This window comes from Punica granatum, chromosome 2 (genome assembly GCF_007655135.1).
Source record: "Punica granatum isolate Tunisia-2019 chromosome 2, ASM765513v2, whole genome shotgun sequence".
In the NCBI taxonomy this organism is placed as follows: Eukaryota; Viridiplantae; Streptophyta; class Magnoliopsida; order Myrtales; family Lythraceae; genus Punica; species Punica granatum.
Window position 1 is genome coordinate 30535330 of NC_045128.1, and position 69426 is coordinate 30604755.

The 69426-nt window shown below is 39.4% G+C and overlaps 8 protein-coding genes and 2 long non-coding RNA genes across 12 annotated transcripts; 3 read left to right on the forward strand and 7 right to left on the reverse strand.

Moving 5' to 3' along the window:
* Positions 1-789: 789 nt before the first annotated feature.
* Positions 790-5029, forward strand: LOC116195250 (amino acid transporter AVT1C-like). Its single transcript, XM_031524265.1, has 12 exons — positions 790-1133; positions 2001-2320; positions 2432-2646; positions 2735-2758; positions 2867-3047; positions 3136-3358; positions 3455-3590; positions 3758-3777; positions 4192-4334; positions 4442-4485; positions 4603-4665; positions 4785-5029. The coding sequence occupies exons 1-12, from the start codon at positions 943-945 to the stop codon at positions 4881-4883; spliced, it is 1659 nt and encodes a 552-aa protein (XP_031380125.1). The 5' UTR covers positions 790-942; the 3' UTR covers positions 4884-5029.
* An 11011-nt stretch (positions 5030-16040) lies between these two features.
* LOC116195111 (amino acid transporter AVT1C-like) lies at positions 16041-20758 on the forward strand. The gene is made up of 12 exons (XM_031524087.1): positions 16041-16714; positions 17588-17910; positions 18022-18236; positions 18326-18349; positions 18457-18637; positions 18726-18948; positions 19044-19179; positions 19394-19413; positions 19843-19985; positions 20099-20142; positions 20260-20322; positions 20438-20758. The coding sequence occupies exons 1-12, from the start codon at positions 16527-16529 to the stop codon at positions 20534-20536; spliced, it is 1659 nt and encodes a 552-aa protein (XP_031379947.1). The 5' UTR covers positions 16041-16526; the 3' UTR covers positions 20537-20758.
* Positions 20759-23346: 2588 nt separating this feature from the next.
* Positions 23347-31416, forward strand: LOC116194832 (ABC transporter G family member 24-like). The gene is made up of 14 exons (XM_031523729.1): positions 23347-24018; positions 24622-24698; positions 24930-25202; positions 25447-25510; positions 25661-25807; positions 25932-25966; positions 26050-26123; positions 26566-27386; positions 27752-28048; positions 28398-28889; positions 29336-29484; positions 29952-30241; positions 30509-30639; positions 30984-31416. The coding sequence occupies exons 1-14, from the start codon at positions 23786-23788 to the stop codon at positions 31138-31140; spliced, it is 3240 nt and encodes a 1079-aa protein (XP_031379589.1). The 5' UTR covers positions 23347-23785; the 3' UTR covers positions 31141-31416.
* A 94-nt stretch (positions 31417-31510) lies between these two features.
* LOC116194834 (ATPase ARSA1) lies at positions 31511-34662 on the reverse strand. The gene is made up of 11 exons (XM_031523730.1): positions 34349-34662; positions 33794-34005; positions 33624-33686; positions 33425-33535; positions 32987-33061; positions 32820-32888; positions 32676-32741; positions 32510-32587; positions 32326-32424; positions 32106-32240; positions 31511-31988 (listed from the first exon to the last, which is right to left on the reverse strand). Exons 1-11 carry the CDS (start codon positions 34578-34580, stop codon positions 31851-31853), a joined length of 1278 nt encoding a protein of 425 aa, XP_031379590.1. The 5' UTR covers positions 34581-34662; the 3' UTR covers positions 31511-31850.
* Positions 34663-34933: 271 nt separating this feature from the next.
* On the reverse strand, positions 34934-36836 carry LOC116194835. Its single transcript, XM_031523731.1, has 2 exons — positions 36661-36836; positions 34934-35654 (listed from the first exon to the last, which is right to left on the reverse strand). The coding sequence occupies exons 1-2, from the start codon at positions 36737-36739 to the stop codon at positions 35170-35172; spliced, it is 564 nt and encodes a 187-aa protein (XP_031379591.1). The 5' UTR covers positions 36740-36836; the 3' UTR covers positions 34934-35169.
* A 4807-nt stretch (positions 36837-41643) lies between these two features.
* LOC116194570 (lysM domain receptor-like kinase 3) lies at positions 41644-43856 on the reverse strand. The gene has a single exon (XM_031523419.1). It carries the CDS (start codon positions 43502-43504, stop codon positions 42155-42157), a length of 1350 nt encoding a protein of 449 aa, XP_031379279.1. The 5' UTR covers positions 43505-43856; the 3' UTR covers positions 41644-42154.
* A 4314-nt stretch (positions 43857-48170) lies between these two features.
* On the reverse strand, positions 48171-48944 carry LOC116197804. The gene is made up of 2 exons (XR_004155102.1): positions 48824-48944; positions 48171-48561 (listed from the first exon to the last, which is right to left on the reverse strand). It is a non-coding gene; the product is annotated as an uncharacterized LOC116197804 (long non-coding RNA).
* A 1068-nt stretch (positions 48945-50012) lies between these two features.
* LOC116197803 (probable acetyltransferase NATA1-like) lies at positions 50013-51341 on the reverse strand. The gene has a single exon (XM_031528053.1). The coding sequence runs from the start codon at positions 51235-51237 to the stop codon at positions 50527-50529; it is 711 nt and encodes a 236-aa protein (XP_031383913.1). The 5' UTR covers positions 51238-51341; the 3' UTR covers positions 50013-50526.
* A 495-nt stretch (positions 51342-51836) lies between these two features.
* LOC116197801 (probable lysine-specific demethylase ELF6) lies at positions 51837-58213 on the reverse strand. 3 transcript variants are annotated; one of them, XM_031528051.1, is made up of 8 exons: positions 58112-58213; positions 56659-57956; positions 56181-56259; positions 55972-56039; positions 55540-55690; positions 54955-55427; positions 54676-54870; positions 51837-54441 (listed from the first exon to the last, which is right to left on the reverse strand). In XM_031528051.1, exons 2-8 carry the CDS (start codon positions 57824-57826, stop codon positions 52466-52468), a joined length of 4110 nt encoding a protein of 1369 aa, XP_031383911.1. In that variant the 5' UTR covers positions 57827-57956; positions 58112-58213; the 3' UTR covers positions 51837-52465. The 3 variants fall into 3 exon arrangements, with proteins under 3 accessions (XP_031383911.1, XP_031383912.1, XP_031383910.1); XM_031528052.1 differs by having other exon boundaries at positions 58119-58135; XM_031528050.1 differs by having other exon boundaries at positions 56659-58198.
* Positions 58214-66156: 7943 nt separating this feature from the next.
* LOC116195003 lies at positions 66157-67211 on the reverse strand. Its single transcript, XR_004154561.1, has 2 exons — positions 66922-67211; positions 66157-66761 (listed from the first exon to the last, which is right to left on the reverse strand). It is a non-coding gene; the product is annotated as an uncharacterized LOC116195003 (long non-coding RNA).
* Between the last annotated feature and the right edge of the window lie 2215 nt (positions 67212-69426).

Below are 69426 nucleotides of genomic sequence, written 5' to 3' on the forward strand. Positions count from 1 at the left end.
TAATTAAACAGCTTAAGTAGGTAGATCAGTCTTAACCCGAAAATAAACGTGCCGACATGTCGTGTTTGGAGTTTCAGATTTTGACACGTTTAATAAATGTGGCATGCTCGGACTTAGGTACTTTTACGCAATCCCATTTAATACGTAACTTGTATAAGCATAGCACGACACAGAAAGCCAGTCCTAGATGTATTGCTACCATGGGGCTGCGGTCCGCCGCGGTAATAGCCCCTTGGAACAGTTTGTTAACGAGCCATAATAATAATAATGTCTAGTAATTGCACGAATATAACATCATTTAATATTTTGGCGCGAATTTTTTTTTTGTTGCTGAATAAAAAGGCCGAGAGGGGGAGACCAGCGTAGCAACCCTCCTCTGGAGACTAGAGGGGCTTCACAACCTCCATGGAATGTTCCATTCGCCCGAATGAGTAAATGACTCGGTGAGACATAACCCACCTAGGTCACCATGATCCCACCAAAGCGCACAGTGGACCGGAACAGCTCTCATGGGTAGAGGACAAGGGTCTACTAACGCAAGCGCTTTCGAGTTTCGACCCCTTGACCTCCCCTTTAGAAGACGATTTTTGGCGCGAATTGCCATATACATCAAAGTGCATGTAATCGAGCTGGCAAATCTTGAATCTTGCTTGCTGACCAGGTCAGGGCCAAACATGATAATTCCGCCCATTCTTCCGGGGGACATAAATTCCCCTTCCATTTTTGAAACACATAAATTTAGTCATCTGTGTGTGTGTGTGTTCTTCTTTTTTTCCCTGTCCCCTCAAGACAGACAACAACATTTTCATTTTAAAGCAGTAAATATCTACGGTCTCGAAGTCTGGTAAAGAGGGATCAACTTTTGTATTGATATGAACGTGTGATCTGTTCCGAGGAAGGAAGGAGACAAAGGGTTGAAGCATTTTTTGCAGGAGAGAAAAAATGAAGAAAGTTGTCTCAGATCAGAGCTTGTGCATTGAGAGTGAGGGGGAGGTAGAAGACAATGAAAAGAAGGCCTTTGAGAGAATTGAAGATGATGGGAAAGACTCAGTTTCTTCATGGTCATCCGCAGAGCTTAATTCAAACCAGGCCGGACCTGGCTCTTACACCAACAATTGGCCTCAGAGTTACAGGTGCTTCATATATATGTGTACGTGTATATGCGTATATATATTCTCGGATGAATGTTTGTGGATTTTGGTTTTGCTTGTCAAGGTTGTTTAGTTTTTGGTAAATTTTAATGTTGTTCTTTTTGGTTTAGTGGGAGAAGTAAATAATCAGACCTGTCATGGGAAGTCATTCGCATTTTAGGAGAGACCTAACCGGATTTCCGGAATGGTGGGACGAGGCGGAATTTGAAGGTTGAGGGCCATTTAGGAGAAAAACTGACAGTCTTTGATATTTTTGAAAAACCGACAAATATCTATTTCAGAATAGTATCGTAAGCGTTATCATCCGGTATTATTCAGGATGACGGTATGAAGACTATACTAACGGGAACCCATGTAAACACCGCTTGGAGCAGTTTCTCGCTGTTCCGGTCATCGCACACACCTTTTCGGTATTAATTGAATAGAAGGGAAAGATAACGGGTCATTTAAAATGTTTAGCATAGCATTTGCCATTTATTCATTTTCTGCAATTATTTTTTTACTCTTTTGCTGGAAATTTTCTTTGATTCGGTTCCAACGGTAATAACTGAAACTGGCAATCATATAGATTGACACACACTGTCTGCTCCAACAACAGTGTCTGCAGTAAAGGTTCTGCAGAACTTTTTTCCGCACCTACGGTAAATAAAAGTGTTTAGCAGAAATGAACCTCAGACGAGCAACTAATAGTCCCGAGCATTGAAGTTTTATAAAGTTTCTCTTTCGATATTTTAGTATTCAGCGTTTATTATAGCAGGTGTTCTCTTTCTGATATTGGTAGTTTGATTGAATAGTCTAAACACTTTAAACCGGGGGCATCTTACTTCGTTAGGAATCATATCGTTTCAGGCAGTCGATTGATCTCTATTCGAGCGTGCAGTCTGGCATTGGGATTCTGGGGACGCCGACTCTGTCCAGATTAGGGAGCTCGTTCTTGTCCTCATCCCTCATCCATAGACGCTCTCCAGAGGCACAATCTTCTTCTCTTTCCAAGCCGCTCTTACCAGAACCAGGTCTAACGGAGGAGAAGCAGCAAAGGCAGCACAGGGGGAGCTCCCACTATCTCGCTCCTCCTCTTTCATCCCGTGCTTCCATCAGGAAAGACTCCAGTGTTGCACATGAGCTTCCCATCTCTAGTGACTGCTCATTCGGGCAAGCCACTTTAAATGGTAAGCTCCCTAAAGTTGCAACGCTCATAGTCTCAGTCCGTTCAATTATGTTTTGCATTTTGAATATTAGTTTTTCTCTACCACAATCATCAGACTTTAGATTGTGAACAGGGATGAATGTGCTATGCGGAGTCGGAATCCTCTCAACTCCATATGCCGCCAAAGAAGGGGGATGGTTCGGAGTTTCCATTTTGATATTCTTTGGGTTGCTCTCCTTCTACACAGGCATACTTCTTCGTCGTTGCTTGGACAGTAAACCCAGCCTCCAGACTTATCCCGACATAGGGCAGGCTGCTTTCGGTACCTTTGGACGAGTTGCTATCTCGGTACTCGAACTTATCTACTAGCAGAAAATTCTTATTTATTGCCTTATGCATCTCCCGTGATAATTACAATCTCTTCCATGGATTGCAGGTGATACTGTACATCGAACTATATGTAAGTACAAACTGACCCGCTCCCACAATTAATTTCTCTTCATGCCTTATGGAAAGCACCTCTTCTTTTAGATGTTTATTTAATCTTGTCCGAGTATTCTTTGTTCAGGCCTCTTGTGTTGAACACATTATCTTGGAGAGTGATACCCTGTCATCACTGTTCCCGAACGCTCAAGTAAATTTTTATGGACTTTCGTTGGATTCCCATCATGTATTCGCACTAATGACCACCCTCGTCATTCTCCCTACGGTTTGGCTCCGAGATCTTAGCCTTCTCAGTTATCTTTCCGGTGAGATATTGTTCTCATTCTTTAGTTAGCATGTCAACCCTTTTTTGGGAAGCTCATCATTTTCCTTTTTCCATTGTTTGTCATTCAGCGGGAGGAGTTATAGCATCATTCGTGGTTGTCATGTGCCTATTTTGGGTCGGTATGATTGACCAAGTCGGTTTCCATAGCGAACGGACAGTGGCTCTCAACCTTGGGACTCTTCCGGTTGCTATTGGACTATACGGCTTTTGCTTCTCAGGACACGCTGTGTTCCCAAACATCTACACTTCAATGGCAAAACCGAGTCAGTTTCCATTAGTCCTACTAGCAAGGTAAGGCAGATTCATTCATATATCTAAACTATTGAAATAAAAACTAGAAATTGACCAACCTTTTTATGTGATATTTGTTTTCAATTGCGGTTGCAGTTTTGGTATTTGCACTCTTTTATACCTTGGATCCGCAGTTATGGGATATCTGATGTTCGCCGACTCAACCAAGTCTCAATATACTCTCAACATGCCACAATCGTTGATGGCTACAAAGATTGCTGTCTGGACCACGGTATATAGTTATGATTCTACTTTATAGTATTTGTCCCGATTTTATTCTGATTCTTGACCAATCCATTTTACGACTGCAGTTCATCCATTAATTATTGTCAATTTATTGCTGCGAAACTACCATTAAGAAAAGGTGAAAGTCTAACTTCATTTTTGTTTCTGTTGCAGATCGTGAACCCATTAACTAAATATCCTTTCTCGGATTCTCACCAATGATCGGAACCACCATAGAATCAGAGTATTTATTTTGCAACATCCATTAAAGTACGAAGGCATACAAAGGTTCGACAAGAAAATCTCAGAACATGGAATAACCAACAGTTCCGTATACCGCCTTAATTTCTCAATCCACCCAATGGGTACTCTACAGTTTGACAACTTATGCACAAAATGAAATTTGCTTTCTCTGTAAAGTGGTACGAAAGATTTTATAGACAACAACAGCTCAAAGTTGTCGTAACTTGCAATTGCTGCACATGACAAAATCAGCTTTTCTTAACTACTTGGTAAAAAATGTAGAGAAGAACAGCCTTTCGTATGAACTAGTATGATCGCATTTCAAGAGCAAATCTGTGAGAAATCTTTTCCTTAACAGATTCCACGTATGCATTGACCATGTCTCCCGTAGCGCTGAGTTTGGAGGAACTGCTGCCATCAAATCACAATTCCCGCGTTTATGCCATCTGCATTAGAACCATGCTCGTGATATCTTCCTTGGTTGTGGGCCTCGTGGTTCCATTTTTCGGTAAGCATTTCCTTCACAATGTTATTGTAGTCTCATCTTCTGCAATCAATATTTTTGGATATCTGAATTTAATTTGAGACATTTTCTTTATTTGATTCTTCTCTTAGGCCTGGTGATGTCATTGATTGGATCTCTGCTGACAATGCTCATTGTAAGTCACGTCTTATAACCTGTTAACCTGTAATATCATCAGCATGGCACCAATTGAATTGTTCGTACCATCGCATTCGAAACTAATACAGTCAAATTGTTTTGCAACCTATTGCAGACTTTTATACTTCCTTGTGCCTGCTTCCTGAGCATCCTGAGGGGGAAAGTAACCTATTCACAGGTATCTCTTCTTAAAATCTTTGTCGCAAAACCATACAGATAAGGATCATCATTCCGAGATTAGCGAACATATCGCTTCTCCATCATATTAAAATCTTCTGTTTCGATTTTTCTCTGTAGGGAGCACTTTGCGGCATTATAATCATCATTGGGGTTACATCGTCGGCCTTCGGCACGTATACAGCTCTGTCGAAGATTATCGAGAGCTTGAGAAGCTGAGAAGCCGGGAAACATGTCTGTCTCTCACAATTTTGCTCTAGGATTGCTCTGCTATTGGTACCTTATCAATTTGAAAGGGAATTGACCATTTATTTCCCCGGAAAAGAGGGAGATGTTTAAGGTGTAAAGAGTTTTTTTTTTTTTTTGCTGAGAAGATGTAATGAATTTTGCTGTCAAAACATTCATGAAATTGATTTACTAATTATGCAAAATGATTATAGATTTTGCACAAGCATAATCAATTAGATTTTTCTTTTACCCCGAAAATTAACATTATTCAACAATCATCGACCGAGTGATTCAAAAATTATTGATTGATATATTTTTGGAAAAATGACACCATATATCTTGGTTTTTCAAATAACTTCATCACACAACATAAAATAAAAAAAATTTCACCATACATCACAAAATTTTTTATTTTTTTCACCACGTATTATATCGTTAGTTTTCAGTCCAAAATTGAATTCAAAGGTGACGTGGCGACATTTTATGGAGAAATTTTGCAAAAATAAACATGAAGGCAATAAAAAATTGAAATAAAATAAAAAATGTAAAATTATTTAGAAAGAAAATGAAAGGGGCTGAAATTGGGGGTCAGGGGGCCCATCGGCCACTCAACCCCCCAATTGGGATCACCGACCTGGCCTGTCGGGGAGTTGGGTGACCGGCGAGGGCACTCTCGACCCCCCAATTTGGGGGATCCTGCCGCTGGGGTCCCCCAAATTGGGGGGCATCCATTGGCCACTGACCAATTGGGGTCGCCGGCCAACTAAGACATGGTTGGCAACCTAATTAAGGTATCGACCAATTGGGGGCGCCGGCCCAACCCCCTTTCCCAATTCCAAATAAGTGACTATGTTTTTGAGATTATGATTGATACTCCCCAGTATTCAGATAAATGTGAAAAGGGTATACAATTTGGGCATTGTTGCCCTGGTTCTGAGGTTGTACAAAATGCCCTGTTGTATCATCTCCTGAGTGTTTTCCTGTTACTTTTTCCTTTATGGTTCTAACTCTCAACTTGAGAGGTCTCCAAGGAAGGATTTGGGTGATCTATCATTGTCTATTAGTGAGCCTTGGGTTATTATGGGATATTTAATGATGTCAGGGATCCCCGATGATGAGAGATTGAGTGGTAAATCAATGTATAAGGATGTGAATATGGAGGAATTTGATGATTGTATCAGATCATTAAATATGTTGAATCATACTTATGTGGGTTGTAGGTCAACTTAGATTAATAAGAGAGCAAAAGGGTTTCATGCTAGGAAGTTGGATGGGGTGTTGACAAATGGGATTTGGTTGCAGCACGAATTATGTTCTGCTGAGGAATTCACTCCTCCGGGGATATCTGATCATTGTGCATCTATTGTTACAATTAAGCAAGAGAAGAATGCATGGCCAAAAACATTAATTTTTTTTTTAATTTGGACACAGCATAGGGAGTTTCACAATCTGATAGGGCAGGTGTGAGATTCAAGTAATTCAATCTCGATCCCATACCAAAAGCTTAGAAGACTCAAGAGTGAGCTCAAGGAGTTTAATAAGAGGATCTGTGGGGATATTCAGCTTAATGTTCTTGCTCTGTAGTCTGAATTGGACAGGGTGAAAAGTGCTTTTCTCATTGATGGGGCTAATGCAGCTTAATGTTCTTGCTCTGTAGTTTGAATTGGACAGGGTGAAAAGTGCTCTTCTCATTGACAGGCCTCGCCATATGTTGATGCCTCAAAGCTGAAAGTGCTTATTTTTTTACAAAAATCTCGAATCATGTGGCAGAAGGAAGGTGATCAAAATACTCTCTTTTTTTTTCACAGATCTGTGCAGGCACATAATGCAAGGAATTCGATAAATACTACATTTAGAGATGATGGAACAGGGTGGAAAAGATCCAGGAGATCAAAATGGTTGCCGTGGAATTTTGATCCTGGAGTGATGGTTACTGTTTCTTCTATTTCTCATCTTATTAAAAAGCAAGTGCCTACTCAATGTATGGATTCCTTGGGATATATCAGATTTGGAGATTCAACAAGTTCTCTTTTCCATGGATGGGGCTAAGGCCCCGGGGCCTGATGGTGTCTATTTCCCATTTTTATGAGTGTGCTTGGTCAATTATTAAAAATGACTTTCTATCAGTCGTCCTCTATTTCTTTGACACAGGGAGGCTGAACAAGGAAGCCAACATGACTATTATCAACCTAGTTCCCAAGAAGGATACTGCTGACCGAATGAAGGATTTGAAGCCTATCTCTTGCTGTAACACCTTTTATAAGTGCATTACCAAGCTCATAGCCAATAGATTGAAGAAGTCCTCCTAATGGTGAATACTAATAATCAACCTGCGTTTGGGAAAGGTAGGAGAATTGTGGAGAATATCTTATTGGAATATCTTATTGGCTCATGAGCCAGTGAAAATTTTTCACCAGCCCAAAATCAGTCCCAGGTGCGCTGTAAAAGTGGATTTGGTGAAGGCGTTTGATTCTTTGGATTGACAATTTATATTGAATACTTTGCATGCTGTGGGTTTCCCTGGGAAGTTTATTGGGAAGTTGCTGTAAATGGTTCCCTAGTTCAATATTTCCCTGGAAAGCAAGGAGTGAGGCAGGGACCTACTATCCCCGTACCTCTTTGTGATTGCTATGGAAGTTCTCACTTAAACTTTAAATAATGTCGCTCTTCAAGGTCGTTTTGGGTTTCACCCAAGATGCAAAGCGATCGAGGCTCATCCACCTGAGCTTCATAAATGATTTATTCATTTTCTTGAATGGTTGTGAGTAGTCTCTTTCTCGTATTCTAAAGGTACTTACAAAAGTTTTACAAGTTGTCTGGGTTGAGATTTAATCATGAAAAATCTAAGTTATTTTGTGGTGGCATCCCTTCTACTGTTCAAGAATCATCACTAAGGATAATTGAGTATAAGATGGTATTCTTCCGGTCAAATATTTGTCTTAACCTTTTGTTACAGGAAAACTTTCTCATAAGGAGTGTAATGCTCTTGCTAATGGAATTGTGAAGAGGATGAAGAGTCGAACTGTTAAACATTTATATATGCAGGGAGACTTCGGCTAATAAACTCAGTTATATTTAGCATGGTTAATTACTGGTGTCCTAAAAAATGTAAAAAAACTTGTGCATCAGAAATGCATTAATTTCTTGTGAAATGGAACAAAGCAACGGCAGAAGGGTGGTTTGAAGGTGAAATGGGAGGAAGTGTGTCTTCCGATATGTGGAGGGTTAGGAATTCAGGATTGGATCATTGTGGGTTGCTTTGCACTTGAAAGTATCTAATCAAAGGAGATGTTTATAGACTTTAAAAGTTCCTGCTGACTGTTCATGGAATTGGAGAAAGCTTTTGGAACTAAGGCCTCTTGTGCAACCTTATATTAGACAAGTGGTGAGGACCGACGAAAATATCTTCTTTTGGCATGGTGCGCAGCTCTTGGACAGGCCACTCCTCGAGCATTGTAATAGAGGTTTGCTTTGCTTTCTTACCATCATAAAGGATGCAAAGGTGAGTGCTATGTTGAAGCAAGGAGTGTGGATATGGCCTCGATCTACAGATACTCAAGCTGACGAGTTAAGAGAGTTAGCTCTAGCTATTCAGCCTTAGAGTTGCTATTATGTGGTTTGGAGAGCTTCTTAAGTCTAGCCTATCCACAACTACATCAGCGTGGAAGTTATTAAGGTCTCGGAGTCCAAAGATGAACCGGTGGAGAGCTTTGTGGTTCCCTTGGCACATTGCTCGAGTCTCATTTATTTATTTGCTAGCTTTGAAAGATAGGTTAGTTACTGTTGGGTAAAATCCACAGGCTTACTTTGTACTCGGGCCCATCCGCAACCCAAAAGCTTAAGCCAATGGGTTGCTAGACCATTATCTCTTATAAACCTATGGATTTCCTCTCAACTTTTCCATGTGGGATTACTTCCAACACCCGCCCTCACCATTCTCCATATAGGAGAGAAACCGGCCCAACAATTCCCCCCCTTCTCGACTATATGGAGGACTTCGAGCCGGGCTTTCACTTCCGGACTCGGATACCCAATTGTTAGGCCCTTCACTAGCCACGAGCTCCACACTCTGGTTTTGGTGTGGTGTGGGTTTCCACGCATAGCGTGTGTACTTCCCCAGGATCGTTACCTTGGGCTCTGATACCACTTGTTAATTGTTGGGCCGGTTTCTCTCCTATATGGAGAATGGTGAGGGCGGGTGTTGGAAGTAATCCCACATGAAAAAGTTGAGAGGAAATCCATAGGTTTATAAGAGATAATGGTCTAGCAACCCATTGGCTTAAGCTTTTGGGTTGCGGATGGGCCCGAATCCAAAGTAAGCCTGTGGATTTTACCCAACAAGTGGTATTAAAGCCTCGGGTTAGAGAAGTTTGAGTTTTTTCGGTGTTTTCGAGATGGAGGAGTCTACAGGATCTATGTTCAAGTTGAATGCAACCAACTACTCTATATGGAAGTCTCGGATGGAGGATCTTCTATTTTGCAGGGATTTGTACGATCCCATTGAAGGGGATTCCGCGAAACCTAAAGATAAGGATGACAAGGCTTGGGAACGCACAAATCGGAAGACTATTGGTTTGATTCGGCAGTTGATAGACAATAGTATTTATCATCATGTTGCTCAGGAGACAAATGTGAAAGCTTTGTGGGATAAATTGACATATCTCTATGTGAGGAAGACACCGCAAAATAAGGCATTCCTCGTGAAGAAGCTGGTTCATCTTCGTTACCAGGATGGAGGTGATATGGCTGTGCACATGAGTAATTTCCAGGATATTATTAACCAGTTGACGAACCTGGAGATAATATTACCCGATGAGTTGCAGGCTTGTCTACTTTTAGGGACTCTACTAGATAATTGGGACACACTTGTGGTGCATTAAGCAATTCTGCGCCAAACGGGAAGCTATCGTTGGCCACGGTGACAGACAATTTATTTAATGAGGAGACTAGAAGGAAAGGCACGGGAATTTCCATTCAGTCTGAAGCTTTGGTTACTGAGCAACGGGGGAGAAGTCAAAGCAGAAATTTCTCTTCCAAGCATAGTAACTCACGTGGCAAATCAAGGGGTAGATCAAAGTCGAAGATGAGAAAAGGGGTCACTTGCTATCACTGTGGAAAAGAGGGACACTACAAAAGGGAGTGTAGAGCTCTGAAAAAAAATCAGAACGGCAACAGTGAGAGTAAGAAGGAAGAAGGCACTACAACAGTGGCATCTGATGGAGAGACCTACATCATTTGTGATGAAGCCTATGTGAATTTCACTTGTCAGGACTCTACCTGGGTTGCAGATACAGGTACCTCGTTTCATGTCACTCCTCATCGGGATTTCTTCTTATCTTACACTACCGGGGATTATGGTTATGTGAGAATGGGGAATGGACAGTCATGCAAGATTGTCGGTATTGGTGATATCTATCTAGAGACCGAGCTTAGCTGCAAGTTGCTTCTGAAGAAGGTGAGGCATGTTCCAGAAATTCGCCTTAACCTAATCTCGACGGGTCAGCTTGATGATGAAGGCTACAGTAACGAATTTAGCAATGGGAGATGGAAGCTCTCCAAGGGTTCGTTGATTGTGGCACGGGGTTAGAAGACTGACACTCTCTACAGGCTGCGTGCCAGGCACAATTCCGGTCAGGTTAATGTTGCTGAGGATTATCCTATCGAGCTATGGCACAAGAGACTTGGGCATATCAGCGAGAAAGGTATTCAAATTCTTGCTAGAAAGCAGTCTAAAGGTATGCACTTGAGCACTTGTGATCACTGTTTAGCTGGTAAGCAGAGGAGAGTTTCTTTTGTTAGAAGTCGTCCCTCTAGATGCGATCATATACTTAATCTTGTGCATACTGATGTTTGTTTCATGTCGGATAGATCTATTGGCGGTGCTCTCTATTTTGTGACCTTTATAGATGATCACACCAGGAATGTTTGGGCTTACCCTATGAGAACTAAAGATCAGGTGACTGAGATTTTCAAGAACTTCCATGTAGCAGTGGAAAGAGAAACGAGCATGAAGCTGAAATGTGTCAGAGCTGATAATGGTGGTGAGTATAGGGGTCCTTTCGAGAACTATTGCAGGACTCACGATATCAAACTTGAGAAGACGGTACCGAAGACACCACAGCAGAACGGGCTTGCAGAGAGGATGAACCGCACAATTGTTGAGAGAGTTCGTTGTATGCTTTCTCAGGCGAAACTGTCTAAGTCTTTCTGGGGCGAGGCAATGAGGTCAGCGGTTGATCTTATTAATCTTACACCGTCAGTTGCAGTTGATGGAGATGTACCCCAGCAGGTGTGGACCGGCAAGAAAGTATCATACAAGCATCTCAGAGTCTTCGGGTGCAGGGCATCTGTTCACATTCCTCGAGATGAAAGATCAAAACTTGATGCCAAGGCAAAACAGTGCATCTTCTTGGGTTATGCACATGAAGAGTTCGGGTACAGGTTTTGGGACCCTAATAGCAAGAAGATCATCAGGAGCAGGGATGTTGTCTTCTTTGAGGACCAGACAATCGAGGATTTGCAAAAGTTAGAGAAGGCCAGAGTAGGCAATCCTCACGAGATCTCTATTCCTGTACCGGTTGATGTAGAGCATCCAGTGAAAGAGGTACCTGGTGAGTATAAAGAAACCACGACTGGGGGTGAGATTCCTCAGGTAGAAGATGATGTGACTACGGATGATACAGGCTATTAGTTACAGTTAGAGCCTGCAGATCTACCTAGACGATCTGATAGAATAAGACGACCATCTACAAGATATCCGCCTCATGAGTATGTGCTACTGACTAACGGGGGAGAACCTGAGTGCTATGGTGAAGCTGTGGCACATGAGCACAAGGAGCACTGGTTGAAGGCGATGAATGAAGAGATGAACTCCTTGTCTGAAAATCACACGTATGACCTAGTGAAGCTACCACAAGGTAAGAGAGCATTGAAAAACAAATGGGTCTACAGGTTGAAGACAGAGAACTCGCGACCTCGATACAAAGCTCGACTGGTAGTGAAAGGTTTCAACCAGAAGAAAGGAGTTGATTTCGAGGAGATCTTCTCGCCCGTTGTCAAGATGTCATCGATCTGAGTTGTTCTCGCATTGGTAGCTAGTCTGAATTTGGAGATCGAGCAGCTCGATGTAAAAACAGCTTTCCTGCATGGTGACTTGGAGGAAGAAATATATATGGAGCAGCCTGAAGGATTCCGAGTTAAAGGTAAGGAGCATTTGGTGTGGAGGCTGAGGAAGAGCTTGTATGGGCTTAAGCAAGCACCTCGGCAGTGGTACAAAAAGTTTGACTCTTTCATGTTGAGCCATGGCTACACACGGACAACTGTAGATCATTGTGTGTTCGTGAAACAATTCTCGGATGGTGATTTTATCATTTTACTATTATATGTGGCTGATATGTTACTTGTTGGTCATGATATGAGCAAGATTGCAGAGTTGAAGAAAGAGCTCAGTAAGTCCTTTGCCATGAAGGATTTGGGACCGCCAAAGCAGATCCTTGGGATGCATATTTCTCGTGACAGATCAAGTGGAAAAATTTGGTTTTCTCAAGAGAAGTACATCGAGAAGATTTTGGATCGGTTCAACATGGGTAATGCTAAACCAGTTTCATTACCACTTGCTTCTCATTTCAAACTTAGCTCAAAGCAATGTCCTACAAGTGAGAAGGAGAAAGAAGAGATGAAGAAAGTCTCTTACTCATCAGCTGTAGGGAGTTTGATGTATGTCATGGTCTGTACAAGACCAGATATTGCTCATTTTGTTGGTGTAGTTAGTCGTTTTCTCTCCAATCCGGGGAAAGAACATTGGAATGCAGTTAAGTGGATCCTGAGGTATCTTAGAGGAACATCCAAGGTGTGTTTACACTTTGGCACTGGTAAGCCGGAGTTAGTGGGCTACACGGATGCGGATATGGCAGGAGATATCGATTCCCGGAAATCCACTTCGGGATACTTGATGACTTTTGCAGGGGGAGCTATCTCATGGCAATCAAGGCTTCAAAAGTGCATCGCTTTGTCTACAACGGAAGCCGAATACATTGCGGTGACCGAAGGTTGCAAGGAGATGTTGTGGTTGCAAAAGTTTTTGCAGGAGTTGAGCTTAAAGCAAGAAAGGTATGTTCTACACTGTGATAGTCAAAGCGCCATTCATCTTTGCAAGAATCCCACTTTCCATTCGAGGTCGAAGCATATAGATATCAAGTTTCATTGGATTAGAGATGTGTTGGAGTCCAACCTGGTGAAGCTAGACAAAGTGCACACCGATGAGAATGGAGCTGATATGATGACAAAACCTCTTGCTAGGGAGAAACTTCATGTTTGCCGAAGTATAGCCGGTATGCTCGAAGCCTCCAAATAGTCGGGAGGGGTAGTTTGTTGGGTATCCCTCCAATTTGGAGGAAGTTGGGCTCAAATCATATTGGGCTTTTATCGGGCTTTAATAGGCCTAAGGACCCACTTTTGTTAGGGTTTATTTTTCAGCAAACCAGCTGAGGAATAGTGCAGCAGATCAGCACAAAATAACAGAGAAGAGCAGAGCAGAATTCGGATCAACAAGGGCAGCGCGCAGCTGGAGATCAAACCTCGATCGGGACGTCAAACGAACTCCGATTGGGACGAAATTTTGACAGCAGCTTCATAACACGTGGGGCTAAGTTCTGACTGTCAGAATTTCTATTCGAGCTCTGTAGGTGCTGTTTCAGCTGACTTTGTGAACCACCTGGTGTGGGTGACGAATTTAGTGTTTGGGTGATCCAAGAGAGTGTTTCTCTTGAGTTTGGTGATCCAAGGGTTTACCCTTGATGAAAGACATTGTATAACCTTCATTCATAATGGATCGTTGATTCGGAGTTGGTCCCGCGATTTTTCCCCACATCGGGGTTTTCCACGTAAAATTCTTGGTGTTCTTTTACTTTACTCCTTGTTGGTTGATTTGATTAGCTCCTATCTCGATTACACTAGTAGGGGAGGAAGATTAATCGCTGCGTTATTGTTTGATTGAGTACATCCCTTCCCAACAGTTACGAAAAACATATTGCTGGCTTGGGGTTTGCTATTGCAACTCCTGAATGTGAGTTTTGGTTGAGTTTGTTTAAGGGAAGGAAGCTAAACTCGATTGTCCTTCGGCTGTTATGGACGTGCAATTTATATCAAGCTTGGAGGGAGAGAAATAATCGAGTTTTTCAGAAGAAAACCACAACAATCTCTCTCCAAATACAACAGATTTTGCAGCTCATGAAGATGTGTATCCATTCTATTCCCAATTTGGAGGCAAAGTTGCAAACTTCTTTAGTTGCTAGAAGATTTATGCTGCGTTTGGTTTGTAAGTAACATTTTAAAATCAGATTTTGAAAAAGAGTTGTATAAATGGTTATGTATGGGGCACACTCTTTGACTTTGTATGAGTTATTTTATTTTATTGTGGAAAAAAAAGTGATATAAATGGAGCCCACCCTTTGACTTTATATGAGTTATTTTATTTTATTGTGGGTAGAATTAATTTAAAGTGTGATTTTAAAATCACACTAACAAACCAAACAAAGCAATCTTTCTTTTTAAAATTTGTTGATAGTTTTCTCAATGGTCTCTATTGGATAAGTATACATTTGTACATACTCTTTCAGTTTGTCTATTCTATACCCTAAAGGCATAGGATAAGCCAACTAATATTACCATATTAAAACAGTATATCATCAATGCAATTATTTCAATTTTTTATTGCCTAATATACCCTTGAACCTTCCTTACCAAATAAATCTCATAACACTAAATCCATATCTCATTCCAAATAAATTCGATTGTAAGACTCTAAAACCCTAATGTTGCGTTTGGTTTCAAAGTAGGATTTTAAAATCAGATTTTGATTTTTAAAAAGAGTAGTATAAATGGGGCCCACCCTCTGATTTTGTATGAGTTATTTTGTTTTGTTGTTGAAAAAGAGTTGTATAAATGGGGCTCACTCTTTGACTTTGTATGAGTTATTTTGTTTTATTGTGAGTAGAATTAAGTTAAAGTTATGATTTTAAAATCACATTTGTTAACCAAACAAGCCATAAAGCACTCATAATCCTAACCCTAAAACCCTAAAATCCTAGACCCTAAAACACTAAAACCCTAAACCCTAAAACCTATATCTCATTAATGCAATTATTCTTATTTGGTATGAGACATGGGTTTATTTGGTAAGAGAGTTTTAAGGGTATATTAGACAATAAGAAACATAAATAATTTTGTTGGCTTATTCTATGCCCCTAGGACATAGAATAGAAAAACCTCATATTCTTTTCATTAATGAAAATAGACTCAACACTGTAACCGAAAATTTGAGTGTAATCAAAAAAAAAAAGACTGAACACTTCTTCCAAAAAAGAAAAGAATTTGTCATTAAACAAGTAATTCAAGAAAATAAAAATGACCATCACTTCTTTTTTCATCCAGAAAGGAAGATTTCCAATTTATCACTTGTTGATTCTTTTTCCCCCGTTTTTCATGAATGGGCGATGACATCCACAAGCGCTGAAGTCAATTGAAAGTTACCAATGTTGCATTTCATCAAAAAAAAAAAGTTGACCGGGATAAGGTACTGATGTTGCAAGATTAGTATATGAAATAGGGAGTGCTTATGTTATGGAGGCTCCTTAAAAGTGCACTTTTTATGGAGGCTCCATAAAAATAAATTTCTTACTATTTAACAAGATTCATGTTATATTTAAAATAATAAGCTCTTTGCAAAATAACAAGTTTGTTTATTATTAGCCAATATCTTATTATATTCAAAATAATAAATTGTTAAATAACAAGTATCTGTTATTTAATAAATTTCTTATTATCTTATCACAGACAATTTGCGACGCGACACGCTTCAATTGGTCTTTGTAAATCCCTCCCTTTAAGGAGGCTTCTTATGGAAGTTTAACTCATGACATATTCAAGTGAAGAACTTGATACAATTTTTTTGTATTTTCTGGACAAAAGAATTTCTGACCTAATGATAACTCGTGTGAATATGGATGCATCAAGATACAGAAGATTAATAATTTGCTTATGCAAACATGTATGAAACGGTCTCAAGTTCTTTTGCTTGGCGGCAGGCGCACTTTTTTTTTTTCAGTTTTAATATTTATGGATTCGTAATATAAATTAAATACTAGGATATAAAGTCGAGGAAGATTGTATATGTGAAATGCGGTATGTGCTCCTTAAAGAAGTCACGTGTCAGGCACATGACTCGTTTTTGCGTGAACAATGACTAGAGGAGGCAAACGGCTTATTTATTCATGAGCTTGGGAGGCAATATGCAACATTTTAAAGGTCGGGGTAAGCCTTTTTTTAGAGTGGTCAAAGTGTTTTTTAACTCTATTCCATTGGACATTAATTCCCCTTCCATTTTTGAAAGTTGAAACGCATAAATGTAGGAACCTGTGGTGTTTTCTTTTTATTTTTTTTTTTGGGGGGGGGGTGTGGGGACCAAACTATTCCTCCTCAAGAGAGACAACAGTTCATCGTTTCATTTTATTGCAGTAAAAATCTGCGGGCTCGGATTCTGGTAAAAAGGGGTCAACTTTTGTATACATAATGAATGTGTGATTTTATCTGAGGAAGGAAGAACACGAAGGGTTGACACTTTTTTGCAGGAGAAAAATGGAGAAAGTTGTCTCAGATCGGAGCTTGTGCATTGAGAGTGAGGGGGAGGAAGAGATTGAAAAGGAGGCCTTCGGAAGGATTGAAGATGATGGGAATGATTCAGATTCTTCATTTTCATCCTCAGAGATCAAACTGCTCCAGGCTGGACCCAGTTCTTACACCAACAATTGGCCTCAGAGTTACAGGTGCTTTATATAATTGTGTACATGTATATCCATATATACATTCTCAGATGAACGTATGTGGATTTTGGTTTTGCTTGTCAAGGTTGTTTAGTTTTTGGTAAATTTTGAGGTTGTTCGGTTTGGTTTCCTGGGAGAAGTAATTATCAGACCTGTCGTGGGAAGTCCTCGCATTTTAGGAGAGACCGAACTGGATTTCCGGAATGGCAGAATCTGAAAGTTGAGGATCATTTAAGTGAAGAACCGTAATCTTTGACATTTTTGAGAAACTGGCAAATATCTATTTCCGAATAGTGTCGTCACCATTATCATCCTGTATCATTCAGTATGATGGTATGAACACGACAAGATACCAGGGCGAACCCATATAAATACCGCTTGGAGCGGTTTCTTGCTGTCCCGGTCATCATGCACACCTCTTTTGTATTAATTGAAGAGAAAGGGTAAACATGGGTCATGTTAAATGTTTGACATAGCATTTATTCATTTTCTATTAATTATTTTTTCGACTCTTTTGCTGGAAATTCCCTTTCATTTGGTTCCAACGGTAATAACTGAAACTGGCAATCATATAGCTTCACACAAACTGTCTGCTCCAACAACATTGTTCTGCTGTAAAGGTTCTGCAGAAACTTTTTTTTCGCACCTACGATAAATAAAAGTGTTCTGCAGAAGTTGAACCTCTGACAAGCAACTAATAATAGTTCCTAGAATTGAAGTTCTATAAGGTTTCTCTTTCGATATTTTAGTGCCTGTTAAACTGAACCTGCGTTTATTATATAGCAGGGGTTCTTTTTCTGATATTGGCAGTTTCACTAAGCAGTCTAAAAAACTTAAACCAGGCATCTTACTTTGCTGGGAATCATATCGTTTCAGGCAGTCGATCGATCTCTATACGAGCGTGCAGTCGCCCAGCATTGGGATTCTGGGGACGCCGACACTGTCAAAATTTGGGAGTTCGTTCTTTGGCTCATCCCTCATTCATAGACACTCTCCGGAGGCACACTCTTCTTCTCTTTCTAAGCCGCTCATACCAGAACCAGTCCAACCAGAGGAGAAGCGGCAAAGGCTGCACAGGGAGAGCTCCCACTATCTTGCTCCTCCTTTTTCGTCCCATGCTTCCATCAGGAAAGACTCCAGGGTAGCAAATGAGCTTCCCATCTCTAGTAACTGCTCATTCGGGCAAGCCGCATTAAATGGTAAGCTCCCTAAAATTGCAAAAGCTGATGTCTCAGTCCGTTCAATCATGTTTTGCATTTTGAATATTAGTTTTTCTTTACCACAATCATCAGATATTTGATTGTGAACAGGGTTGAATGTGCTATGCGGAGTTGGGATCCTCTCAACTCCATATGCCGCCAAAGAAGGAGGATGGTTCGGAGTTTCCATTTTGATATTCTTCGGGTTGCTCTCGTTCTACACAGGCATACTTCTTCGTCGTTGCTTGGACAGTAAACCTGGCCTCCAGACTTATCCGGACATAGGTCAGGCTGCTTTTGGTACCTTTGGACGAGTTGCTATCTCGGTACTTCAACTCATCTACTAACATCTTAATTCCCATTTATCGCCTTATGTATCTCTTGTGATAATTACTAGCTCTTCCATGGATTGCAGGTGATACTGTACATCGAACTATATGTAAGTACAAATTGATCTGCTCCCACAATTTATTTCTCTCCGCACCTTGTGGGGAGAACCTTCTTCTTTTAGACTTTTTTAATCTCGTCCACGTATTCGTTTTCCAGGCGTCTTGTGTTGAATACATTATCTTGGAGACTGATACCCTTTCATCTCTGTTCCCGAATGCTCAAGTAAACTTTTATGGACTTTCATTGGATTCCCATCATGTATTCGCATTAATGACCACCCTCATCATTCTCCCTACGGTTTGGCTCCGAGATCTTAGCCTTCTCAGTTATCTTTCCGGTGAGTTCTTGTTCTCATTCTTTAGTTACCATGTCAACCCTCTTTTGGGAAGCTCATCATTTTCCTTTTTTCATTGTTTGTCTTTCAGTGGGAGGAGTGATAGCATCATTCGTGGTTGTTATATGCCTGTTTTGGGTCGGTTTAGTTGACCAAGTCGGCTTCCATAGTGAACGGACAGTGGCTCTCAACCTTGGGACTCTTCCGGTTGCTATTGGACTATACGGCTATTGCTTCTCAGGACACGCTGTGTTCCCAAACATCTACACTTCAATGGCAAAACCGAGTCAGTTTCCATTAGTCCTATTAACAAGGTAAGGCAGATACATTCATATATCTATACTATTGAAATAAAACTAGAAATCAACCAAACTTTTTACGTGATAGTTGTTTTCAATTGCGGTTGCAGTTTTGGTGTTTGTACTCTTTTATACCTTGGATCAGCAGTTATGGCATATCTGTTGTTCGCCGACTCAACCGAGTCTCAGTATACCCTCAACTTGCCACAGTCGTTGATGGCTTCAAAGATTGCTGTCTGGACCACGGTATATATGATTCTACTTTATGGTACTTGTCCCGATATTATTCTAATTCTTGACCAATCCATTTTATGACTTTAATTCATCCATTAATTAATGTCATTTTATTGCTGCAATCTTCTTTTCTGGGAAACTTCACTGTTATGGAAATTTCATTTCTCGTTTCTTTATATCATTGAGAAAAGGTTAAAGTCTAACTTCGTTTTTGTTTCTGTTGCAGGTTGTGAACCCGTTAACTAAATATCCTTTCTCAGATTCTTACCAATGATTGGCATGCCGATAGAATCAAAATTTTTATTTTGCAACATCATTTAAAATATGAAGTCATACAAAGGTTTGATGAGAAAATCTCAGAGTATAAAATAACCAACAGTTCTGTATCTACCGCCTTCATTTCTCAACCCATCTAATGGCTCCTCTGCAGTTTGACGACATATGCACAAAATGAAATTTGCTTCTTTTGCAAAGTGCAACGGAGGTTTTTATATCAACAGCAGCTCATAGTTGTCATAACTTGCAATTGCTGCGCATGAAAAAATAGATTTTCTTAGCTATTTGGTAAAAAAATGTAGAGAAGAACAGCTGCAGAGGAGCCTTTTTCTGTGTGAACTAGTATGATCGTATTTCACGAGCAAATTTGTGAGAAATCTTTTCCTTAATGAATTCCACGTACGCATTGACCATGTCTCCCGTAGCGCTGAGTTTGGAGGAACTGCTGCCATCTGATAACAATTTCCGCATTTATGCCATCTGCATTAGAACCATGCTCGTGATATCTTCCTTGTTCGTCGGCCTCGTGATTCCATTTTTCGGTGAGGGTTTCCTTCACAATGTTATCATAGTCTCATCTTCTGCAATTAATATTGTTGGATATCTGAATCTAATGTGAGACCCCTTTTTTTCCCCTCCATTTTATTCGTCTTAGGTCTGGTGATGTCATTGATTGGATCTCTGCTCACAATGCTCATTGTAAGTCATGTCTTATAATCTGTTAACCCATAATATCATGGGCATGGAATCAATTGAGTTATTCGTGTCATCCCGTTCGAAACTAATACAAACGAATTGGTTTGCAACTTATTGCAGACCTTTATACTTCCTTGTGCCTGCTTCCTGAGCATCTTGAGGGGTAAAGTAACCTATTCACAGGTATCTCTTCTTAAACTCTCTTGTCGCAAAACCATAAAGACGAGGATTGCATCATTTTGCGATTAGCTGGCTCCTCCATCAGATTAAAATCTTCCGTTTCGATTTCCCTCTGTAGGGAGCATTTTGCGGCATTATAATCATCGTCGGGGTTACATCGTCAGTCTTCGGCACGTATACAGCTTTGTCGAAGATTATCGAGAGCTTGAGGAGCTGAGAAGCCAGGAACTTTACAGGCTCTTTACAAGCCCAGAAATAAGTCTCTCTCTCACAATTTTGCTCTAGGATTGCTCTGTATTGATAACTTAATTTGAAAGGGAATTGATCAATTGATTTCCCCAGACAAGAGAGAGACATGTTTAAGATGTAACAAACTTTTTTCTTTTCGGTAAAAGAAGATGTTAAGGAATTTTGTTTGTCAAAACATTCACAAAATTGATTTCTTAATTATGCAGAATCATTTTAAATTTTGCACTAGCATAATTATTATGAGATTGAGAGAGACTCCCTCACCAAATTCGGAAAAACAGAATAGAAACAACCGATTTTTCTTTTATTCGGGAAATTCACATGTAGTTTCGACAAATTATAACGACTGAGTGATCAAAAAATTATGGGTTAATTGCGTCGTATAGCCTAATGTTTAAAGGAATTCTTAGTTCTAGCGAAAACTTGATTTTTTATCCGATATATCCCAACGTTGACGTGTTGGTTTCACATCTATCCCGACGTTAATTTTCCGTCCAAAATTGACAGAATTGAACACGTGGCACGTTAATTTCACATCTATCCCGACACTTATTACAAAATTAACGTGCCACGTATGCAATTCCGTCAATTTTGAACGGAAAATTAGCGTCATGATAGATGTAAAACTAACACGTCAACGTTGGGATATCTCGAGTAAAAAATCAAGTTTGGGTTAGAACTAAGAATTCCTTCGAACGTTAGGTTATATGGCGCAATTAACCCAAAAATTATTGATAGATATATTATATATTATTGCTCCTATTTATTAAAAAGTTTGAATTACTATATTTATTTATGCAATATTTAACAGTCTAAACAAACCATTATCTTCTTGAAGCCCGATTAGACTGCATAGACACTTAAAAATAAAAGAGCACTTGAATTAGAAGATTGAATTTGTCATTGAAAAAGTTATTCAAGAAAATAAAAAAAAGGCCATTCACTTCCTTTGTTATCCAAAAGAAACAAAGATTTCCGATTTATTTACTGTTGATTTTTCCCCCTAATTTCATGAATGAGCGAAGACATCCACAAGCGTTGAAGTCAACTGAAAGTTACTGATGTCGAAGTTCACGGGGAAAATGTACTGATATTGCAAGATAGATATATGACATATCTAAGTGGAAAAATGGGGGTATGATCTGTTAGTATTTTTTCAACTAAAGAATTTCTTCCCTACCAAATCATTATTCGTGTGAATATGAATGCATCGAGGTAAGCGTATAAGAAACGGTCTCGAGTCCTTTTGCTTTGGCCCGCTTTTCTTTTCTTTTTCTTTTTTTCCTTTCTTGGGGGAGGGGTTGTGGTTGCTTATTATTTAAGGATTCGTGATAAATGGTTTTACTAACATGACTCCGTGTCACCGTGACATATTTAGGGTCTGTTTGGAAAATGAAAGATGTTGAACTCTATTTACTACCCGACAACTAAAAGGGGAATTTTCCCTTTATGTGGGACCCAACTGCAACACATGGACACGGTCAAATCCGGTTGAAGCTTATTTCAGCAAACACACCCATGCAGGACTAGTAACGACCAGTCAAACACACCCATGCGAGACCCACTACTCTTCAAATGTTGCTGCCAATTTTGTCTTATAACAAGTTGAACAGAGCAGAGTTGAACATTTTTCATTTTCCAAACACACCCTTAGTATTTTCAGTTCAAGGGTTTAGTACTTTTAGTTCAAGTGTTTAATATTTTTAGTAATCGTGATTAGTACAAATATTTTTTGTTTTTACTTTCGATTTAAGTATTTAATATTACGATTGAAGTGTTTAGTATTTTATGTGATCCTTCACTAATAGCAAAAGTACTAAACACTTTAACTAAAATATTAAATATTTGAACTAAAGTACTAAACGTGTCATGGTGATACGGAATCATATTAGAATTATAAATTAAATACTAGGATATAAAGTCGAGGAATATTGCCTAGAAACTGTTGTCTAGGAATAGTCAACGATAGGTGAAGAACATTATTAATCTTGTTAATTAACATGATTACGATTAATTTTATATGTGATTATATTAATCGGTCAGTGCTGTGTTCCACTGAACAACATGTGTAATGTAAGTTGTTTGAAGGAGTCCCTCTCTCTTGCAGATACTTACACTCAATCGAACATTACCCTGACAAATCGCCTTCCATGAGAATCAAACAACGTTATAAATACAAATTTATTTATTGAAATAATAATCTATTAGAATCTATTTTCCTTCTTTTCTTTTTCTTTCTGAAGAATAAAACCAGATTTCAAATTTTTTTTTTATAGAAATGAGAATATGCACTTGGGGGGTATCATCAAGCGTTATGGGAAATCGGAATCCGGTTTAGGGGTCGATGTATGTCACGGGGGGATCCTGATGAATCAATGAGTATCACCATCGAGGAAAGATCAACACCAACAAACAATTAAAACAAGAAATAAGGAAAATTCTTGAATTCAACAGTTGAATATTCAGTCGATGTGCCTCGTACGAAATGTTTTGGTACTTAAATAATAATATTTTGTACAAGGAGTATAAAATAATCAATCTCTTGCGTGTATAAATATTTTGTACGAAATGTTTCCATATTTAGTGAATAACATTTCTTAGCAGCTACACACAAAATGCCACAAAAAAACCAAAACAAAAAAAAACTGGCAATGGCATGACTAAAGAGACAACCTTTTATCGACTTCCTTTTTTCAGTTGATTGATTGATGTTCAAATAAAAAGGAGCTTTTTTATTCAGCAAAAAATCAAAATAAATAAAAAGAAAAGAAAAGAGAGAAAATCTTTCACGGCAAAACTGGAAAAACAAGCAGCAGCGGGAGGCAAGAGTTGTGCCGAAGCTGAAAGCCGGCAAGTCCTCCCTCCTCTGCTAGTCGTTGCCTCGTTCGGACATGTCCCAATCCATGTTCTTCTCGTGGGCCCCATCCTGCTCCTCTTCCTCCTCCTCCATCATCTTCCTTCCTTCTCCCCTCAGTTGACCATCCCAACCCAAACCAAACCAAACACCCACACATGGAGTCTCTCAGACAGCTTCCTAATAAATAACAGAGTGCTCAGACCCAACAGCTCGAACCTCTTTCTTCTTCTTGCAATGCTCTTGGAGCTCTGCCAATCCTCTTTGGAGGGCTCGTTCAACGATAACCCTGCCCATCTGATCTACCTTCTGTGTCTTCAGCGCGATTCTTGAACTCACCCCACATTGCAATTGGCCCGCATAATGACCTTTGACAAGCTCAAAGTTTTCAACTTTAGTTCAATCCTGGTGCTCTGCTTTCTTGTTCTGAGCTCTATCCAATATGGCCAGTGTCAGGATATGGCTGACTACAGCGAAGTGAACAACTCTGCCGTTCTGCCCCTCATCACACAGCTTGTCTACAACCGTGTCTCCAATCTCACCAACGTCCTCGGCCAAGAAATCAATAACCGGTCCAGCTTTTGCATTGAGGATCCGTGAGTTACATTGATTCTTGATTCTGTTTTCCTATGCCATTTTACCTTTTTTTTTATTTATATTACAACTAGATTGTCAGAGGATTTTTGGGAAAATTTTGAAGACATTGATGTCTTGGAAAGTTGAGATTACGTTCTCATCTATGGCTGCTCTTTAATGAAAGATGATGACTTTATTCTCCTATAGCATTAGTTACCAGTTTGATGAACCTTTGAGATTGAATTTTTCAAAGTTGTTTTCGAATAACTAAGATTACGTAAAGAAAGTCGACACTTTCGAGTATTGGTCTTTGGTGTTACTTGCTGGGCTTTGGTACGAATATTGGGGAGAGGAGCTTGTAATTAAACATATCCTTCACAAGGTTGGTTTGTTTCCCCGCCCACCTCCCCAATTAAAGGTTACACCTTGAATTGGATTTCTGTGGCTTATTTTTCGGTTTCATATTAATAATGAAAACACTGAGTTGCTATAATCAGTTGGTTAAAAGGTGTGGCCTTGACTAATTTCAGCATTAGAGCTTATTAATTGGCAGGCCGTGGTATATTTTCAATTTGCTTCCTGAAATTTATAGAAGTTAAAATCGAGACTGTTCATTGTTTCAGGTCTGAAGACTGGAATAGAGCTTTCAATTTTTCATCCAATCTCGACTTCTTGTCTGCTTGCATTCAGAGAACGAATGGTATGATGTGAAAACTTTGCTTCTTGACTCCCATAAGAAACTGCATGAGAATGGATTGCGATGGAGCTTTCCTGAATTAATTTTGAACCAAGACACTCGTCACTGCAGTTACAGGGTGTTAATGTGTTGTGTGGTCAAATTTTACTGAACTGAATGATCCAAGGATTATATTCCATCGAGGCAATTCATGTTTACTCGTGTTGTTGAGGTTCTCTTTCACTGACTGGACAGGAGATGTCACTCGGAGATTATGCACTGTGGCAGAGTTGAAGTTCTACTTCAACTACCTCTTTGAGGCCCCACTGAGCAGCAACTACATGAAGCCCAACAGAAACTGCAACTTGACCACGTGGATCTCTGGCTGTGAACCAGGATGGGCCTGCAGCATTGGAGCAAACCAGCAAGTCGATCTTCGGGAGGCAACAAAGATGCCTGTCAGAACTGAGAGCTGTGACACTTGCTGCGAGGGCTTCTTCTGTCCTTATGGTCTTACTTGCATGATTCGTAAGTGTTTTATAATTTGTAAGAACTTTTGTATCTTTGCAATCCACATTGACATTTTCTCCATCAGCCTGTTATTCATATTTTCTTTCTTGATTTGCCCTTCTTTTCATTCTGCTCATTTGATAGGAAGAATAATGTAGCAAAAATGCCAATGTCTTCATCCATACATTTTCTTGCAATTCATCAAACTGAATCAAATCTCTAATCTATGTTCCATTGCCATCTTTTGACTCACAACTTGCAGCCTGCCCGTTAGGCTCTTATTGCCCTCTTGCGAAACTTAACGAAACAACGGGCATTTGTGAACCGTAAGTTTACTTTGATCTAGATATTTCTTCATTCGTGACAGTTTCAGCAAGTTCTTGCAATTTAGTGAATTTATGGGAAGGCTGCTAATTTGCAATTATAGTTTGCCATGGTACTTGAAAAATGTTTGTAAACTGATCTTTTTCTGGCAGGTATACTTACCAGCTACCTCCAGGACAGCCAAATCACAGTTGTGGGGGTGCAAACATTTGGGCCGATGTGGGTCAGAGCAGGGAAATGTTCTGTTCATCAGGATCGTACTGTCCAACAACTGTACAGGAAGTTCCTTGTGACAGTGGGTACTTAGTTCTGTTCCAATCCATATTCACTTCCAAAATTCTTTCACCATGATTTATTCATTTTTGCCCCACTTATTGGTTTGATTATGGTACTTAATCTCTGTCAATATTCCAATCATTTCAGGCGTTACTGCAGGATGGGCTCTACATCTGAGAAGCGTAAGTTACTTAGTGAAAGAATATAATTTCAAAGTTTACTTGTCTATGATCTTGAGCTAATTTTGGACCCTGCATTCTTACAGCTTGCTACAAATTGGTTTCTTGTGACGCAAACAGTTCGAGGCAGAACCTTCAAACATATGGGATCATGCTCATTGTACGTATCTCATCTCCGATGCACAAATTTATGGTTCCTCAGAACTTTGTTTCCTCAAGATTGAGAGTTCAGTGAGCATTGATTGGACAAGCGGCCCCACATTTACTGTCCATTTTTTTTACAGGAAAATATTCTTCAGTTACCTCATTTTTCTAATTTTTTCTACAATATGCAAAATTAGTAAAAGGAATATGAATATGATTCTCAACAACGGACATACCTGAGGAAGCTTTATATTAACATATACTGCCTACTGGTGCTACTTAATATGGTATTAGGACAAAATTTTCTAGTTGGAGCCTCGGCAATACTGGTCTGCTGATGTATTGTTCTGCCCTGCATGTATTTGGCCTAAAAAGTATGGTATCCCTATGGAAAGACAAATTTCGGCCAAAATTTCGCAAGATAACAATATGGCTCCTACTTCATTGATTGTGCACAGGCCGCTTTAATTACAATGCTACTCATCATCTACAACTGTTCCGACCATTTCCTTGCTGTTCGAGCAAGGAGGCTCGCAAAGTCCCGTGAAGCAGCAGCGAGAAGTGCCCGAGAGACTGCAAAAGCTCGTCAGAGATGGAAAGCTGCGAAAGATGCTGCTAAACGGCATGCACTTGAGATATCGGGGACATTTTCTCGGAAAAGGAGCCCAAAAAACTCTGAGCAACTCCGCATCTTAAACCAGGAAACTCCAAGTGTTGATAATTCTTCCTTACCACCAGTTCATTGGACTAGTCCTGCTCCATCAGGGCGGTCAAAGGAGAAGAAGAAAGAGCCCGCTGCTAAAGAGATGCACACCCGGAGCCAAATTTTCAAGTACGCATATGCCCAGCTTGAGAAGGAGAAGGAGAAGGAGAAGGAGAAGGCGCTGGAGAACGATGAGAAGAACATTACCTTTTCTGGAGTAATCTCTATGGCCACAAATCCGGAGGTCAAGAAAAGGCCGCTTATCGAGATTTCTTTTAAGGAATTGACCCTTACCCTGAAGGGCAAGAACAAACATCTATTAAGATGTGTAAACGGGACTCTAAAGCCGGGACGAATTACGGCAGTCATGGGCCCGTCGGGGGCAGGGAAAACATCCTTTCTGTCAGCTTTGGCGGGAAAAGCTGTCGGATGCTCGATGACTGGTCTGATTCTGATTAACGGCAAGAAGGAATCAATCCACTCGTACAAGAAGATTATGGGTTTTGTACCTCAGGACGATATTGTCCACGGGAACTTGACAGTTGAAGAAAACCTCTGGTTTAGTGCCAAGTGCAGGTACAGGACTAACATCTACAACACACAGCATTTCATAGGCCTTCCTATTTTTTTTTGCCCCCCATCCCTTAGAAGTTTAAAAGCTCATAGCAACACAATTGATATCAGAGATTGTTTCACTCCATTTCACATACAAGTCAGACTTGACATGTATAGACAAAAGAACATACCTTACAGGATATACAAACATAATAAAACAAAGAACACGCAATTATAACCTGTTCTTTGACACCATACTAAATGAAAAAGCTACACTAGTGATGCATTGTGCATATTCAGTAATTTTTATTGATTAATGCTATTTGTTTCTTTCTTTTCTCCTCCTCATCTCTATGTTTTCTTAAATTGGCATGGCGAAACTGTAGACTGGCTGCAAAAATGTCAAAAGCGGAGAAAGTGCTTGTCATAGAGAGAGTTATCGAATCCTTGGGGTTGCAGTCTGTCCGAGATTCTTTGGTTGGGACAGTAGAGAAGCGAGGAATCTCGGGAGGCCAGAGGAAGAGGGTAAATGTTGGGCTCGAGATGGTGATGGAACCTTCACTTTTTATCCTGGATGAGCCAACATCAGGGCTTGATAGCGCTTCCTCTCAGTTACTTATGCGAGCTCTTCGGCACGAATCACTTGAAGGGGTGAACATCTGCATGGTGGTTCACCAACCCAGGTAAGGTTTTGAGTAAGAACTATTAATAGGAAAAGGAACTGAGAAAAGGTACTATTATGTACTGGAATGTTTTGAATTATTCCACTTTTATGTTTTCTCAACCCCATATCTTTTGCCAGTCAATTGTGTACTGTCTTTTCAAGTTGATTTATAATTTTGATTACGGATCTGTGGCGGAAATTTTTTTTTTTAGTAATATTATTCTACTCCTTTTTCTGGTTGTATTCTTCTTGTGCATCTAATCTTATCTGTAGTTTTCCTTAACAAATCCCAACTCTGCCATGAAATATGATGTTAATTACAATCTTTCATATTCACATTATTAATTGCATATTGTTTTGTCTTTCAGCTATGCACTGTTCCAGATGTTCAATGATCTGATACTACTAGCAAAAGGTGGCCTTATTGTCTACCATGGCCCTGTGCAAAAGGTGGAAGAGTATTTTTCCGGACTTGGGATAAATGTGCCTGAGCGTGTCAACCCACCCGATCACTTCATGGACTTCTTAGAGGGCATAGTGAACCCTAGTACAAGCACAGGAGTTACCCACAAGGAGCTGCCCATCAGGTGGATGATCTATAATGGCTACCCCGTGCCACCCGATATGAGGGCTGAAGCAGGGTCTGTTCTCTCGAACGGGAGGGTAGAGGTGGCTGTAGGGATCAATGCCATTAATATAGGAAGTGCAGAGCAGTCGTTTGCGGGAGAGCTGTGGCAGGATGTGAGGAGTAACGTGGAGAGGCAGAGGGATAAGTTGCGGCTCAATTTTTTGAAGTCCAAGGACCTAGCTAATCGGAGTACCCCAAGTGTATTTGCACAGTATCGGTACTTTCTTGGGAGGTAAGTACTGGTTTGGAAATGTTACACAACTTGTTTTATCTAAAAGCTCCTTGAGCTTGCTGGAGGGTGAGAATGTTATATCAAAGCCAAAATGGGCAGTGCTTGGGCAGAACTTGAAATAACTAGGAGGGAGAAAACCCGACCTCTGTCATGCCCCTAACAACTTGACATAAGAGGGCCTTATCAGGAATCTGAAATCAGAACCTGTGTTCTTATACCAAGAAACCAAGTTTCTGAGAAGAGTGATCTTATGGGAATTCGGGTTAATGTAAGTCAAGCATAGTTTAGCGATAGGGCTATGCAATATTATGTTTTTATCAAGTAAACTGACATCCATTTATTTACGAGGTCACTAAACGCCTGGTAACCTTTTGAGTTTAGCCTTTTATAGGTTTCTTCTTCAATTTAAAGTTGTCTCTCCATTCACCATGCCTTTGAAATGCCAGGGTTGGGAAACAAAGGCTACGGGATGCGAAGGTACAAGCAGTGGATTTCTTAATATTATTACTTGCGGGTGCCTGCTTGGGGATACTTGCTAAAGGGAATGATGAATCCTTCGGAGCAGCTGGCTACACATACACAATAATTGCCGTCTGTAAGTCATAAATTTTTGGATTCTCAATGATTCTGTCTTTATTTGTTGATTCCTGCATGCCAAGGAGTACCATTTCTGCCGAGCTTTGTTTATCCGACTGGTCGGTCCAATCCTTGATTAAGAATTTGTGAGAGCAAGTCTATTAGAAGCTCAAACTCGACATCTTTTCTTTCCTGTCATTGAAAGATTGCTTCTTTTACTTCTTATTCCTGTTTGGAATCCTCCAAAATACAAGAATTTAGTTGATTTTACGAGAATTCAATTGATTTATGTTGGTGCTAAAATCGGGCCAAAATCAACAAGATTTGGAACTAACAAACCTGAATTTTGAATTTCAAAATCCTTTGCAAATAGATTACAGTTATGTTCATTAATTTGACAAATGACGTTTCATTTATAATTGAATCAATCGAACTAAAATGAACTGAATTGAAATCATTTTTAATTGGTTTTCTTGTCTTTTGCAGCCCTTCTTTGCAAGATTGCAGCTTTAAGATCGTTCTCACTTGACAAGTTGCAACACTGGAGGGAGAGTGCTTCAGGGATGAGCACCCTCGCGTACTTCCTCGCCAGGGACACTATCGACCACTTCAACACTGTGATCAAACCTGTCGTATACCTAGCAATGTTCTATTTCTTTACGAACCCGAGATCCTCCTTCCAAGACAATTATATAGTTCTGCTCTGCCTCGTGTACTGTGTGACTGGGATGGGTTACGCCTTGGCCATCTTCTTTGAAGCGGGCGCTGCCCAGCTGGTGAGTAGTGGGATACTCAGATTGTAGAGAGACTTTGGGCTGCTAACAACCGATTGGTTGTCAAAGTTACATAAATTTCTTAAAAAGAGCAAGACCTAGAGTTTTGCAGTACAGAGATGCGTTTATCGGTCGAAGCATGAGAATCTTTCAATGTTTTCCGTAATAGTTGAAGATACAGAGACTAACATGCAGTTTAGACTCAGGATCTGATCAAGGAGGTTATTATCATCAACTTCTCTCACGATTAGTTTTCATGGTTTGTTGCAGTGGTCTGTTCTTCTTCCTGTGATCATGACTCTTGTTGCAACAAGGCGCAACACAGGCATCATGAAGGTCATATCTGATGTTTGCTACCCGAAGTGGGCTCTGGAAGCATTCGTCATTGCTAATGCTAAAAGGTAAATTGACTGTTGATATTTTCCCACTCGCCACTCTTAGCATGCGACCGTGCTTTGATTTGGCCTGATTTAATTCTGATTTTCTGTGTCCATCATGTAGAAATAGAATACTAACAAAATGTAGAAATAGAAACAAGTGGGGGAAAAAAAGTAACGTCGTCTATACATTGAAAATCCTGCAGGAGTGTGATATCGAACCCCAAACTTTAGAATGTTTCGATTTTTTATATCCAGCTATATAATTGTAAGTCTGAGCTGATAACTTTAAAGCTAAATCAAAGAACATTTTTTTGGTCCATGTTTTCTGTATGGCAAGTCTTCTGATGAGCTTCTCTTGGCTGCAGGTACTATGGAGTTTGGCTCATAACTCGATGCGGGGCCCTCTTGGGGAGGGGCTATGACATTCGGGACTTTAATACTTGTATTGTCATCCTCATCTTTACTGGCGTGATCAGTCGGATTATAGCTTATCTCGGCATGCTGATCTTCCAAAAGAAATGAGTTCGAACTTTGAATTTTTAACTAAAAGCTGCTGGAACAACTTCCTCCTACCAGTACCTGTTCCAACTTGCTGAAAGTGTCATGCGAGTTACATTGGCTTTAATCAGGACAATTCCCGAGCGGCCTTCAGTCCTGCTGGAACGAATTGTGCAATCTCTGTAACATCTTTCACTGCTCAAGCGAGAAATTTTTGGTAAGAAAGCTCATGAATAAGCCTTTGCTTATCTTTTTTAAATTTGATTATATAAATTACAAAAGTCCATCATTATACTCCAATATATCTCAGGGTTAGTTGTCTTCAGTGAATAGATCGTAGATTCTTGTAAATGGATATTGTTGAATTTAATATAAATATAGCAGGCATGATTTCTTAAGAGAAAAGGAAGCTTTATAAATGCAGAACTTGCTGCTAAACAGTGAGAATTTACACAAAATCACATGAAGTTATGAGGGGTGCAAGGTTAAAGAACAATAACACAAAACATTCTCCTGTCATTTTCGGAGGAATTCAATGCGAAAGTCGCAACTATTTCATTCTTCCAATGCACTGCATATCCCATAGCCTAAATATCAGATCTTGTAAATTCCTGTATCATGCTTTCCAAGTCCTGTGTAAGCCGTATAGCCGTGCCATTTGTTACCCTCGTAATGAATTCCACTTTGCCTGATGTTACACTGCAAAGAACCTTTTTTTGTACCCTGATGTATGTTTATTTCCAAACGATATCTCCCATAAACTTAAGGGCTGGGACGCCTCTGATCTCTACATCAACTAGTGGTGCTTCAATGAGATTCAAGCCAGTGAGCTCGGGATCATTTTGTATCATCTCAAGAGCACGCGCCTGATCCTGAGACAATCAAATGAGACTTTAATCACCAAATATCAGAAAATTGTTCGATTATAAGAACAGCATAAAGCACAAAATACCTTCAAATGCCGACCAAACATATCCTAGACACATTACCTTTCTTTTCATTGCACAAAACTTGCAGTCTGAAACAGATGGCGGAAGAATCTGATTAACAATCAGCCTCTTCACAGGAACACTTTCCTTCTTCAATGATGCATGTAACCTTGAGGATTCGCTAACTGCCATCACCTGCAAAGACGAACCAATATTTCGGATACACCATGCAAAATGAACACGGCTTCTATTAAAAAGGATTCTCTGGAAGGTCCATTACCGTTGGAATCGTCACTATTACGAATTCTGTTGAGTCTGTATCGCGAAAAAGTTCACGCACTTTCACCATTCTCTCCCTCAGTTGCTCCAACTTGTCAGCCTGTTTATTAAACAATAAGCATTATGTGAACATTTTCATAACACGTAGCCTGGGATCCCTATCTGGCAGCATTTTGAAAACTTACAGCATCCTGTTGCTTGTTTTCTTCTTGCCCAAATACCGACTTAATAGCAGAGGTCGCCGAATTTATCTTTTGCTTAAGCTGCATCACAAGATACACAAACAAAATGAATTGATTGAGGAAGCAGAAGAGATACGACTAAGGTTCCTCCATCGTCATTCTTACTTGCCTTCAGTATTTTGCCTATAGATGCATCCAAAAAGTCGGGCAGGGACAAAAGCCGCAAAGTGTGTCCCTGAGAGAAACACATTAATCCAATCAGAAAGGATTCATGGATGGAAGAAGACATCAAATGAGTGACTATTTCACTTACTGTTGGAGCAGTATCAAATATAATCCGAGTAAACATGCTGTACTCTTGCGATTCAAGAAATTGTATCACCTGAAAAGTTCATAGCTCATGAAGACACAATAACGTAAGAAAACATATGCACAAGCTACAAGTGAATTTCTAGAAGAAGATATAACTTAAATTGCTACCTTAGAGATTGCAATTGCTTCATCGAGTCCAGGAGGCGGAGTGTCGAGTAGCTCTCCGAGTTTAAGCTCCCCCAACTTTGTACATCAGAAGAGAAGTAGAAAACCATTAAGAGGATGGTTGGGAGAGAACAGAGCTGAGAGAAATTATCAAACTTGACAAACGATCATATTTGACAGAGACGGACCATCATGTCTTGATGGTGGTCTAAATCAGACAGGTTTAGGTTATGGCAGTTATCGACGTCTATAACAGCAGAATGCTAAATTTTGAAAAGCTCTTTATCATGTCAAGCTCACAAATTATGACCAGACGTGCCAGAAAGTGCCAGCTTCAACATGAAGCCAATCAATCGTAAGAGCTTACTAAAACAGCTATGCGATCATTAAAAATGAAAAGAATCAGAAGATACTAGTGTAAAACTTTATATCACTCTTTACCTGATCCACAAGCACTCCAAGACCCATACCATCCATGATATCTTTGACACCAGTTCCCCCATTTTTCTGACTATAAGTGCGAAACTCTTCCCTGGCTTTTTCAGGGTTTATCTGTCAAAACTAACTCTAACTGCTTAAGATCACAAAAAGATATGCAACTAGTTCAACAAGTTATGCTGCTCAAACTTCACCTCCATACCTCGAGAGCAAAGAGCGGATAGTCGGGCCCTTCAACTTGTACAAGCGTTCCCCCAGTTAAATCCTATGATCAAGTTTAACGCAAACATGACAGATGGTTAAGTATTGCCACAACAGGAAAGTTCTGAAAAAGACACCGAAAGTAAACAAGAAAGTACCAATAGGCAAAACCTGGGCAAAGGAGTCGCTCAAGGAGTGAGCAGGGTCGGTCGAAACAACCAGAGTTGGGTGACCGTTGTTTGCAAACTTAACAGCAAGAGATGCAGCACAGCTTGTCTTTCCCACTCCACCTTTGCCACCGAGAAGGTAGTACTTCCGCTGAGTTCCCAACACCATCTCATCAAACCCAGCAACGGACGCTGTTGGAGCCGCCACTGCGCTTACTGCGGGGAATGAATGAAAAAAAAAAAAAAGAGTCAACAACGAGCTTGCACCTCCCAAACAATTGCAAACTGAAAAAGCCTATCATCCATCAATCAGTCAATATAAGCTTCCCATATCTCCAATCCCCTCACGCTTCCATAAAGCTCAATCAGCTTCTCAATTCATTCATGAACACCTAGAAAATCAGAAAGCTGCTTGCAAAATCAAGAATTGAGTCCAATCTACGTCTACCCACTTAGCCACAAAAGCAATAACACTACTTACATATACAGCCAACTAAGGAGCACACCGGACCCATTAGGAAATTGAATGCCAAGAGATGTAAAGGATTGATTGAACTACCGTGAAATGGTTTTCTCAGAGGCTTTCTTGAAATGGAAAGATGGGGGAGGTTCTTGGAAAGTGGCGAAGCTCTGAAGCTTTGGGGCGCATGAGAGAGAAAACCCATTGATTCAGTGGAAATTCTGGGCACGAATTTGTGAAGAGAAGGGGAGGTGATGCTTGGAGCCGTCGCCATTCTCTTGCTTTCTCTCTGACAGACGTAAGGAACAGAGGAAGAAGAGCTTCCCGGCATTTCGTCTTTCCATTCCGATGATGACGAAGGAGCCTAGGGAAGACTATACCGACCCGACCCGATAACCCATAATTTTGTTGCCCAATGATCCATTAATCGTTTCTTCCTCTAGTCTATGTACCAATCGACGGAAGATTTTTCTTTGCCTCTCGGTCCATCTGAAGCAAGTAGTCGATAAATCGATTAAGCCGGTATAAGTAAGTCCATGTGACCGTATGAGCAGGATGAATTTTCACTATACTTCTGATAGAGCGGAAATCTTATCATTTTGGTCTTTTTCAGCTAAAAACCTTATACCGGTTGAGTCGGTACAGTCGATAGATAGACAAGGGACGCTGTTGTTCACAAGATCATGGAATAGTAAGGCAGAAGAATCAATTCGTTTTTGTTTCTTACAATTAGAGAATATCATAATGCTTTGGTAATTATTCCCCAAGGCACGTGCAATTTTGGCATCACGAACCAAGCAAAGCAATCGTCGAATCAAAGACATCGAAAACTAATACATTCAATTCACTTGCTGCCCACGTATCAGTTCTTCCATTGTCAATTGACTCAATTCATGGCTTATCTATTGTGCTATCCATCCTCAAGATCTACTTCCAGCTAAATCTTCCAACGTCAGATTCAGAGTATCCACCGATCCCTTCTTAACCTCCTCTCCACGAGCCGCTAGGAAGTCCTCGATGCTCCCGGGCTCCCCAAACCACCCGAGCCGATCAGCTATCAGGTGGAGATTGTTGCACCCACCACACCTGACCACGACCACCCCTTTCTCATATGACTCCCGACAGGCTGTCTTCACCGATCTTGTCTCACAGACTTTGCAAGTGAAGACCATAGCGAGGTCGTGCCTTGAGGATGTTTTCAGATTGGACATGGCAGAGAACTTGATTTCGGGGCTCTGGTTACTGCTTGGACCAGCGGGAGCAATAGCTTCTTCTTGTTCGTTGGTGTCTATGGTGGGTTTGTTGATTGGTGTTGCCAGTGTCTGTAACCGTTTGCCATGGAAGTCACTGCCACTGAAGAATGCATTCACTGAAGGAAGAAGGCGCTGAGACGAGGTCTCTGTAGCTGCAAAAGTTGCAATAAGACTGATGTCACATTTTGGATTATGTAACATGCAGAGTAGGCAGAGGCTGCAGTTTCTGAACCAAGCATCAACGAAGAATTGTTTTGGAAAAACATTCTCCATCAGAACACTTCTCAAACATAATTTTTTTCCCATCAATAGTACAACACACGCACAACTCTTTGATGCTAAAATGCCAAAGCTCGTATGAAAGGCTCAAAGAATACTAAGTAGCCGACTTAATTGGGACATGTTTGCTATAAAATTCTTTCAGAATGGTGACAGTCACTGCATACCAAGGACTCTTCATAAAAGTTGTCACTTTACTTTAGCAGCCGTGTTTTGAACACGAACAGATCATTTCTTCATGTTCTTACTTCCTATCAGGAAAACTATGCATTGGAGATCCTGCTACACAGAAAAGAGTCAGCAAGTTTTTTGAAATATCAGGAGTTCCCGATGATTCCGGGGAATGCAACCCTTTGATTATCCTCATTAGTCACTCAACCGAGCTATCATCATAATACGTTCTGAGAGTTCAGACTAAATCATAACTTCAATCCAACTTCCACGACTAACCTGAATTTCTCTATTTGAAAAGGAATTACCCCATTAGGATGAATACAGAAAAAGGAAAACAGATTCCATGCAGATTCAACTGAATATCGAGCTACTTCCTATCACCTAATACTTGCCGGAAGTCCACACTAAAATCAAACTTTGTGATTTCCTGTTCTCTACGACTCTCCACCTGATGAACACATAAATGGAAAACACAGAAATTACAAGAACAAGCAGTTCAAGGAGAATTAGGAGCTGCAAGCTCCTCCAATAGCTTTTGAGCTTCTTCACAGTTCAATCAGCTTAACTGAACAGAATAGATGACCCTTGGCCGACATGGGAATCGACTGAACTTATTGTCCGCAGCTTCAATTGAGTTTGACAGAGCAAGAGCAAACCAGAGCAGAGCTAACACGACAAAACCCTAAATCGAATTTATTTGCTCACCTGTGTTAAGAGAGTATGGGCAGTGCGGGCGAGCGAAGAGAGAGAGAATTCGCCTCTGAAGCATCCGAGCCGCCGCCATGGAAGGAAGGGGAAGGTCGTCTTCGAGCGCTCTCCGGAAACAGCCTACAGAACGGGAAACGTCCGTATGATCTATTTTGTCTTTCTCTTATTATAATTAAAATTAGTAATGCAGCCGATGCGTTGTATGAGACATGGGACAGTATACCAATCTAAAAATCAATTGTAATTAAAAATTAAAAAGAAAAAATCGTTGTAGAGTCAAAAATGAAAGAAAAATAATAAAATAAATAAATAATATTCGCGTTTAGTGTAGACGAACATACTTTTGAGAACTTGCGTATAAGGATAGATGTTTCAAAAATAAAACTCACATTAGCAATTTTGAAAAAGAATATGGGAAAAAAATAAATAATAGATAAAAATAAAAAATGAAAAATTATGATAAAAATTAGAGAAAAATCAAAATATAAATTTAATCAACTCATTTGCATCTAAAGATAAACATACGTTTTGAGAGTTCGCGTCTAATTGTAAACATATTGTTTGATAGTAGAATGACCACATGCGTATGTGTATGATAATTCTCATTTATAATTATCATATAGAATCTAAATAAAATATAATTTGATTTGTTTTCCTTTTTTGTGAACAAATTTTATTTTTTAAAAGAAAATATAATTCATATATATCGATAAAATATTTATATAATCTAATTTTTAAAAATAAATATCTATAAAAACTTATAATTCATGTACACTTTTTCTTCCTATATATACTAAAGGTTGTCCAGGTGATCATATATTAATATATTTATATTATGTAACATATATATATATATATATTAATATATACTCATTTTCATGTTAATATTGATGTGATGATATAATAATTTTTATTTTTAAAAATTCAAGATTATTAAATAATACCTATACATATAATAAAATCTTCTCATTTATTTCAAATACATTATGTCATATAAATTATAAAAATTGAAGAAACCAAGAAATAAGATTTTACAGTAAGATATCTTTAAAAAATATTTTTATTAAAAATAATTTTGAAAATATAAATAAATATCTAAAAAATTCCTTTCAGAAAATATATGCTACTATAAACTTATTTTGATGTTAATATTGATGTGATGAAATATTAATTTTAATTTTTAAAAAATTCAAGATTATTAAATAATATTTATACATATAATAAAATCTTCTAATTTGTTTCAAATACATAATGTTATATAAATTATAAAAATTAAAGAAATCGAATTTTATGATGAGATATCTTTAAAAAATATTTTTTATTAAAAAGTTTCGAAAAAAGTAAATAAATAAAAACCTAAAAAATTCCTTTTAGAAAATATATACTAATATATACTTATTAAATTTCACTCAGAAACTAAGCGTTCTAAGGTCATTGATTAATATATTTATATTATGTATGAATATATACTTATTTTTATGTTAAAATTTATGTGATGAAATATTAATTTTTATTTTAAAAATACAAGATTATTAAATAATATCTATACCTATTGTAAAATCCTCTCGTTTATTTAAAATACATTATGTTATTATATATTATAAAAATTAACCAAATCAAGAAAATTGAGATATCTTTAAAAAATATTTTAATTAAAAATAATTTCGAAAATAAAAAAGTAAAAACCTAGAAAATTCCATTCTGAAGATTCATATTGTACATTAGGTTTGATCAATAAAATTTTCTTTTGACAAAAAAAAGCGTGTTCAGATGTATTGTGATATATCAAACTAAAATTACCAGTACCCCTTTCTAATTAATAAATTTTGAAATTATAATAAAAAAAGGTTGGAAAAACTAGGAAACAAAGAAGGTGGGCATGGTGGCCCGGTTCGACCGCAATCACTCTGGCGAGGTCGTTTGCGATCTCGTTTGAGCAGTGGTGACCGGCGTCGATGAACTGCCTAGATTTTAGTAAAAATGCAAGAAGGGTGAAAGAGGAGGAGATTGGGGTGGGAATGGCCTTATGTCAGCCACTATTGTCCTAATCAACATTGTTGGTGGCTATCCTCTCTCTTCTCGTTGTCGCTGAATTCGGGCCATTGACCACTACCACCTAGGTGAGGTCGTCAGTGATACTCTAAGGCCGCCAGAGACCTCACCTGGTGGTGGAGTCATAGTCGTGCACCATCACCACCCGCCTCAACTAGCTCTTTTTTTGTAACTTTTCAAGTGGCATAGCTTGATGATTTGAAGACAAGCTAAGATCATTTTCATCATTACAAATAAATTATAATTCTAATCTACCTTTCCCAACCCTTATAGGATATTTCATTTTTTTTTAATCTAGTCTAATACTAAATCAATCCTAATTTTAGGATGTTTAAATATGACCAAAAATTTCTTCTTCTTTTTTCATGTTATAAAGGAGGCATAAGGTTTAGTACAATAAAAGAGAAAATGGAAAAAAGAATTTAAAAAACCCTATTTGATATTTATAGCCATAGAGATCAGAGGAGTAATTTCCCACAGCCAAACGAGAAGTCTAATGCCAATTAATTTTTTAATTTACCTGTTAATATTTTCCAAGCAAACCATGTCGAAGTTGTCAACGACCTCTATATATGTTTCATCTATTCTAATTATCTTTCTTAGTTTTCCTTTTAAGTTACTAAATCACAAGGTGGCTAATACGTACAAATCCTCCCTCTGGCATCGAAGGCTTGACAACGAAATACTTTTATTAAATTTCAAACCCTCACAATATAGGTAAATCTAAACACGTCGTATGCAATTTACCAATTGTCCATATTTTTTTCGGTGTGTACCCTGACCAACTGTCAATATTTCGTAGTTAAGTTTTAGTATTTGGTTTATATGCTTCTTGAACATAATTTACCATTTTAATTAAAGATAAAAATGCATCCCTTTATATATATATATATATATATATTATTTTAAGCTTTCAAACGATCGGAAAATTCAATTATGACACCTCCTTTGACTTCAACCCAACTGATTAATATATGATATATCTCAAGAAAAATTGGTATTGGTCTGTATAGTTTATAATTTGTTTCCTAAAACTAAGGAAAATCAATAATATTACGCCATTCAATTTATAATCGTCATTGAATAGATAAACAAATGCTAGAAAACAACATTGGTTTCAGAAGAAATCCTTTATCAATCAATCAATATGTAGGTCCATGTCGTGCTTGTACGTTGAACCTTGGCCCTTAATTGGGATGGTTTATAATACAATCAAATGAATAATGATGATGATCACCCGAAAAAAAAAAAAAGAATGTTCGATGCTTTCAACCATTCACCCATAGTAGCCAAACTCCAAAGCTGACATCCGGTACGATCAGGAACGATCATTCGTTGGTCGCGATACCCCTAATATTAAAAGAATGTTAACAAATCAAATATATAATATATAATGAATATGGAGCAGTTAATCAAGTTGCGACACGTGTAATGTTTAGCCTCTCTCACTTTCGCCATGTGTCACAACGTGTGCATGTTCCCATTTGGATTCCATCAACCGCATGTTGTCATGTGTTCACATGCCTCCTTAATTACAAGATTAAAAATTATTTAATCCAATATATGTATAAGATTAAATGAAAAAAATATTTTAAAAAACTAATTTCAACCGAATTTAACTTTCGATGGAAATTATTGTAGTAACTTTAATAAAAAAAATGAAACAAAATTATATAATATTAAGCGGAAAAATTTGTTTTAAGAAAAAATAATTTCATTCAAATCTAACTTTCGAATTGTCAATATATAATAAATAATGCTTGGAACAGTTAACCAGATTACGACATGTGTAATGTTTAGCCTCTCCTGCTTTCGCCATATGTCATAACGTGTGCATGTTTCCATGTGGATTTCACCAACCGCATGTTGTCATGTGTTCATGTGCCTCCTTAATTACAAGATTAAAAATTATTTAATCAAGTTTAAACGGGAAAAAAATATTTTAATGAAAAATAATTTCAACCGAGATTAACTTTCAATTGAAATTATTGCCGTGATTTTGATAAGAAAAATACACGTGGCAAAATTATATAAGATTAAGTGGAAACAATTATTTCAACAAAAAATAATTTCAATCAAATCTAACCTTCGAATTGTCAATGTATAATATATAATGCCTGGAACAGTTAACCGAGTTGCGACACGTGTAATGTTCAGCCTCACCTGCTTTTGCCATGTGTCACAGCGTGTGCATGTTTCCATGTGAGTTTCACTAACCGCATGTTGCCATGTGTTCATGTGTCTCATTAATTACCAAATTAAAGATTATTCAATCAAATATCTATATAAGATTAAATGGAAAAAATAATTTAATAAAAAATAATTTCAACCGAATTTAACTTTCGATTGAAATTATTGCAGTAATTTTGATTCAAAAAATACATGTGGCAAAATTATACAAGATTAAGCAGAAAAATTATTTCAAGAAAAATTAATTTCAATCAAATCTAACTTTCGAATATATAATGCCTTGAACAGTTAATCAAATTTCGATACGTGTAATGTTTAGCATGTCTTGCTTTCACCACGTGTCACAACATGTGCATGTTTCCAAGTAGATTCCACCAACTGCATGTTACCATGTGTTCATATGCCTCCTTAAATACGAAATTAGAAATGATTTAATCGAATTTATATATAAGATTTAATGGAGAAAATTATTTTAATTAAAAATAATTTCAAAAGAATTTAACTTTCAATTGAAATTATTGCAGTAATTTTATTACGAACAAATACACGGGGCAAGTTATATAAGATTAAGTGAAAAAAATATTTCAAGAAAATATAATTTCAATCAAATTTAATCTTCGAATCAACGTATCAACACATAATACATAATGCCTGAAACAGTTAACCAGGCTACGATACTTATAATATTTGTCCTTTTCAGCTTAACTGAAGGTTCTACAAATGTCACTAAAATGTCGGAATTATCATATCTTTCTCATATCGGTAATTAAAATATATTTTATATGTAAATCTTGTGCGCCTAAGTTTCTTCCGCCTCTTCTTTTGAGCTAATGGCCTCGGCCCAAATGAATACTTACATAAAATGTATTCAATAACAGATGAATCTCTAGCTCATGTACATATATTTATCTGTAAAGTAATGAACATGTAAATTTAACTATAATAAATAGTGGATCTCCGGCTTATACGCATATATATATATATGTATCTATGGTCATTTTGTTAGGTTTCCTTCAAATTATTTCAATTTATATTTATATTTTGAAATTAATAATAAAAATTTAAATATGCAACGCACAGGACGAGAGACTAATTGCATATACAAAGGTACATGTTCCGAACCAATCTAACCAATGTGGAGCTCACAAACTTTGGCATCTTGGTTCTTGACAGTTCCCCCCGGAGTGTGATATGCTGATGAGAATCGAGTCCATTAATTAAAGAATGTCTCTTCGGCATTAGTTGTTCATCATCGAGGTGCTATGGACACCGAAAGATTAGCGCGCAACGCGAACCTCTCGGCCCATCCCTCGGACTCCAAGTAAAGTTTTGAAACACGGCTCGTGACCCGACCCATGTCGGGCCTGCGATCCGGATCCTCCTCCACGCAGTCCAGCCCCAGCCTCACCATCTGCTTTGCCACCTCCACTGGGAACGAGTCCTTAAGCCTCCTATCCACCCACTTCCTCACAGCCCCGCTTCCACTGGCCGCCGCCTCCCTCGCCGTCTCTATCACACTCACGCTCCTATACCCTTCGCCGCTCCCATCATTGTAGCCAGCCCTCTCATCGCCCAGAAACTTCAAGGGCTCCTCTCCACTAAGAATCTCCAAGATCACGACCCCGAAAGCATACACATCTGACTTCTGCGTCCCCGCCCCGCGGGCTCGGAACTCTGGCGACATGTACCCCCTTGCACCCTCGAACTTCATGGCATTGCTGCTATTCCTCCTCAACACGGAACCCGACTTGTCAACCTGTTGTTGCGATTCATCAAATGCTCCAACCTCTCCGCACAATTGAGCCGTCCCAAAGTGACAAATCTTTGCATTCAAGGAACCTTCCGCCAGGATGATGCTCGAGCTCTTTATACGGTTGTGCACGAAACCTGAGCATGGATTCTTTGGACTCGAACGCTTGCTCATTCCCGTGAAGTTGTGTATGTAGTCCAACCCGTGGGCAATGTCGGCAGCGACCTGCATACGAGAAACCCATGTTGCTAGAAGAGTAAACTCGGGATTTCTCCGGTTCCGGAGGCAATCCGACAGATTAACTCCACGAACAAAATCATAGGCGAGGTAGATGTGATTCCCCGAGACCGAAGCACCGAGGAGCTTGATCACACTGCTGTGGTGGCTCGAGCATACCCTGGACATTAACCGGCAGAGATTTGGGGTGTCGATCACACGCCGGAGCCTGCGCTGCAACAGCACAGCATCACGGTCTCGGAGGCGGCACCGCCAGGCAGAGTAAGATGAGGAAAGGCAGCCGGAGAGGAAGTTGCCCGTGGCGGAGCTGATCTCCGAGAAGTCGTAGATGTGGGGGTTGTCGGGCAGGAAGTTCTTCTTGAGGTTAGAGGGGGAGGGGAGAAGCTCCGGCTTCGTCCTTGATAACGAAGACTGGCAGGAGGAGACAGAGGCTGAGGAAGAGCGATTAGCAGCGGCAAAATTGAGACTGTTACTGAAGAAGGCCGACGATGATGCAAGCGACGAAGGCCGCGACGACTGGTCCGTCGAGGATTCTGATTTTCTTCTCGTTCTCGACAACGGTTTCTGGCTGTTGGGTCGCACGGCATCAACTGCCGTGCCCTTTCTGCACATTTAGCAACGGCTGGTTTTAACTGCAGTGGCAGATGGGATTCGACGCAGAGCTCGAATAGGGACATGCAGTTATAAGGGAAGCGACACAGGGGCTCGAGCGACGGCGGAAATGGAACCGACAACGGCTTAGGATAATGAAAATGCTTCTGCGGAGGGTCCACTCCGTTACAGAAGATGGGAAATCTTCTTTGGTCACGAGCGCCGTCCCTATCAAGGTTGGAAGGAAAACAAAACAACGGCAACCGGCTTATATCAAATGTGTCATCGCTCATTATTAAAGAAATCGTTGAAAGTCAAAAGTGAGGGAATGGAGAAGATGTGCGTCGACATTGAATTGTTAAAGAATAACTTATTTCGAGTAATTTGTCACGTGGCCGCCGATCCATTCACAATCATCAGAAAAATTGTATAAAACAGAATTCTTCCATCCCTAAACAGTAGGTCGGGGAGGTTAGGATTTATCAAATAGAGTTTCTGGCTGAAATCGTCAACGAATTGGAGTCTCACTGATAAGAATTCGAACCGACGTCTTGTGCCACTGCATCAAGATTTCTTCCTTAATAAAGCCGTGCTTTTGAATGTCAATGTGATTCTTTTAACCAATTCAACTCAATTTTCAGTTAAGTTATTTTGTGTGTGGGCGGGGGGGGGGGGGGGGGGGCCTCCAAGAAATGGGAGAATCGGGTCAAAAATCGAAAGAAGCAGTGTCCATCCAGCAAAAAGCGCTTGAATGTCATACGGTGGAGAATTATACAAATCGCATGTCCCGCGAAAGCAGCAGTGTCCGTCGTGCTATAAAATCCCTATGCGTGTTCCCCTCTTTGTATGCGTGTTAAAGCTAGAGCTACAATTCTTCTCGATCTGATTATACGGTCGAGGAGGTTCAATTGACACGATGTTAGCTCACCCATATGATTCTCGAGCATTATTTTTTTATCGAACGGAAGATGCAAAGGAGAAGCATATGGATTAGGTGGCAAAGATCTGAATTGATTGCATATAATATTTAAATCTTTAAAGTGTTATATTGGTGAGAAAAGAGTGGCGCGGCCACCCTCTTGCTTGCCAATTAAAAAATTGCATGTTTGATTCTTTGGTAAAATTACCTGTAATCTTTAATTAATAATTATTAAAATTTTTATTTTCAATGTATTAAATCTATGAGCCTACTTCATAAAAGAAAAAAGTATTAATTAGGTGAATATTCGATTTTGTAATTATCATCTTATTTTTAAGTGATTATAAATATTGTAAATATCTATTATTTTTAGCTTAAATATAATACAATCAATCAATATGTATAATGACAAACTCTTGAGCCGATATATTACGCCGTCACCTCATCAAAATTAAAATTATCTTCCTCTCACGCTACCACTGTACCACATCATTGAAATGCTAAGCCCTCTTTCGCCATACCAACATGTTATATTTTTAAAACTTTTAAGAATTTTTAATGCTACTGTTTGAATTTATAATTTAATATAGAGTTTTCTACTGTTATTATACGCGACATTTTTTTTACACGATATCTTAAGTATATCAGTCGTCTATATTAGGAAAGTTTTGTTTGATAAATAATTATCATAAACAGAATAATAAAATTGAATTTAAACGAAAATTAGTCTGTCTAATTACCTAATTTATATTGAACTCTCTATATACAAAGTTTTTTCTTTAAAATATATACAAAATCAAATGAGATAAAAGATGAAATTAAATGGGTATATCAAATACACGGAGTAAAAAAAATTTAATTGAGCCATATTTTCTAGAAAATTATGGATGTATGACATTTTTCTAAAAGAAAATTTTAAAAGATTTATTTGTTAGTTCATGTGCAATGCATGGATTTTCATCTAGTTTAAACTAAAAGAGATAAGCTAAAATATATATATATATATAGTAATTTAGACTACTCTCGCTAGACTGCTCCGTTTATTCGACGAGAACATTCCACATAAGCCTATTGAATGAACCCTCAACTTGCAGTTGGAGTTCCTTCAATCTCCTCGTTACTATATATTTAGCCTTTTTCTATCTTTTTTTTTTCAAATTTTCATAAAGTAATTAAGGTTTTGTTTGGTAACTAAATATAATCAAACTCTACTCTACTTTATATTTCCCTTAATTCAACAACACAATAATTACTTTCTTATTTTTTTCTCTAATTTAATAATAAATTCTCTCACATTCTCCTGATAATAAGTACATGGGTACACAAGTATCGAGTCTTATTTGCACATCTCTCTCACCCAAGGCATAGCCTCATGCTTCATATATATACGTATATATGCATAATGTATATCTCTATATATATCTATAGAACTTATATATAGATACAATTTTAAAAAATAAATATGTTGATGATATTGAAATAGTTTCCATATTTTGCATGCAATATTATATTTCAGGACAGCTCGAATATATATTTTTTAATTTAATAAAACCATTTTTATAAATTGAATTTACGAAAATTTTTCTAAGAATAAAAAATGCAAATGTCAGTGCAATACGCGAACTATCATGAAAATTAATATTGTTTATTTAACACACTCTCTCTCCTTCCACATGTCAGTTTCTTTTTTACTCTACTCTCCCAACATCCCATTCATTCCATCATATTATTTTTTTCTTTTTCAAAATTTATCTCAAATTCTTAGGAAGATCTAAGTGGCAACCACTTTGAAAGTGATTGCACTATGCTTGCAAGTAAACTACCAAAATTTGTAGTAAAGTAACTCAATATTATGTAAATTACACATCCTTCCAGTAAATTATATATATTTTGAGAAATTAATTGGAACAAATTACTTGAATTCTCAGTAAACATTTGGAGCAAAATGCACAGTTTCTGAAGAGATCTTACTTACAATGCTTGTAAATTACAAGGATTTTGAGATAACTTTACTAAAACTTTTAGTAAATTACTTGAGTGCATTGTGCCACCAATTTTGGTGATTGCACCTTAGAATCTCCACAAATTCTTACTATTTATTTTCTAACAATTTGTAGCGTCAAACTATGTCATGCTAAAGCAGCTATGTGAGCCGTTATATGTAGTGCTATATGAGATGTCCACATGAGTCACATGGCTCCCATGCAAGGTTACCATTACCCCGAGTCATGCTAGAAGCTCTCTTTATTTTCTTGGGTAAATTACACTGGTGGTCCAAAAAGTTTTCATAATGTATCAAGTTGGTCCAAAAAGTTTTTTTTCCTACTTGATTATACAAAATGTTTCAAAAGTGTAACATGATAGTACAAACCATCATCTCGCTATTGACGCCGTCAAACGAAGCTGACATAGCCGAAACGTGGCTGAAACAGTAACATCTCTCTCTCTCTCTCCCCCCTCATCTTTCTTCTTCTTCTTCTTCTTCTTCTTCTTCTTCTTCTTCTTCTTCTTCTTCTTCTTCTTCTTCTTCTTCTTCTTCTTCTTCTTCTTCTTCTTCTTCCTCTCTCCTCTACCCTGTTCTCGAAGAAGAAGAAGAAAAAGAAGAAGAATAAAAAGAATCGAAGAAGAAGAAGAAGAAGAAGAAGAAGAAGAAGAAGAAGAAGAAATGGAAGAATCGAAGAAGAAAAAGAAGAAGAAGAGAGAGGAGAGAGAGAGGTTACTGTTTCGGCCACGTACCTGACACGTTTGCGCCACGTCAGTGTCGCTTGACGGCGTCAGTTGCGATTTGACGGTTTGTACTATCATGTTACACTTTTGAAACATTTTGTACCATCAAGTAGCAAAAAAAACTTTTTGGACCAACTTGATACATTAGTAAAAATTTTTGGACCACCAGTGTAATTAAACCTATTTTCTTATACTTAATTTTTTTCGTGATCTTTCAAGTCAATACATCTATAAGCATATTGTAAAAAATCAGTATATATGTCACGTGAAACACGTGAGTAAATTCTAGTACTTAATCAGAGGGTGTAGCACATTGACGCGCTCTTCCGTTTGATAACCAAGAGATTCTAGATTTGATACTTATTAGAACCATTCGTACCCCTTTATTAGCTATCACGATTTCGATTTCATTTTAATAAGTCCATGGGCCTTTCTATGTAAACACAAAAAAGTCTAGTATTAATTTAGAAAAGAAGTCATAATAATATTCAGGGAAAATAACACCGTACGCCAGGGTTTTTTATATTTTTCATACTGCAATATAAAATGAAATAATTTCAACATCCATCACAAATATATTTTTTTATCACCACACAACATTCCGTTAATTTTTTTACGCTATACAACACGATTTTTTAACTGTGAACTTTTTATGAGGTAATTTTGCATGAATGAAAACTTGCGGGACCTAAAACAAATAAAATAATATTAAAAAGAAAACTAGGGAGGCCTCTGTCGGCCACCCAACCCCCAATTTGGGAGATCCTAGCGCCCCTTGGAGATCATAACAGCTTAGGATCTCCCAAATCGGGAGGTTAAGGGCACCCCCATCGACCAGTCAGCCTCGATTAAGGTCGTTTGCCAGCTCAGGCCGTGCCGATGACCTCAATCGGGGGGTGGGTGGCCAGCGTTGGGCGGCCTCATCCCCTTCTTCAATGTCCTATCAATTTTTTTCCTTTTTTAATTTTATATTATTTTATTGGATAAATTATATCAAAAAAATACAAATTTTTTTATTTCAATTTTGGCACGAATTTTTAATTTTGACATAAAAGTACAAACTTTTTCACCATGTTCCAAATATGGCATAACGTAATAGAGCCATTACATATTTTCGTCAAATTGTTGACGGGGAGGGTAACTGACCTATCTGCTGTCCCATGTGGCCGCCACATGAGATCTCTAATCCCTCATATCGGATCAAAAGACCCGACCCAAATAAACCAAAAACCAAAATAAGAAACTCCCCCTCCAATTTCTTCTGTGATCGTACGGCAGAATCCTAAATCCTTCAATTCTTCCTCTCTTTGCCCTCACTGAACCCTAAGTTCTCTCGTCATCCTCATCATCTTCTTCCATCATCTTCACGGATCAACTTGTTCGACATCCTTTTTGGTCATCAGAGGAAGCAACAGTCGCACCTGGAGTCGCCCTGCCAGCAGAGGAAGCAACAGCATCAGCACCATCGCCAGCAGAAGAAGACGCAGCAACAGCAGCATCAAAAGTAACTAAGTTGGAAGCCTTTAATTCTCTTCTCATGGCTGCGTGATCTGTTTTTAATGTTTGAATCCAATTGTGTATAGTCATGAACCAAGTGCAGATTGACAGTAATTAATTGATTCATGTTTCTTGAATGAGATGATTTTTTTTGTTCACATTTCCACGCCTTCTGTAAAGATTGACAGTAAACATACCTTATGGAATGAGCTACACTCTCTTACTCTCCACGGGACGGGGGATTTAGGGTTCTGTCGTGCCAGTCAAAGAAGAAATGGGGGGTGAGTCTTATTCTTGTTTCGAGTTGATTTGGGTCTGGTCGTTTGACCCGATTTGGAGGATTACAGATCTGATGTGGCGGCCACATGTGCAGTTCGTGGGTCCAACCCTCCACGTCACCATATTCGAGACATAACGAAGACATTCGGATTTTTAAGTCGAGATTGAAAACTCGTGCCAAATTTGAAATAAAAATGAAAAAAAATGTACTTTTTGGTGTAATTTTCCCAATTTTATTTTGATTTATTTGTTTAAGGTCCCTCAAGTTTCCAGTTCCGTAAAATTGCCACGAAAAAAACCCACTATAAAAAAACTGTGTTAGTTGGGTGAATTTTTTTTCCATGACGTAAGGTAAATAAGTTCATTTTGTGCTGCAATGTGAAAATGATAAAAAAAGAAATATATCATAACATACGAGTGCGATGTTATTTTCCTAATATTAATTTGATCAAAAATTCCCAAAAAAGAAAAAGGACAAAAAAAAAGAAGGTAAAAATCATAAGACGAAAGCGAAAGGGAATTTGCCTTCTTCAACCTCACATCGTTTAATCGAACTTTGCTTCGTCCGTCTCCAACATAACTTGACACATTACACTTGACGGTTTCTATTCCCCGTTCTGCGGGACGCACAACAATGCTTCAACACCAATACAATACTCATGAGTACGTGCCACGATCCACGGAATCCGAAAAATGCCCATGGCTTGATAGGCAAGCCTCGGTTGTGAAGGTGCAGAAACAAGAAGATCGCTGCCGTATACCGTGTCCGATCACATAAGATGCTTTGAAGCTCGATTCGATTTCACAGCCTCTCTCTAGTACAATATCAATACACGTACATTCACTCTATTACAGAGCTGAAGTCCGATGAATATCACACTTCAAACAGTCTTACACTGGGCTCTTTGAAGAAAAGATGAAGGGGAAACTGAAACGGATTGTGCTCGAGCACCTTGGATCCAAGTTCGATATTGACAACAGTTATCTAAGACGGAAACTCGGCTCGTGCTACATCAATTTGACGAGGCAGCTTAGCTCGAGTTTATACAGCTTTCTCTTTGTATTTTGGCTAAAAATAGAAGGAACCGAATCTAATATTGGAGGGACTTCAAAGTGAAGGTGATCGACAATTTTATATCATGAAATCACAGAGTACAATCTCATTCCCAACCTTCAGCCTCAGCAGTTAATGGTCCTGTCATGACCAATCCATTTCTTATCAACACAAGCAAACAGACCAGCAGGCCCTGTGAAGACCGACATTCTTTCTCATTTCCTTCGACATAAACAAAAACTTAAACCATAAATTAAACTCGACCAATCGTTGCTCCCAGCATACCACGCCATCGTCCGAGTTGAAGCAAAAATGTCCCATCTCGTACAATAATCTGCACTAGGATCCGAATCCCTGGCAGTCAAGGCAACGATGCTACTAGAAAGCTAACATGGATGTCATTGTCGACCACACCGGAAATGCTGCAGACGACAAACCATGTTAAAAGATAAAAAAATCCTTCAAATCTCAACCCCAGACTGGGACCGACCGAGCTGCACTGCGCATCTGACTGCCGAGGAACCATAACTTTCCCGATGCGACGTGGAATGCCAAGAATAAGACTGATCAGTGATCGGAGAAGTGGCGATAGGCCTCGAGGGCATCGCCGGTGAGCCTGCAAATCCTCCATTCCTGAAGAACCTTAGCTCCCATCTCCTCGTAGAACTTGATAGCATTCACATTCCAATCGAGCACGACCCACTCGACCCTCCCGTAGCCCATCTTCACCGCCTGCTTCGCCACTGCACTGAGCAGCATCTTCCCGAGCCCCTTCCTCCGGTAACACTCCCTCACGAACAGGTCCTCGATGTAGAACCCGGGCTTTGCGAGGAAGGTCGAGTAGTTCGGGAAGAACAGGACAAACCCGGCGATGGTGACCCCTTCCTCGGACCGAAAGGTCTCGCTCTCCGGGTCCTCGATGGCGAGGTCGAGGTTAATGGTTCTCGAAATCGGAGTGAATGCTGGGTTAGGGTTCTGGCCCGGGCTCGGGTCGAGGAAGGGGCTATGGGAGACCTCGAGGAGGAAGACGGTGAAGGACTGGAAGGGAGGGGAGTTGAAGAGCGTGGCGGCGAGGGAGGCCTCGGTGGCGGAGCAGAGGTGGGTCAGCCGCTCGAAGACGGCCATCTGGTGGATTTGCTTGTGGATGTGGGGGACGTCCAACAGCGTGGCGAGTCGGACCCGGGCGAAGAGGGGGTGGAGCAGGGGGCTGTCGTCCGGCAATGCCATGTTCGGCGTCGGAGCAGGGGCGGGCGGCGGCGGCGGCGCAGCGGCTGCCATAGGGGCTGTTTCAAGATTGTTCGTTTGTCGAGGTTTGGTTTCAAGAATTCTCCAGAAGTGTGAGAAGCCGATGGGGAGAAGGCCTATGGTGAGGTTTTGACTTTATAGAGGCGGGGCTATGAGGAAATTCCCTTGATGAATGGGGGGCATTTTGGGAATCGGGTGCCACGTCAGCAGCAATAATCATCTTTTGGATATAACTTATTTTGTCAATTATAAAGAAATTGACAAAGATCTTTGACTAAAACGGAATGTCGATTCTCCAGGACTCTCCGGACTTGTTTGGTTTTAAGATAATATTTTAGAATCACAATTCTAAATTAACTCTACCCACTACAAAACAAAATAACTCATACAAAGTCAAAAAATGAGTATCATTTATATCACTTTTTTCTACAACAAAACAACATAACTCATACAAAGTCAAAGGGCGGACTCCATTTATTCCACTCAAAATCAAAATCAAAATCTGATTTTAAAATCCTACTATGAAACCAAACGCAATCTCCATGTTTTATCCAACTTATTAATAACGTCTTCCTCTTCGCTTAGCGGAAAATATTACCGTAAGGATTTGGAAAATTATTCACTTTCATTTCTCGGACCGTCTCTTGTACTTTCGGGCCATCAGAATTGATTGCCCTCAGTCGATAGAGGCAATGCAGATCTAGAGGCCCAAAGGTACAAGAGATCATTTGAAAACATGACCGGAAAGTTCTTCTAAGGATCATAATACAAGATAAACTCTGCAACCAAGAATTATGAAAAAACATGTTTTCCTCGGTCAAGACATCGCCCTGCAGCCCGACACTCATATCAGCTCAAAGTTTTGAGCCTTCAAGGAACGGGAAATTGGAAACAATTTTTTTTTTTTCGCCAACTTTCTTGTGTCTCAAGCTTTGTGGAAAAGCGAAGTCCTGACCCAACAAGGAAAAGATCTCTCACTCCTACGACTGGTGATTTGGTATTAACACTTCCAAGCAATCAAAACGAAACTGGCAATAGAACCCTCTCGAGAACCACACAAAGCAGAAAAGTTCACCCAGTGCCTTCCTCAACTACCGCTGCATTCATCGAGTAGATGTCGGAATATCAAACCTACCTACCTGACACAGTACCCCCTGGGGCATCTTTGGCAAACCGCACAAGAATTCAACCCGCCTTCAGGGAACATTTTATCTATAAAAAATCTAATTGGTTGATACCATGATTCATTGTGTGGACGGGATCAGCTCACGTAGTGGCCAGTCTTGCGGCGGTGCCGGTTGTAGTCTGATATGAAACGGAACGAAAGCCCGCAGTTGGCCACCTTGCACTTGTAGGGGCGCTCCCCCGTGTGGACCCTTATGTGCTCGGTGCGGGCCCATGCCCACTTGAAGCTCATCCTACAGCCCTTCCATGGGCATTTGAGGGGCCGGTCATCCTCATGGACCCGCTGGTGGAGGATTGCGTACTTGTGGGAGCTGAACTTCTTCCCGCACCCTTCATGGTGGCAGCGGTTCCTCCTGTGCATGGATAGCTCCTCCTTGGTCTCAAAGATCATTCGGCACCCCTCTAGGTTGCACCTGTAGGCCCTGCTAGTGCCTGTAATTTCTTTCGTATCGTAGAGACCCACCTTTTCATTCAGACGCTGCCTTACTTTTTTTCTTGGCTTCTCGTCTCCTTCAGCGCTGATGATGTGGGACCCGCTTCTAGACCTTGGTCTCAAACCTTCACAGGGACTTCTCACGAAGCCAATGGTGAGTAATTTGCCGTCTGCTATCATCTCCACTTCACTCTTTCTTTTCCTCTTCTTCCTAGTCTCCGAGACTGGTGCGTCCACTGTTCCCGGCTGCATATGATCTTGGGAAGAAGAGACTTCAACTTCATTCCCATCCAAATCTCGATCAGACCTATGCCCACATTCCAGTTTATCATCACGAACTTCACTCGTTGTACAGTCTGCTCGATGTGACTCATCATCTGAACCAGCACTATCGATCAAGCGTCCTTCATCACGAATTTCCTCTAAAGCTTCATTATATTCTTTCTCAGCAACAGGATCATTGTTATTTTCTACCATTGCCGCCTGCGATTTGGAACCTGATGGCGATCTATGACACACTTCTTTCTCAGCATAGGCTGTACTGGACGCTTCTGGACATTTCTCCACTGAACCCATATTATTATTGTCTTCTGCACAGGACAGAGAATCATCAGAAGCTTTATCCTCCCTCGAGTGAGCAGTGCGCATTTCTGAACAGACATCACAGGTTTGTGAATGCATGGGTTCTGCAATCTCATTCACTCCAATAACATCCATAGATCGAGATTCACCGTGCCCTTCGCAATCCTTATCTGCTAGGTCGGAAACCCCTTCTTGGCTGCCTATATGTTCCCTTTGAATCTCAATATTTTCGCTAGTTTTAGCCTCACTGGGATTAGAACAACTTGTTTCATGGGAAGTCTCACTTTCCTCTTCTTCATCCTGTACTTCGGAGGTACTCCTACCTCCTTCCACCTCCATTACATCCGAAGTCTGACTGATAATCTGCACTTCAATGCTTCCAGCAAACTGAGAGGTACCAGCAGGTGAATTTGCAACTTGACCAGGAAGGAAACCTGAATCCATATCCCCCAGTGCTTCAAGAACCCGAACTTCATGCTCGACAACTTCAGCAGAAACCCCAAGAGAAGCACATTTAATTTCATTGCCCAAGTTTCTGGAAGACAATTTTTCAGAATCACGAGATTTCAACTTAGAATTTCTTCTTGAATACTGAATAACATTTTTGACCTTGTTCACCTCATGACTGTCTGTATTCTTCTGCAATGTTACTTCACTCGACTGCAGACTCTTAGAGGGCTCAGAGTTCTGTGGATGATCTACTCTAGGCTTTGAGCGAGACTTCCTAGACTTCCATTTAACTCCTAACACGTCTGAAGTCGGAATGCTATCCGCAGAGAATAATCCACCCAAAGCCAATGCATGCTGAACTCGCTTTGACGGGTAGTTCTTTCTGATTCTGACACAGTACCGGAGATTAATTCCAAGATTGGATGTCCAGTCTACTCCATACTTGTCATTTTCATCATCAATGATTGCAAGTTCTATCAAGTTAAGGTCCGCCTGTGTTGCAATATGTAACGGAATCTCCTCATAATCGAAACAAGTGCTGGTTTCCCCTGCGATAACTGCAGCATATGCCTTCATCTTCTGATAGTCTGCAACATCAGAATTGGCAGGTAAGATCAATACATAATCTATCACTTTGTTCCAATAAATAGTGTAATCACCTAAGTACGCGCAAGACATGCAGGATCATGAGAATCAACAAAAACGCAGGTGTGTCGCCGACATTACATTTTCTCATTTGCTTTCAACCTTCAGTTCAGGACAATAAGCTTAAGAGCTATATCATAAACTCCAACAGCATATGAACTGATAAGAATCCTTACCCGAGTGGCAGATTATAAGCAGGTTTGCTCCGCCTCTACCCTGTAATAGATCCTGCACTTGAATCGCATGCTCAAGACAAAAAATTCTGGGTCTCCTACAACTACTTGAAGTGTTCCACCCCTCTCTGAAATCGGTCATTGGAGTGATTGCCAGTTCTTCTTGAAAGATATCAGGATGAGGAGCACTCGGGATAGCTGTGAAACAAATGGGTATTGATTAACTCTACTAAACCAACTAAATAGAAACTCAAAAAATACAGAGAATATTAATTATATTACCATCGCTTGATGGAAGCTCGAGAGCAGCAGTTTCAGAAGGCTGTATGACACACATGAATGGGAACCCAAGAATACCACAAGCTACACAAGCCAAAGTTCCGGAATCAACTTGAAAATCGAAAAACAGATCTGCGTTCTCCATATCTAGCTCATTTTGGGCTTCCACATACATACTCAGCTCTCCAGACAAACCATTGTGGTCAGAAGAATCGCAAGCAACATTTTCCTTTTGAGTGGTAGGAACCGAAGCAGTTTTATCAGGGGATCCAGAGTGGTTATTTAGGGATGGCAGCATATTAGGGTTCCATACTACTGCAAGGTAAGTTGAATCCTTCCCGAGAAGAGAAGATAATAGGTGATTCTCCTTCTGCATATCTTCCACAAAGGCCTTTTTCACCAAAAGTTCTCTTTCTTCCCTCTGGCGATCTCTCAGGCGAGAACTTCTGGCCCCTGGCAGTAAGGATCTTGGAACTCTGGAACCCCCAGAAATACAGCAATCAGCATGAGAAAGCAAAAACACTTTCCAAGTTGCCAGTTCAACATTACGAAAGTCATACATGCGAATGCATATATATGTGTGCTAACCTTGAAACAAAGGACATCGTTAACAGGTAGAGCAGTTGCTGATGAGAGAGCATGGGCAGATAATTCATAGCAGCTCTGCGCACTGCCGCATCCCTCGCAAATCTAAGCCATTGTGGTGTTGCAAAATTAGCCGCTTCCCCACAATTAAAACCTAATTTGCAAGATGAATAGACCAGATAAACTAAAACTACCAAAAGGGGGAGAGAACCACTTCATACCAACAAACAATTAAGACATTCTTTGAAAAGCTGCATGACCACAGAACTCGAAAGATACATATTTAGAAGCGTGAAATGCGGTGTCCAAATTTTTGTCATAACAGAAAAATAATTGGGCTTTGGAAACTTTCATTACAATTTCCATGAAACTCATCAAAAGCTCAAAAACCATATCGGCTAGGTAGAAAGCTAAATGAAGACTTAAAGAAATTACCATGGCTGAATCCTATATGATAAGCCCTCGGAAATGTCACAACAAATTCTCCAGGATTCTGTATCAGCCTAAAACAGAAAACAAAAGCCAAATTTAGCATAGATCCAAAGAAAGCTTTGGTCCAAAAGACAGTACAAACTACAAAAACGACCCTAAGCTCCAGAAATAAAACTAAAATGGGTCAATTAGATAAAGGACCCACAACCAACCTGCAACAAGGAATGCCCGATGCAACAATTACCTCAGGGGAAATTAGAGTAGTCTTCTCACCCAAAAGAGATAGAGCAGCTGACAAATAAGTAAGAGACACCTGAGTTACACAATTCAATGGAGTTGAATAATAATTTCCAATATAGAAATATGCAGCGGAAAGTGCAACCTTCATTCTCAAACAGATGCTTAAAATTGTAACCGGTAACAAAACCATTTCTTTAATAGGTCTCCATATATTACGACAAACAAAAGCATCTGACTTAGGTAACTAAACATAATCACCAGCAGGGTCATTTTTCTTAGCTTATGAGTAAAGGATTTACTTGGAAAGAAAGAGTATATATACCCTCTAGGCTACATTCATTGTTTTTCTATCAGGAAGTATTACTAGAAACGCATACAACTATCAACTCCTCAGTCCTCAGCAGCTTTCAAACTGAAGACAGGAAGACTTAAGCAATGAAGTACACATACCTAGTTGATCAATATTTCCTCCATAGGCATCCGAACGTATAATTTCCTCGAAATCGAGAGCATAATCTCCTGGAACTGCATACCAGGTCTTCGGCGAGCCCATGTGGAGGAAATTCATGCTGTGAAGCTCATGATCTTCAACATGCCATGCAAACCAGCTAAAAAGCATGCCAATGTAAATCATCGGCGAAGTAACACCAGGAATATCATCTGGCATGAACCGGGTAAGTGATCCAGGCGATCGGGCAATTACTTGTAAGTTCCATGGGCTATTTGAAAGCTTCCATCCTGCACTACCTTCCATCTCACTATTGCTGCTACCATTACTGGAATGACTTTTCCTATAGCCTGTCAAACTTTGATCTAAGAATGGAGAGTCCGATGGAGTAGTAGATCCATCACATATCTCCAATGAAGCACTTTCATTAATCCTTGCGTAGGTATCTTTTTTTTCACAAGAATCAGAGGTACAAGGATCCTTCACATCGCCTGCTTCATCTTTGTTGCTCTGTCTCTGATAAGAAGTCCTAGTTCTCGTCCTCCTCCGCCTTCGAAGATATCGAGACAGCTCCTCTGGTTCTCCAAAAGCGGACCCAGGGACATCATTTGCATACTCCACATATATTGGTTTCTCTGTTGCTGCCTTCCAGAACAAGGCCTCCACAGCTAGAGGAGAAACCTCCTTAATCGCACCCAACAGGGTCCGAGCCAAAGCCTTGGACTTTGCCTCAAACTGCTCCAATGTGTACGCCTCCCCACTTTGCCAGACTTGCTTATGACCACCCAACTGCTGAGGATTATTTCCCGCCCCTTTCGGCCTCTTCGAACTTTGTCCCAGTTCCTGCTGCCTCGTCGTGAATACCGCCCTCACATCCCCTTCTTTCTCACAATTACTGGGACCCGTTTTCGACGAAGAACCTAAACCGGGTAAACTCACATCAGGTCCTATATCAGGGCACTTTGACAAGGACGTGTTCAAGTTGCTGAAAACGTACTTCTTGGAGGGTTTGGGCAATGGAGGGATGATCTTGCAAATGCCGAAAGCGCTCGCTTCCTTCTCTATTTTCGAGATGTAAGCAATAGGGTCGGCGAATTCGGTGTCCGTGGGCCGAAAAACGGGCGCCAGCGGCAGCCCTTTGAGCCAATTAGGGATCTCCACATTACCCATTAGCGGATTCAACAAATGACACAGCTACAGTAACATGTCAAGCAAACAGCATGCGGTGACTAACTGATGAGAAACTCCCACTTGAAGCATTTGAAACAAGCAAGAATGTCGACAATTGGGCGTTGAAACCCTAGAATGGGACATTCAGTGAGAAAAACGAATCCAAGAGGAAGAAGTGAAACATGGGTTGTTCGTCAATGGGATTGAAGCTACATAGAGAACCGAGGACAGAGGCAAAGGACAAAACTTGAGAAGAAATTCGCGGGAATTTTAAAGCAGAAGAACCTGTGACCTCCAAATTGACTCTGCTGGGCTTCGGCCTCCGTTACTGACGAAGAGAGAACGAGGGAGGAGAGAGAGAGAGAGAGAGAGAGAGAGAGGGGGGGGGGGGGGGGTGGATTGGATTTGGGTGTGCGCAGTGTTGCCGTGAATTGCGAGCGCACCTCGACATGCGCAAGGTAGAATTAAAATAAGCAGTTTGCTAACTTGCGCGTTTATTTGTACGCTCAAAGAAGCTTTTCTTTTTCCTTTTCAAGTATATTAAACTTGTTGAGCGTCATGAAAGCATAAAACGTTTTTCCGGTTATAAGGAAATAAAAATGCAATTAATGTTAATGAACTTTTTTTTTTTTCGGTATGAGCCATGATATTCGAAAGTGCAATTGAATTTCGACTAATCCAGTCGAGCCGTGTCAGCCCACCAAATGGTAAAACTCTCCCTGCGTGAATTTTCTACATTCAAAAAAACTCGAACCCGAAACTTTACTTAAGCGGAACAACCGCCCAACCGCTCGAACCAATCTATATTAGTTTTATGTTAATGAACTTACATTGACAGTATGCATGCTGAGAAATTTATTACATTTAAATTTAGCTAGACTGTCAAACAAAATTCATCCAAACAAAAAGAACGATAAATTATTGACATCTAACATTTCTATAATCTCGATATATGAGGTCTTGGATGCAAGCAACTGCAAATCTAGACAAGGTCTTTGATGGTCTACGACCTTGTCTAGGATTGAGGTAGTCGCCATTGAGCCACCTCATCCTATACGAACTCACAAGTTCAATCATCTAAAGATATTTCCTTCTTGAAACACCGTTTAACGTAATCGGCATACTTGTTAGCTTGTCTCTTTACGACTTACAAGTATCAACCTCAAAGATAGAGGGATGAATCTTTAATGATTAAAAATTGGGACACTTATACGCCCTAAAATCTAACCTAATTCAATCCAATGACTAAAAAAAATTTAGTGCAATTGTTTTTTGAGTGGCTAACCGTCTATCATCACCTAATTGCCTAATGCCTTTTAAAGCACTTGATATAAACTTATTACATCCCTCTCTCCCTCCTGCAAGCTTTTGCAGTAGGTCTCATGATATCTGCTTTATGATGGCAGACTTCCAATGATTCTTTATGGCCTTCCACCTAAGGGAAAAATTCGGAACATGACCAACGTGCTAACAATAAATTAACTAGGTCATATTAAGTTTGAAACTTTAATATGATCATTGAAATATATATATATATATATATATGTTTCACACCAATGAATATTCCGTTGTTTCTTAATCACTTTGCATACACATAAATGCTTCATAATTTTGTTAATATTTCGAAGTGGGAAAAAAAATCTCACGATACCCAATCTCAACACTCTCGCAGTCTTCACATGTTGCCTAAACTCTCGTCCGAACTCCGCCTTATCTTCACATTTCTTCCTTCTTGTTCACCGGAATCCACAGAGAAACACATTAGAGGGGGCTCGGGACTAATCGCTAGATGCCCAAGTCAGAACTCTTTGAAAACATAGTTATCTATACACGTAGAGATTGAGCGTCGAGATTGGGGATCATGAGATCTTTTCCACATAAATTTTTGTTGTTACTTTCTTTAATGAAATGTTCTACCGTGCTATCATTTCCTGCTCCTGCCATCCTTGGGTTGCTCTCGTTCCAGGTGCCCTATCTAGTCTACTATATGAACTTATTATTATACGCCGATTCCTGTTTCTATTTTTTCTTTTTATTTTTTTTTTCCTCAGATCACAAGTATTCTAAGACTAATTCCATATTTCTCATTTTTGAGCCAATCATCTTTCATAAGAATGCTATCCGTTCTTCTTCTTTTCTCTTTTTCTTTTTTTATATGTACCCTACTATCCGGAAGTCTAATAGACATTGACTAATTCAGTTCGAGTTAGGTTAGCCCCTTAAAGGAGTGAAAATCGCATAATATGGATTTTTTCCATCTACAAAATTCGAATCCGATATTTTATTTAAGAAAAATAAGCGTCGTACCATTTGAATTAAGCCATGTTGATACTATTAATCTACTAATTCATCAATAAAAAGATAACTAAATAAATAAAAGGAAATAAAATAGAAGTCCAAAAAACGACACGATCAGAGACTTAGGCCTCATGCCATAGCCATAAGTGCTGTATATACGAGGCGAGGTATGGCCCATATAAAAACACCGGATAAATACAAAAAGAATGGGTCATTTGATGGATAAAAAATGATGGGATCTTTCTAAATTTAAAGGACATCATGTGACCCAGATTGAATAGGATCATGTGAGGAGACCCTTTAATATCCGACTATGCATCATCTCTCTATCTCGTGTTCGCCTAAAATTCGATCCATCCTCCGCTTGATTGACTTTAATTCCATGTTCTGATCCGAACAATATCCGAATCCACGAACTTTTAACGTTTACATACCCACATACTGATGGATCAGATAAATCATCTCTATAAGATCTGAATTTCTTAATTTTCTCTTGAAAGTTAAGATCTGACCTTCAACACTTTTTATTGTTGGATGATGATTACATAAGTCCCCGAATGTAGACTTCCCATCATTGATCAATCCAATAAGGAGACATTAGGAATCCTGAGATGGGTCGAAAGGTAGAAATGATTGAGAGAGGCCCCTCTTTGGCCAAAATCTGTTGGCTACTGATTTTGGCTGATGCTTCTTCTTGAGGATCTTTCTTTTTAGCCGAAATTCCTACTTTCCATGATAAACCTGTCTGTCCCAAACTGTGTGCTCACACAAACCCTAATAACTAGTTGGAAGCAAGGCTAAATATATATATATATATATATATATATATAAGGAAAAAAAAAGTAGTAGGAAACAGGGCACTCCATGTCCATGCATGCATTGGACCGTGTACTTACTGCCACGCTCTTATTGGCTCAAAATGTCAGCGGGCTTAATTCTTGAGGACGTTGGATATTATAAAATCCAATACAAATAGTCAGTGAATATCATTTAAATATTCACTTGAATAAGTAATATTCAATCAAAATGGCTGAAAATAAAAACTTGATCTCATAATGGATTCATATATTCTCACTTAAAACCTAAAAATGAATGAATAACACCAACAAGGGTTGGTTCAAGTAATTCGATATCTGTTCACATTAAGCAATGTCTCAGATTTGAGTATTGCGAATAAAAAAAATCTTTGATTGTAAGAATTTTATCCCTTAGTGATTTGACTCGGTCTGAACTAGATTAGCTGGGCCAATTGGGCTACTGGATACCAGGTACGCACCGAAAAAAATAAATAAATAACAATCAATCAATATTATTTTTCTATATATTAAAAAAAACTAATAAATCTAAGAAAAATCTCTCGTTTCACAACTCGGTTCAAATTTGGATATAGGCGCATATATGGTCTCATTGATATATGTACGAGTTTATGATTAACGGCTGCAGTCATACCATGTACAAGTTTACTGGTCCTTGATATGCACGTATGGTTAGCTTATTAACTCGATCACTGATGTGAAAATATATATATATATATTTGATCACCAGAATCTTCCTCGAAACTTGAGCTGACTGCTTCTTCATTCTTCTCCATTCTTGACGATGTTCTCAATGATTTCTTCACTAAATTCTCGTGTTGAGTGACTGTTGAGGATGACCCTCTGATAAAGAGTAAATAATGAGAGTGTGTTTGGATTGAAAGTTGAGTTGAGTTGAGTTTTGGTTTTAATTGGTTTGTAATGATTGTATTGTTGAATTATGAGAAAAGGTGTAAAAAAGTAATAAATAATAGAGAGAAAATAATGATTAAGTAATGATTGCGTTATTGAATTGTGAAAAAGTAATGAATAGTTAAGAGAATTTAATATTAAAAATTGAATTGAATGGTTAAAAATATTTTAAAAATAAAAAAAGTAATGATTGTGATGTTGAATTGAAGAAAAGTGGAGTTGAGTTGAGTTGAGTTAAACTTTGTTGCGAAAACAAACACACCCTGAACCTTTGGTAGGAAATCGTATTTAATTATAAGAAAACTCTTAAAGGCATATCTTGCTGTAACTGGAACTGTCAAGTCACTGATCGGAAGCCAAGTTGGGCTGAAGCAGCTCGTTAGAGCAGGTTTTCTGAGTCGAATCTAACTCAAGGCTTAAGGTCGGGGCTCGTCGAGTCCCTCCCTTGGGGGTAACGGCTTGTCGACCCATTTCCTAATGATGAAGGTGTGGTCTAAGATCCACAATATGGATATGAAGCTCGCCAAAATGTATTATCCACTTTAGATTTGGCCTTCATGATTCTACCCATGAAAAGCGCCTCTCGAAGGAAATGGGTGTTTCTTGCTTTTATAAAGAAATCAAACCTCATTTTTTTTTTCCTTTTCCAATGTGTGATTGGGTTACCTGATTATTGCCTTCTATAACATGACCTAATGAATACATTATCTCATAACAAAATCCATAAAATTGCATTGGAAGATATATATATATATATATATTCGGTTATAAGAGAGGCACATATACCTAATTTAATGAAATAAAATCAAATCAAATAAAGGAACATACAAGTTCCACTAGTGATGATTTAACCCAGAATCTCTTGGTTCCAAATGACGCCTCGTGCCAGTACACCAAAACTCATTCCTCTGCATTGGAAGATATTTGAATTAGCAGAACATTTCTACACGTGCATATATATGGTCTCCCTCCAATACGCCAAGTTGGGAGCACATTGCAAATGACTTTCTTCTCAGGGCATGCAATATTTAATTAATTAAGTGGCTAAATATAAATGATATGTGGCTAGCTAATAATCCTTAATCAACCCTAATTCGTTTTTTTTCCCCCCTTTTTTCCAATTCTTATGGCAAGACTAATAATTTCACTTTGACAGCTACGGCTCAGTGCATTTAGCCGCAAAAGTTGAATGTCCATCCAATATATATGTGCACGTTCAGTACAAGAAAAGCGAAAGAGGCACTTATACATATATTCCTGAACCAATTCAAGATTAGTAATAGATTTGGAGTAAGCAATTAGGCGCGCAAATTGTGCACTAGAGCCCCTGTCTGTTCTTAATACCGTTTGTGTTATTGATACAGTCTATCGACATGATACCAACCCTCCAACCCTTCGACTCTATACACCTGCAGGATGCGATGATTGTATTTCAGATTATTGGCGGCCTTTTTTTCAATCGTTTTCATGAGAAAAGAAAATGAACTATAATATCGACCAGACATTTCCGCAAGTAGTTTGACATTTCAATGTTTAAAACATCAGCACTGTTTTGTCTCCCATACGTAAAGGAAAGTCACACCGCCTATATAGTTCATCAACTTCATTGTTCCCTTTTTTCTACCAAGTGATGTCGTTTTCATTTACTTTTTGGACATGCAGCCTCCAAATATATTGACATTTTTTAAGCTGCAAGGTGCTGGTCATGTAAATGCACTTGTTATTAATTTAGATATGTATCGCTGCTTTCATGCACGATTTCACCAAAAAATACGGAGTGAGCTATAGTCAGCAACTTACAGTTTATCAATTATACAGTTAGTTTGCCTAAGCGATTTGGGACTTCATCAATGGACTGCCAAGTTCATGTTATATGTCATGTTGAAGAGAGGGCGAGATGCTATCCAACATGGAGATGGGGAGCTTCTATCTTATTTTCTTGAGATATATAATAAATATGGAAAATGCAAATGTGTTTGGTCAAATTATCTTACAATATCCCTTGAGAGATACCCTTTCCATGAATAGCAACTTGTGTGCATTAAATTAATTTTCACACCCATAACAGATAGCTATTTTGCTTCACATTCTTAAGGTTTCAACTCATGGGATATTTCATTAACTAATGGGCTTGCATTTCATATCTCAGAACATAGACATATATATAGCTTGGTACTTCTTGACATATATAGCTGTACTTGTTGCACACTTGTTCATGAATTACTGATCAGTCATGGAAGATAAAAATAAATATTTGGCAGGTGATGCACATTAGTATTTTTAACAAATTTAAAAGCATAACCAACATATATATATATATAGATTCATGAAAATGGCTGCCGAAAGATAAACATGATTCCTCGGCGGTTGATTTGCTATGGAAGCTGATAGTTAATAATACCGTATTATCTGTATAATTCTCTAAAGTAGAAAGATCTCCGTCGATAACAGTACCTAGGATTTGTCGAGCACATCTTTTGTAATCGAAATTTATAATATATCACTTATATCATACTCTTGTTAATACATCTTTCGCACGCACGACACGAAATGCAATATATATAACAATAGAGCTGTATACATTTTTCAGATTATGAAAGAAATCCAGAAGTGTATACGTCTCCTATATACTCAATCAAATGCTCGTCTTTTCTGCATGTTGTCTAATCATTCAACTTGACTAATCCCAAATCAATAAATATAATTGCTCATTTTCTCCTCCTCTATATAAAAACTTTTTCCCTTCATTTATTTCACACATCTTTCTCTCACAAACAAAAACATCCCAAAAGAGGGAAAGAGAGGTAGAATAGAGCACTCAACAAAGCTCATCATATCATGAAGCCCTTCAAGTCCTTGAAGCATACCTTACTGATCAACTGGATCAGAAACAACATTATCAATGGCGCAAGGTGGTGGGACCACATCAAAGGACTATGCTGCCATTGCTTCCCTGCAGGCAGACGATCGGATGAACATATCCCAGATGACGTTCCGAAGGGGCACCTGGCCATGTATGTGGGCGAGGGTGAGGGTGAAGGGGGAGTAAGGTACGTGGTCGACATCTCGGTACTTGGACACCCACTGTTCCAGGCACTCCTCGACCAGGCCGCCGAGGTCTTCGAGTTCTCTGCTGCAGCTCAGCTCCGCATCCCGTGCAGCGAGGCTGTCTTCCTTGGCATTCTCAGTCTCATTTGCAGTCAAAGTAAGAGGTCGGACCATCAGGGTTCGTGCTTGGCCTTTTTTTCCTGATCTGAGAATAAATTAATTGGTTATTTGTCTAGGCGTACTTCACGGTGGGTGCTGTTTATCCGTAGTTGGAAAGAAGATTTTGGAGAAATTATTGAAGGTTAGTGCAGTGTTGACAGTCATATTGATTCGGTAAATTCTAATTAATTCCATTTGGCTCACGAAATGTTGTATCTCTACATCGGTCCATACTCATATTATAGTCTTCGAAGTTGTACGTTGGCATTGGAGCAAGAGGGAGAACGTCTCAGGTGGTAGCAGTTTCGAACGAAGCCAATGATTCTCGAACCCAAATTCTACCGAAGCCCAGGACGCACTTTTTTTTTTCCTTTTTGGTTGAACTCGAGCGGGAGCCAAAAATATATTAATCAATGCCAAAGGTAGCAATTCTCGAAATGTCTCATAACAGAAGATGACTACGTCCGTTAAGGCAAACATCAAGAATACGAACACCCTGTTGGGTATCCCTCCAATTTGGAGGAAGTTGAGCTCAAATTGTATTGGGCTTTTATCGGGCTTTAATAGGTCCAAGGACCCACTTTAGTTAGGGTTAATTTTTCAGCTAAATTAGCTGGGCAAGAGGCAGCAGAATTCAGCAGCAGATCAGCGCAAAATAACAGAGAAGAGCAGAGCAGAATTCGGATCAACAGGGGCAGCGCGCAGCTGGAGATCAAACCTCGATCGGGACGTCAAACGAACTCCGATTGGGACGAAATTTTGACAGCAGCTTCACAACACGTGGGGCTAAGTTCCGAACGGTCAGAATTTCTATTCGAGCTCTGTAGGTGCTGTTTCAGCTGACTTTGTGAACCACCCGGTGTGGGTGACGAATTTAGTATTTGGGTAATCCAAGAGAGTGTTTCTCTTGAGTTTGGTGATCCAAGGGTTTACCCTTGATGAAAGACATTGTATAACCTTCATTCATAGTGGATCGTTGATTCGTAGTTGGTCCCGTGGTTTTTCCCCACATCGGGGTTTTCCACGTAAAATTCTTGGTGTTCTTTTACTTTACTGCTTGTTGGTTGATTTGATTAGTTCATATCTCGATTACACTAGTAGGGGAGGAAGATTAATCGCTGCGTTATTATTTGGTTGAATACATCCCTTCCCAACACACCCAAAGGATAGCCAAGAGATTTCCAAGCAAGCTAGTCCGCACAAGAGTTGCCTTCCCAAAACACATGCTTCACCTCCCTAGTATCCAGTCCCGATCAAGACAAGCTTGTATGTTAGAAACAAGGCCGCAGAGTGTAGCAGCAAAACAACCTCTCTCCATAACCACATCACGCACAACCCGTGAATCGATCTCGAGTTGAGCACCACATTCCTAAAGCCGAGAGACCAAGCCAATTCCAAATCCGAAAATACACCCCATATATAGCTTAGCCACAATCAAAGAGCAAACACAATGTTGTGCACAAAATCGCTAATCAAATTCGCTCGATCGTCTCTGATAATACCTCCCGCGCCAGCCGGCCTAGGATTGCAGGCTCCATCAAGTGTTTTCGTTCGACCCATCCAATTCTGGTCTGGACCAAAAGACAAGTTTCCATTCCTGAGATGGAGCCGAAGTAGTTTAATCCATCCCAACTGGTTTGGAACGATCTAAGAATAATTCGAGACGCATCAAGGTATCGCTCAAAGTTATCCCAAGAAATCTCCTTGTTTTCCATGAAGAAAAGAACCAACAAGCGGTGTCAAATATGATGGACCAATTAGGCCGAAGCATCGATCGTTAGGAAACTCAGTTTCAGATTTGCAGGCAACCAACCATGAAGGGGCTCAAAGAAAAAGTGAGAAAGGGCCGAAGAATTAACTAACCTCTCCCAAACTCTTTTGCATAATAGCAATCCCTAAGAACATGCAATGTGTTCTCAGGGGCTTGGCGGCAGACGCTGCAGAGTGATGAAGATCCAAGATTATGACGAAGACGTGGGAAATTTGTCAGTCCGCGATCTCTTATACTATCTAAGGGAGGACAAGATGTACTCAACCACCTGTGCCAAAAGAGGTAGCATGATTGATCCCACCCTACCGCGAAAACCCTTTGGAGGCCACCTCTCACGTGTACTATCGTGCATGGTACGTATCCGATCCCAAGGGAGGATGGGGCCCAAGATTAAACCTGAGTCATAAAAAGAAAGCTATAGCGAGCATTTCCTCTCCTAATTTGTATCATTTGGCAGCACTTTCGAACCATCCCATCACTAACTATTAGCTCAGAAGTCTACAAATTACACAACCCAAAAGGACAATCTGTCACATGCTCCACTTCAGAGCAAACAGATAGGAGATTAGAGATTTGCTTGGCAAAACGATGTGCCAAAACAATGTGCCAAAAAAACAATGACTAGGGGTTCTTTTGGGGGTGGGGTTGGCAAAACGACAACCTCTCATAGAGGAGATTAAAGATTTGCTTTGTGCAGTCATCCTTTGCTAAAGAACTGTCAGATCAGCCTCAACGTTAGAGTTCGACCACGGCATGGACGGTGAGTCGACTGTGGGACTATTTTGATTGACAGAATGGTCTTTGGAGGATGAAATTTTTGGTAAAATTCTTTGGAGGATTAAAATTTTTTGTTTTTGAATCTTTTGAGAACCAAATTGATAGTTTTCTGGAATATATATCATGGACTTGTTGATGTCAGTTAGTTTATGGCATTGAATTAGCATTTCAATTATGTTTTTGTAGTTCCACGCTTTCCGGATTTTTTTTATCAGATTAAAAATTTTACAGTTTTACCACTTTGGTCCTATCATCACTAGATGGATTTTGATTTTGATTTTAATAATTTCTTAAAATAAAAAATTACTTTTGAAAAATGAAAAAAAGGCTATTGACTTGACTGAAGGGAATGGTCTGATGGAGAGGGACCTTTGCAGTTACCGGCGCCCTCTAAGGATGACAACGGCCTTGATCCTCACCTCCGAAGTCGCTGGCATCCTCAAAGAGCACTAGTGAGCTCGGAGCTGCAATAGGGGTCATAGGATGCCCTGAGCGGCCGAGTTCTCTACTCTGAAATCTCGATTGTTGTGGGGATTGGGGGACATCCTCCGGGATGCCAGTGACTCGGAGATTTGGTTGGGACCGCCAGTCGACAAGCCTAACCATTCCTTCCCTCCCTTTCGACCCTTCCCTTCCCGTCCAATTTTTATTTTTTCTTGGTTCTTTAGTCTTCAAAAATTTTATTCTTATTTTACAATTATTTAATTCAATTTTTTGTGACACGTGACTTTTTCTTATTGGCTTCGATATCTACGTTAGCATCCGTTAAAGAAAAAAAGTGATAGTAGGACCCAGGTAAAAAAAAATAAAAATAGAACGTCTATATAAGAATGACAAAAAACGATTTAGGACGTGGCATAAAGGCGAAGGTTGATAATAAAAAAGATCTTCTCTTTTAAGATATAAACTGTAAACATATGATCAAAGAGGATATACTATAATGATACATACTTTTATGTGACGTTATAAATTCGATACAGATTCGATATTTTGTGAAATTGTACGTGTCGCTATATTAATTTTTAGGATTTCTATTCCTTTATTTTAATCCGGAAAAAAAAAAAGAAACCGAAGGCATTTAACTTCTAAATGTCATTGATTAAGTAAGACAAAATATAGAATCTTTGTGACTTAGTAAATTGATAATCACTAGGACAATGCATATGATAACTATTACATATATATGTATTATATGGAAAAGACGGAGAAATCAAGGGGAAAGTATGCATATATATATGCTTATGATCAAATATACTAACATCGCTGGATTAATAGACAGATTCCAAAAAGTGAGACGATTAAGTGAAGAAGACAAAGCATGGCTGGGAAGATTCCACTTGTCCCGACCTTCATTTTATTATGTATCTGCTTCAAAGTTGCTGAATGCTACTCAGGTGAGGGCGATCGCGATGACCCTCGGTATCATGTAGTGTCGGTTATATGCAATGGGGAAAAATATGGAGTATTGTCAGATTACTATTATGCGGTGGATATGATGTTCGGTGATTTATTCAAGGGAACCCCACACCAGGGTTTTGACTATTACACGGAATCCAAATATGACACGGCTACAGTATACGGACACGGAAAATGCAACGGAGAACTTACAAGAATTGGATGCGGTTACTGCATATATTCTGCTTCAATCAGAATATCTGATAAATGTCCTTTTAATACTGGAGCTCAACTTCAACTTGAGGACTGTAGAATTAGGTACGAGAATTATCCCTTTACGGAATGAGACTCTTCGCTGTGCTATATTGATTTCTCAGAATTGCAGTGGATGTTAATGTTTCATGAATGAGAGTATATTTTACAGA

Excerpts from the sequence above, each read along its gene's own strand:
- LOC116195250 (XM_031524265.1), top strand. The coding sequence starts at position 943 with ATGAAGAAAGTTGTCTCAGATCAGAGCTTGTGCATTGAGAGTGAGGGG. Across the intron at positions 2,321-2,431 it reads CGGGCAAGCCACTTTAAATG|GGATGAATGTGCTATGCGGA; the intron begins GTAAGCTCCCTA and ends GATTGTGAACAG. Across the intron at positions 3,048-3,135 it reads CCTTCTCAGTTATCTTTCCG|CGGGAGGAGTTATAGCATCA; the intron begins GTGAGATATTGT and ends TTTGTCATTCAG.
- LOC116195111 (XM_031524087.1), top strand. The coding sequence starts at position 16,527 with ATGGAGAAAGTTGTCTCAGATCGGAGCTTGTGCATTGAGAGTGAGGGG. Across the intron at positions 17,911-18,021 it reads CGGGCAAGCCGCATTAAATG|GGTTGAATGTGCTATGCGGA; the intron begins GTAAGCTCCCTA and ends GATTGTGAACAG. Across the intron at positions 18,949-19,043 it reads CCATTAGTCCTATTAACAAG|TTTTGGTGTTTGTACTCTTT; the intron begins GTAAGGCAGATA and ends TTGCGGTTGCAG.
- LOC116194832 (XM_031523729.1), top strand. The coding sequence starts at position 23,786 with ATGACCTTTGACAAGCTCAAAGTTTTCAACTTTAGTTCAATCCTGGTG. Across the intron at positions 25,808-25,931 it reads GAAGTTCCTTGTGACAGTGG|GCGTTACTGCAGGATGGGCT; the intron begins GTACTTAGTTCT and ends CAATCATTTCAG. Across the intron at positions 26,124-26,565 it reads CATATGGGATCATGCTCATT|GCCGCTTTAATTACAATGCT; the intron begins GTACGTATCTCA and ends GATTGTGCACAG.
- LOC116194834 (XM_031523730.1), bottom strand. The coding sequence starts at position 34,580 with ATGCCGGGAAGCTCTTCTTCCTCTGTTCCTTACGTCTGTCAGAGAGAA. Across the intron at positions 33,536-33,623 it reads ATCCGCTCTTTGCTCTCGAG|ATAAACCCTGAAAAAGCCAG; the intron begins GTATGGAGGTGA and ends TAGTTTTGACAG. Across the intron at positions 31,989-32,105 it reads TTTGTGCAATGAAAAGAAAG|GATCAGGCGCGTGCTCTTGA; the intron begins GTAATGTGTCTA and ends TGATTGTCTCAG.
- LOC116194835 (XM_031523731.1), bottom strand. The coding sequence starts at position 36,739 with ATGGCGGCGGCTCGGATGCTTCAGAGGCGAATTCTCTCTCTCTTCGCT. Across the intron at positions 35,655-36,660 it reads CCCATACTCTCTTAACACAG|CTACAGAGACCTCGTCTCAG; the intron begins GTGAGCAAATAA and ends CAACTTTTGCAG.
- LOC116194570 (XM_031523419.1), bottom strand. The coding sequence starts at position 43,504 with ATGTGCAGAAAGGGCACGGCAGTTGATGCCGTGCGACCCAACAGCCAG.
- LOC116197803 (XM_031528053.1), bottom strand. The coding sequence starts at position 51,237 with ATGGCAGCCGCTGCGCCGCCGCCGCCGCCCGCCCCTGCTCCGACGCCG.
- LOC116197801 (XM_031528051.1), bottom strand. The coding sequence starts at position 57,826 with ATGGGTAATGTGGAGATCCCTAATTGGCTCAAAGGGCTGCCGCTGGCG. Across the intron at positions 56,260-56,658 it reads AGGAAATATTGATCAACTAG|CTGCTCTATCTCTTTTGGGT; the intron begins GTATGTGTACTT and ends CTTATTTGTCAG. Across the intron at positions 56,040-56,180 it reads TCGGGCATTCCTTGTTGCAG|GCTGATACAGAATCCTGGAG; the intron begins GTTGGTTGTGGG and ends TTTCTGTTTTAG.